Below are 72,089 nucleotides of genomic sequence, written 5' to 3'. Positions count from 1 at the left end.
AGTGTTGTTATTGATTCACATAGGGTGCAAAGTGACTTTTTGGCACCGTCTATTTGAGTTCACGCTACCTTATTGTAAAGTGTTACTTGTATTTTCAACTTCAGTCCACCGTTGACCTGTTTGGTTTGCATGTACAGACAACTGTAGCAGAACCCAGACATGTCTGCTTTGTGTGTTACTAATGCTATAACAGGGGTGGTAAAAGATAAACAAACCAGCCACCTTTATTTGGATAACTCCAGTAAGATTTACAAGAAGAAAAATGAAAAAAAGGAAAACAAAAATCTGTGTTAAATGAGTCCAACCATTTCTCAACGTGTCCAGCATAGCGAAACAAAGCCTCTCATGTTTCCAAGCCCTCTGTTATAAGTCAAAGGAGACTGACAATAAGTGTCCAGGACTGTAAATGAAACCACACATTGGAATCTGTGTGTGTGGGGGTGTCTTTTTGCCAATGTTTAACAGAGCAGTACACAGTGGGGGTCTTATGTTCACGGGAAGAAGATACCTTTGGCATGAGGCAGTCAAGTTGTGTTGTACAGTCTGTTAGCGCCGGGCTCGATAGGTTTAGTTTAAGGTCTCTGGTGGGGTGTGTATCCAAAGACAAACAGTGACAATAGATTAAAAGATAAAGGGACATAAAACAAACAGTAATCTTCTATGGCTGTCTAGAGGTGAAGACAAAGGAGGACTTCCTTTATAGTGTAATCTGGATCAGGGAAGTAGGTTAGCCCTACAGTACATGACGAAAAAAGACCCATTTTCCTGCTATGTCAGGGGAGCTGAGGCTCAAAGAAGTGGTGTGGCCCACATAATGTGGCTCTCCTGGGAAAGGGAGGCGCTGAGGTTGATGGATTGGGGAGAATGAAAGGACACACAGAGGCAGCAGTATAGAGCCATAGTATGTTTCTTTAATGTCAACCAATTTCATTATCATTAGGATGTAGGCTTTACAGGATTATTCTTTCCCTTAGCAACTATCATGTTTTCCCAAATGATGTACAGATTTGTATGCATTGTATTATGAAATGGCTTGAAAAATAGTGCAAATACAGTAGCTGCTGTAAATGGAGCACGCCCTCCAACCCCCCCTAGGTTTGGGCTAGAGCTGGAAAGATTAATCGATTAATTAATCGGTTGTCAGCTATTAAATTAATTGCAAACTATTTTGATGATTGATTAATTGGTTTGAGTAATTTTTTATGAAAATTCTCTGATTCCAGCTTGTTAAATGTGAACATTTCCTGGTTTCTTCACTCCTCTGTGACAGTAAATTGAATATCTTTGAGTTGGGGTCAAAACAAGAGGACGTCATCCTGGGCTTTGGAAAACACCGATTGACATTTTTTCACCATTTTCGGACATTTTAGAGACCAAACAACTAATCCATTAATTGAGAAAATAATCCACACACTCATTGACAATGATCGTTAGTTGCAGCCTTAGTTTGGGCTGAGCCCCGAATGTTTACAACGTCCGGCTCCGCCCCTGGCTCAGAGCCAAGCATGTTGTCTGAGATAGTTTACAAAAAGGGTTGAACCCAAAGCCTTCCAGTGTCACATTTTCTCCAGTATTACACAGTTAAAATAAGGAGACAAAAAGGGGACTTGGCATGGCAACAGTTCTGGGTTACTCCTGATTCAAAAGCATTTGCCACTTCACTAACCAAGGTGGTTACTAAATAAGACAGGTTTGATGATGCATGAAGGAAGTTTCCCATCTTGGAGAGTGGGAAAGTTTCCAGTGATTACGCCACCATCTATCTCTCTGTTAACCAAGTCACTGCCAGTGACAGCCTCGCTCAGGACAGCGCACACTGGGTGAACAAAGCCTGTCTATGTCTGATAATCTGCAATGGACCTTGCTCAAGGAGACACTGCTGCTTAGTCACTGTCTGAAGCCGTGCGTCTGTGATCCAGAGGCTGACAAACTGCAGTTCTCATGAATGACTAGTGAAAAATTCAAAACAGCAGCTTTCATTCATAACATAGAACGATAAGGAGGCACACATGGAGATGCAGACATCTGTGAACAGGCTACTGACAGTATGTGTGACTCACTTCCTGTATGTGTACAAACACGTCTGTTTTCTGAGTGAAGTCCTGTACTGTATCGGTGGTTGGGTGGGGTTTACTTGCAACATCAGCAACAGACCCTCAGCTGTTAAACTGCACCCTGACACCAGTTGTCACATACAGCCACAGCCACTAACCACATTCCACGGCCCAAACACTTATGCCTACAGACACGTATGGCCCTCACACAGAAGCAGTCTACTCTGTAGACATTAGCAGCAAAAAGATCACTAAATAGCATCAGAACCACAGACTGTAAAACGAATGGACGAAGCTTCCGGGTGTGAAAAGTGAAGCCAATGCGGAAGTGCCTTAAACCTGCATTCTATCTCATTTCCAGCAGAGAGTGACTACACTGGCCCAAAAGAAGTCTGTTTCTATAGAAGTCTATGAGTAAATGAGCCTACTTCTCACTAAATGTATTACCTCACTAAACATTTTCATAACGGGTTTATGGCCTCATTTTCTAGTTTCAAGTCTTCAAAACAGCATGATGTTTATTTAGTAAATGATGGTCCCATTTATTTAAAAAAATGAAGCAAGATAAAGCGGGGGATGCTTTAGGGCGTGGCTACAAGCTGACCTGTCAATCATGATAGAGGCCTAGCATTGCTTATCTATGGCACTGTGTACATTAAAATAGACCTGAAGTTGTTTTTGGGTGTCGTCCATGTTTTTATCTTAAACTTTGACCCTCTCACTGTGTGTTTTCACTTCATTAAATGATTTTTGTCGCCTAAAAATGTCTGGTTCAGCGTTCTGCCAACAAAGCTAGCTTGCTAGCGCTAACGCTAGCTGGTAACTTGATTTTATGTGTACTGCAATACATGCAGATGAATAGCGCCAGTACCAGGAGGTTCGCATTTACCCGCCGATACATCTCCACTTGATGACTCGCTTCAGAAGGGTTGAAAATAGGCTACTTTCCCCCTTTAGCGTTTAGCGCCATAAACAACACTGGCTTGGCCGCGTCATCCTCCCCAGATTGGGAAAACCATCCGGTTTAAAAAAACAAAACAAGATGGCGACGTTCCAAATTTGAGGCTTCAAAACAGCAAACCAATGTGTGACACCACGGATGCTACCTGCACTACTATTACAGCCTGTGAGCAGGACACTGGAACAAAGCACCAAATAAGGAAAAAAAAAAAAAAGACATGAACATGAAAGTATTTCTTTTAAAGCTTATTTTATTGGGCATTCTTTAAGCCTTTATTTGTATAGGACAGTTTAGACTTGAAAGGGGAGAGAGAAGGGGAAAGACATGCAGCGAAGGGCCGCAGGTTGGAGTCAAACCCGCGGCTGCTGCGTCGAGGAGTAAACCTCTATATATGGGCGTCCGCTCTACCAGGTGAGCTACCCAGGCACCCCATGAAAGTATTGCAAATATTTATATAATATAATATATAATATAACATCCTGATGCTAATTTTAGTTAACGGAAAAGGTTTCCTTCATGGTGCCAATTTTACTCTCCAAGCCAAGCATTAAATGGTCGTGCAGCATGTCCGGTCAGTGGGACTTAGATAAGATAAGGCTGTGAAAGAAAGTGCTGTCCTTGAAAGGCCAGCGCAGAAGGACATCCGGTGACTATGAGACTAATTGTGGGGGGAGGGGGAGGTCATATTAAATAGGAAAGAACAGAGAGCTCCAGTGCCTTTAAGGCACAACAACAAGTGAACAAAAGTATATGAGAATCGTCAGCTGTTGTTGTTTCGATAGTTCACAGTGAAAATTAACAAATAAGACAACGAACAAGAATTCCCCTGCCTCACAGCTAGGACATTACGTGAATTACATCTGATGTAAAACATTTCCCTACAAACAATAGACCTGCTGTAGTAAATAATAAACTGCAACATAACCTTGCCTAGTTGCATAAAAAGATAAAGAATGTGCGTATGTAAATTCAATGGTGAAAGAAGTAAGAATCTTTATTAAATACTTGATTTGAACAATAAAGCGTTGTTCTGTCTTTCATTAAACACATTAGGCAAACAGTCCAGTCATTACCATGGGAACAATAGGAGGACATTGGCTGAATTTTACTCACGGCTTGAAGAAACTGAGATTAAACAATTTTTCATTTCTGCGAGCACTCAAGAGGCTGAGTGGGAACAAAAGTGCTCTACAATGATGTTCACACAAAGCTTTTGTAATATAAAAAAAAAAAAAAAAAAAAGTTAAAACATTTGCTAGTTAAAATTGCCCTCAGCATACCAAAGAAAGCCTCCAATCAGAAAGCTCTAGTGGTGGAGCTTTGTTTGAAAGGAAGAGTCTCAGAAGGGGTAGACTTTTCCCTGGCATCTCAGCAGTGTTCAACATGGCAGAAAGCCCTGGGGCTGCACAGGCACACTTTAGAGTTCATACAGATTCAAGCACTACTGGGTAGTCCCACACTCATTTGGAAGATTGGGCTACATAACTCATTTCATAACTCTCTAACAGAACTCTATAGACCAGTCTTGGTAACTCTGATCAGAGTTCTGGTAGAACGTATTCACTCCTAAGAACCCCCAGGCCTCGCAGCCCCTTTTCCTGGCATGTCGTGCCCCAGCACAGGGCTTGGTTTTGGGCTACAGCGCAGCGATGGCTCATTGTTCTCTGGGTACACAGAGCTGCCTTGAGAGGGAGAATCAGGGGGAAGTTTTGGCATCCCTTGAAAACGACTCTTTTCTCAATGGGCGATTGGTCTGAGGTGCTTCCTCTTACTGGCAAAAGGGTCGTCCTGGCAACATCTATATGAACTCTCCCTCTGTGTAAGTGGGGAATCAAATCTATATTCTTACATTAACAGGCTGAGTTCATCACAGCTTTCTGCCAGGTCATATTAAACACTAGCAGAAGCCACAGTGAGAGGCTGCTGAACATGAGGCTGCCCAGAGTGCAAGGTCTGCCACTGAACTAAAAACCATACACCCAAGCATCTGGAGTAAACACATCAGTTAGACAATATCTCAGACTTGGGATAAATGACACCAGGCGCGACAGTTTCCAGTGATAAAAGCAAGATAGAGCTGCGAAGATTAATCAATTCTCAACTATTAAATTAGTTAGCAACTACTTTGATAATCGAATCGGTTTGAGTCATTTTTAATGAGGAAAAAAAGTGTTTCTGATTCCAGTTACTTAAGGCCCTGTTTACGCAAATACGCTCGCGGGTGAAAACGACAAAAATTGTATCAGATGTGCCTTTCGTTGAGACGGCAACGTTTTTGGGGCTTAACCCTTGTGTTACCCGAAGGACAATTGCTCTCTAAACCCTGTCTCTTGTAAAGTAAGTGAGTAAAGTTTATTTCCAGAGCACATTTAAACACAGCTTAAGCTGACCAAAATGCTGTACAAAAAAGCACCAAGGTGCTGTATTAACCCTTATCTTGTCCTTTGCGTCACCGGGACCTGAAGGACAACACAAAATGCAACATTTCAGCTTTTGTTTTTCGCTTCGCGCTACTAAGGAGAGAAGTAGGTGCGCGGACTTGGCGGTGTTGTGTGGCAGTGCTTCACACTAGCACCTAGCTGCCTGGTGTGCATACTACATTAAATTTCACACACTTTTGCGTCACGATATGCACGCAGATTTCCCGCCGAAACCACTCGTCTAAACGCGGAATAAAAAGTGAGAATGCAACGCCACTTTTGCGTTTTCTCTTCAGATCGTTTCCATCTAAACATAGCCTAAATGTGAATGTTTTCTAGTAACTTCACTTCTCTATGACAGTTAGCTGAATGTTTTTGAGTTTTGGACAAAACAACACATTTGAGGAAGTCATCTTGGGCTTCGGGAAACTGATTGAAAAGAAATGTAACCATTTTTTGTAATATTTTATTGACCAAAACAAGTAAATCGATTGATCTGCAATATAATCTACAGATTAATCCACTATGAAAAGAATTGTTAGTTGCAGCCCTAAAGCAAGAAAATACAAACAAGGAAATATTTCTCTAGCTGCTAAACCAAGTACTTCTAAGAGCTTCTTCTTTTGCAAATGTATGGATTTGCATTAAAAAAAAACACTGCATCACCTCACTTAAATTTCAAAATAGGAGAAACCGCATTACTGTTGGGACTACACATTCTTTTTAGGGTGGGTGAATATATGCGGAGCAAGGGAAACACCCATTTTATCCAAACTTTAACTACAGCCACTAGTGCGTTCAGTTTGGATACTTACCGGGTGAGAGTGTGAGGATCTACAGGGTGGAGAAGGGCAGAGCACCAAAACCAACCAAACCGCAGCCCAAAGCTGTTTAAGCTTATACTCAACACGAATGCCAGACTCCCAGACCTTGCCATACTATACACTCCTGCAGGCTGGGAGAGAGTGTGGTTGGATGGGTGTGTCATCTCTCACACACACACACACACACACACACACACACACACACACACACACACACACACACACACACACACACACACACACACACACACACACACACACACACACACACACACACACACACACACACACACACACACACACACACACACACACACAAAACCACTTCCTGGCCCTGCATAGCTGGTGGTAGCCAAAGTGGTGTGGACTACCGGGGACCATCCTTGAGCTAAACATAAGTCGGAGCATTAAAATACAAGACATTCCATCCCCACCTCCAAAATAATAACCGTGATAGCCCAGGCTCCCACTGCATGCCTGGGTGGCTTCGGCTGAAACAGAAGAGCCGGCGAGGACCGAGACAGAGCAGAGTCCACAGACACACTGGTGGGCTTGTGGATCAGAGAGGAGGGATGTAGAAAGCAGATGTCTTCTCTGTTCCCGCTGAGAACAGCAGGCAGAGGATCGACAGGACGGCTGCAGGATGGATCTCTGGACATATGCTATATGAGCATGTAATCTTTTGCCCGATTTCTCATTCTCCTTCCACTCTCTGACCATGTTGCCACAGCAGAATGATTCAGCAGCTGACCTCAGAGGATGTGGAGTCCGTACTTCTCTTGATAATACCAAGACACTTGAATTATATTCACGTGGAAACAACAAGTAGCCGAGGATATAATATGTCTAAATGTCAAACTGGCACCCGGCAATATTTTAAACATTTTAATCTTTTATTCCGATTGCCATAATTAGGTACATAGTCCACATAAATCCTCAAAGTCTGGTTCTGCGGTTTCTAGATCAATAATACAAGTCTTGGCTAAATTTGCTTCCACCCTCCAGGCATGTTAACACAACAAGCATTACCCCTTAAAAGGACAATTCCTGCGCAAAAATTAACCTAGGGGTTAATAACATATGTGTACCGAGTCGACCATTCTCTGCCATATGTTTTCATGCTAATCGAATGTGTCTCTAGCTTGAAACAAGCTAGCGCAAACCGGTGATTAGCTTATATAACAAACTGTCTGTACACTTACAAAGTTCTCAATGCTGCGGTTTACATGTAGGGACCCTCATTATGCTACCGTTGAAGTGTGGTGCTATTTTGAGCCTTGTTAGTGCCGTAGAAATAGCAATTTACCCTCTGCCCTGACGACTAGCTTTATAAGCTAATCAGCGGTTTGTGGTATCTTGTTTCAAGCTAGAGACATTCGATTAGCATGAAAACATATCCCAGAGAACGGTCGACTCGGTACACATATGTTATTAACCCCTAGGTTCATTGTGCGCCGGAATTGTCCTTTAACAACAAACACTAAATGCTAAATTTGTAAGCTAATCACATAGTACCGAATACACATTTTCATTGCCCACATACATACAAATGAGTTTTCAAACAAAACTGGCACCACCCACTTTGGGTTCGGTCCAACATAGGAGACTTTCTCTATCAGCCGTTTTTGCATTGTGCATTTCATTCTCTGATAGCATGTCATTGACCGACACAAGTTCCAGATAAACCACCTTCCCATAAGCACATTTACATAACAGGCTCAAATGTTGCCACAAAGGGGCGCGCCCACACAAACGTGATGTTCCTTGGCATGGTGAAAAGGGGGTGCTTTCACACTGAGGTAGCCTGCTTCATTGAAATGCCACAGACAGGTTCCACCGTGGCACTGACAGAGCCCTAACACACAGAGCCAGAATTCCCTGAAAGAGGATCATTAGCATTGGCAACAAAGGCAGAGACACAAATTAATCTTGTATGAGAACCAGCGGAGAGCAGATTACACAGTTAAGGAAGCAATGATTGTTTGGTGAGAAAGGAAGGGAAGTCTTTACCCTGATAAATAACTAATACGCACACTAAACAGGATGAAGTAATACAAGTTAGTAGTGGTATATCCGTGAAGATGAATGTGACGGTTGTTAGGTTAGTCTCTCTTTTTAATGCCCTTTTCATTTATGTTTTTCTCCCAAATGTACGTAGAGAACAGTCCTCTTTTCTAGTGCTGCAACTAACGATTACTTTTAATTGTTGATTAATCTGTCGATTATTTTCTCGGTTAATCAAAAGTTGTTCGGTCTATATAATGTCAGAAAATAGTGAAAAATGTCGATCAGTGTTTCCTAAAGCCCAAGATGACGTCCTCACATGTCTTGTTTTGTCCACAGCTCAAAAATATTCAGTTTACTGTCACAGAGGAGTGAACAGACTAGAATATATTCACATTTAAGAAGCTGGAATCTGAAATTCTTTACTTTTCCGTCATAAAAAATAACTCAACCAATCAACCAATTAACCCATTAATAAAATAGTTGCCGATTAATTTGGTAGTTGACAACTAATCTATTAATCTCGTGCTGCTCTACATGACTTGGTGGAATATCCTTGAAGATGAATGTAATGGTTCAGCATATGCCTGGTCAGTTCCTTTTCCATCCCCTTTTTATTTATTTTTTTCTTTCCCAAAAGCATGCAAAGAACAGTCCTCCTCTTTTCACTTCTGCTCCCTCCTCATCTAACCCTCAACCGACCCCGCTGGCCAAATAAATACATTAATAAATATTATACAAGATAAGTCATGAATGCCTCCACTGCCTAAGAAAGGCCATGTTCCACTGCTCTCTTCTCACAGTGCCTCGGAGGAAAATAGCCTACACTGTTTGTACACCCCCGGAGACAATCATCAACTCACATCATCTGAAACTAAACCTAAACACATGAGATAATTCACTTCCGCCTAAGATACTGAACACACATTTAACCACAAAAACACTACTGCATCTCCGCGAGGTGTTATGTATTATTGGCCTTTTACAAGCCTGTGTGTCAGATATGAATTTACGCTGCTCAGACACCAGATCAGACTAGTTCTGACTGCACATCAATACAAGTGTGCCTGACTCTTGCATTTTCCTGTGATATGAATTATAAACAACTAGTACGCGTGCTGACAATGTGTATAGCAAGATATATTCAGAGAGGAAAGCAGAGAGACGGAATCAATACCCCATCTTTTTTTCTATTTGCCATATTGCACCATTAACATTCCTTAAATATCCTCTTACAATTGAATCCCCCACCTCTTCTCTATCCCTGAAACTCTCTTCCACACACACATCTCTCTTTTTTCTGTCTTGTAAACCTAGACAATTCTCTGAATCGGACCTTCCAAAACTATGTTCAGCTAAAATGTTGGTTTTAGTGCTGCAGGGCCTAATCGATTCGGAAAATCATCGTCAACTATTTTGATAATCGATTTATCGTTAAAGGTCCAATGTGTAGGAATTTCTCCCATCTAGCGTTGAGATCATATACCGCAATCAACTCTCTCGCGCCACGCAGTTCAAAGTACGTATTACAGCTACGGTAGCCTTCATGCTTCAAAAAAACGGTCTCTTGCTCTTTTCAATATCATTTTTCTTTTTCTGGGCGAAGAAGAAGAATTTGGATTTTGAATACGTGTGGTCCTCCTTGTTTCCTTCTTCAAACTTGCCGGGGGCCGAGAAGCTACGATACCCGTTAGCAGCATTAGCAGCACCTGGGAGTTTTTCATGTGACAGCGAAAACGCGAAAGGTGGAGCAGTGTGTCCTGTATGTCCCTTACCGGCTAACGTATTTCAAGATGGCGCATGAATATGGAGCGTCTACCCCAGTCAATGCTTATGCAAATGTAAAATTTTAAGCCAAAAGGAATACTTGGAATTGATGGTGGAGGTAAATATTCATGAAAAAGGACAAGTTGGTGAACGGGCAACACCGATTTTCATAATGAACAACTAAACACGTTACACACTGGACCTTTAAAGTATTTTCCCATGGAAAAATTGAAGAAAATGCTGTTTTCAGCCACTCAAAAATTGACGTTTTTTCTTGCTCTTTTCTGTTTTATATCATAATAAACTGAATATCCTAGAGTTTTGGACTGACAAGACATTTAAAAGCACCACCTCGGACTTTGAGAAACTGGGATGGACATTTTTCACTATTTTCTGACATTCTACAGACCAAACGATTAAATCGAGAAAATAATTGGCAGATTAATCGATAATGAAATGAATCATTAGTTGCAGCCCTAGTGGATTTAGTTTTATTGTAATGCACACAAACACTACTAAAACTGAAACATGTTTCGGACTGAACAACCAAGCGAAAGCAAAATAATATGCAAACTGTGACAAGCGTGTGCGTTTGTGTGTGAGACAGAGAGAAAGGACGATAATGGAGATAGACAAGTAGGGGTGGGGGGAAAAAATCGATAAAGCATAGTATCTCGATATTTTTCGTGGCCATACTATATCGATACACAGACATGAAGTATTGATCTTTTATGATATATGTGTCGGTCAGTCTGTCTGCTTGACAATCCCCATTTTTAAAATGGAAGTGAGATGAACAGACAGAGAAATATATAGTTTTAGATAAAACAGATGTTGATAAAATTGTCCTTTGGGGACATCATTTGAAATTGGGAAACATTTGAAGTTGGAAAAAAGGTAGCACATATATGACATATATCGCAGAATATTGCAATATGTTTAAAACCGCAATAATACCGTATCGTGACATAAGTATCGTGATGATATCGTATCGTGAGGCCTCTGGTGATTCCCACCCCTATAGACAAGAGGGAGGACTTTACATCAAAACCACATTAAAGTGTGTCTTGAGTAAAAAAAATAATTAGAGGTTAGATTGGTTGCTTCTGAGCCTGTCTGCTCTGCCGACAAACGGCGGCTAATATAAAGCAGTTGTTGACATGGGAGCTTTGCAGAGAGGAAGAGGAAAACACGCATGAAGAGTAATCCAGTGATAAACAGCTGAGAGGGATACACAGGCTACAGCTCTGACCTAGTTCTCAAATTTTGGATGCAACCCTTTTTTTGTGTATTCTGCACTCAAAACTAAAGCAGTTAAAAAAATAAAAATAAAAAAAAGACATACAAATGAGCCAAGGCGCTCAAGAGCAATTTTGAAAATTAAAGACAGTGTGTGAGAACAGTTGATCAAGGTGAATGTCAAGGGAAGCAGACATCTCTTGAGAACAAAATTGCAAAATTACAGCCTAATGCATTTAAAAAAAATAATAAAGCAATTATGAAAACAAATGTCATGCAATAACCACTTGAAAGGGCCAGCATCACAACTAAACTATACAATATTAAACCGTAAGAATATTAAAACAACGCCATGAGGAGATGGAGCAGAACAGAACTTAACATAAAAATCACATTGAAGTTACTATCGAGCAGCTACTTAGTACCGCAGGCACACTCTGAAGTCTCAGAGTGGATATTAATGCTATTTTTGTTTAGAGTCGAGTAAAATACTAAGTAGTTTGGAAATGCTGCAATTAGGGGTTTTAAATGTGAGTAGGCCTACGTGAACTCGGCAGAATGTAGCTCTCCAGTGCAGTTTAATTAATTAATTAATTAAGATATCGCACAAATCAAAGCAGGGCACGCACGCACGCGCGCACACACACACACACACACACACACACACACACACACACACACACACACACACACTCAAAAGCCTTCAGAACATGATTAAAAGTGTGTCAAAGAAGTTTGCAGAGGGAGAGAGATCAGTCCAAGTTGTAAACAGTCTCCACATAGTGTGAGTGTGCGCGTGTGTTTGTTTGTTGTGTGGTGTGTGTGTGTGTGTGTGTGTGTGTGTGTGTGGCGTACAATCGGAGTTACCTGTGATGTGTCCAGGAAAACGCTCTTTCTGAACTTGCCTCGCCGTATCTCCATTTCAAGAGCAGAGCCGCGGGCGACGGTCGCCCTCGCTGTTTGATTACGGCAAAACATATCGTCTCCGCTGCGGGCCAACTTCACAGATAGTCCCCGTGTGAACCGTAGCAACTCTACTTAAAGTGAGCTCAAAGGGAGGAATCGCTTCGAAAACTGCCAAACAGCCGAGCGCAGACGCAGGTGGTCCAAATTTGGCCCCGCCGGGGACGAGGGGGAGAGGGAGGAGAGGGGGAGGACACTCCCGCGAAAGATTGAGGCAAGCCCCGAATCAAACACTGACGTTTCTTCTGATGTGGGAGCCGAGACTGAAGCTAGTCCACTCAACAGGAATGGGGGGGACAAAAAAGTGATTTACAGAGCCTCCCCGAACACTGCCCCTTGTGCGCGTTAACAGTGACACGGTGACACCCCCGCGTGTGCTGGAGCTGGGACCTTACTTTGCCCTGTTCTGTTAGGCTATCCGGGGACCCCTACCGGTGATGAATGCCGGGTGGAGATTTACTAATGCAATATCTCAGATGCCTGTTGTAGGCCTGTTTGTCGTCACCTTCCTAAAATAATGGCCTTAGTCATTTTTTGCCAAAATTAGATTTTCTTGCCTAAATCATCATCCTCATGTCACAAAGGCACGTTCAAAAAATGTGCCTAAGTAATTTATTCCTCTTGTGTTGCATAATAGACAGACATTGTTATTAGTATGTCAGTAGTCATTTATTTTCGTAACATTTTTGGAGTGAAATTATTAATAAATATATATTCAGTATTGGTTCAGTTTTTTTGCGTTTTCTGAAAAACCTGAAAAAATGACACGAGCCATTATTTTAGGGAAGTCATTCATCAGCAGGGCTGGATGAAGCATGGAACCACATGTATCCTTATTTATTTCATTCTGGCATATAACTTGCAAAATATAGCTTGCAAATATCCAAAAAGCAAATGTAGAAGGCAATCATCAAAATTAGGATACTTTTATATGTCTTTAGTCCCACTTGCATTTATTTATTTTATACTTTGGTGCCACAACATTTAACCCCACATTTGAAACTTCCTTTTAAATCCATTTAGAATTCCAATGTTATTTCCATCGCTGAGGAAAGTTCAATAGATATGTGAACACGAGCATCTCAAAGCCACCAGAGAATTAGGCTAAGTCTCAAATTTGTGATGTCCATCCATCTTCATCCACTTCTCCATGGACAACGAATAGGACATTTTCTTTTCTTTTCTTTTTTTATACCCAAATGACCTTTATTCTATTGTATTGTTCTCAGTTGGGAAAGAGAAAAAAGGCCTCATATACTCAGAACATTCCCCTGGTTGCTCTCAGTGTCATCCGTAACGTCTTTTTCAATTCATTGTCTATGGAGCACTTCCACACTGTATACTTGATGGCCTCATTAAAGGTGCTGTAGGTAGGATTGTGAAGATCCAGGACTTAAGGCCATTTTATAGTCGTGCGTAAAAACGGCCTTTAGCCAAAAATGTGAACATCGACAACTTCTCAGTCCCTCCCCCCTTTCTGCTAAAGCCCAAAACGGTCTCCTAAGCCCCTCCCGCCACAAGGGAGAATGAATGAATGTGTGTGCATGAGCAGTGATTGACACGCAGTTAGACACCCCCCCTGGCCCTGATTGGTGCATCTGAACAGGGAGCGGTGGATTTTTGCAAATCGCACTACAGGCTGTAGGCGGTTACCTGCTTCATGTAGTTCTACTGGAACATAGGGTCAGTTTCAGCAAATATGACAGAAAGTTAGTTTTAGAAGTCTTACATACTGCACCTTTAATTGGAGTTTTAGACTCTCTTTGGGATTGAGTTGTTCATGTTTACGAATGTGTTTGGACTGTCTAAAGCCCTATTTGCACAGGACTAGTATTACCGGCGGACCTCATTTGATTTAGAAATTACCCCCCCCACATCTGTGTTTCGTGCGGCACATTCGACGGGATAAGCAACGTCTATATTTTACTCAAATTTACTGACATTATCCCCCGGATATGATGTCAAGGTTTTGTCAAAACTCTTATTTATAATTTACCAATTAGTAGTGATGGTCAAATGAAGCTTCGTGAACCATTTTCTTTCTTTTCTGAGCTCACTAGATGGCGCTCTCTGTTCAAAGAAAAAAGGTTAAAGGAATGGCAGTTCAGTGTGTTTTCAACCCTTTGTTGAAGAGAGAGCGCCATCTAGTGGGCTCAGAAAAAAAGAGAAAATGGTTCACGAAGCTTCATTTGGCCATCACTACCAATTCACCCCAAATAACAGAGATGCAATTTTACACAGAACTAATATTATCACACAACCTCTGTGTTTGGCGAAATATGGAATTTTTACTTGAGAAATAACAGACATGATTTGCAGATTTGCACTGGGTTAAGATCACAGACGCCCTCCGCATATTACAAATTACTAGAGGTCCCCATACTAGTCCCATGAGAAAAAGGGCTTTAGACCACATGTATGACATGTATGAATTTTGAAAACCGCTTTAAGTAGTGTCAAAGAAAGTAAAGCATTACCCTACACTATAGGACTGTACTTAATTTAATTTGTATATCACACTCACTTACAAATGTGTCCGTTATGGTTCAAATGAGCTAAATGTATACATGAATTTCTAAGGAGTTCAACCTGACATATTGTTGGAAAGCTTGAGACAAAGACAAATCATGTCAGAACTTTTTTTTCCACTTTTAATGTGACCTATAATGTAAACAATTCAATTGAAAAACAAACTGAAATCTTTGAGGGGCGAAAAATAAAAAAAATAAGCCTTTGCTCTGAGATGCAACTAATACCCAGTTTACACGTATAGCTTATTTAGAAAAACGGAGACATTTCGTTTGCGCCCTTCGTTTACACGCAAACGGAGAATTTGCCTCTGAAAACGATTTTTCTAAAAACTCCGGCCAGAGTGGAGATTTTGGAAAACTTTGTTTGCATGTAAACTGAGACAAACGGAGGTTTAGGCAGCCAAGGAAGTGAGGCTAACGTGGCTAACGTGGGCTTGAACTTCTCGTTACACCGCCACCTACAGGTTTGGCGTACTCTTGACGGCATTGACGGCATATATACACGGGTACGTATAAACGAACACTTTTCTGAAAACTGACAGCTGTGCACGATAGCATAAGAAAACTGTCAGGAAAATCCTACTAGAACAGCTGAACTTTATGTGTGATTAATCAGTCACTTTAAATGATGGCAGGTGGGTAATGACTTCTATTTAACATGAGTTTGAATGTGATTGGTTATTTCTGAACACAGCCATGTCCCCAGTTATAATAGGGTGTGCACACTTATGCAACCAGGTTATTGTAAGTTTTTTATTTTTTATCCCCCCCCAACCCCCTCAAAGATTTCAGTTTGTTTTTCAATTACATTGTTCAAGTTATAGGTCACATTAAAGGTGGAAAAAATTCTGATATGATTTATCTTGGTCTCATTTTTTTACATCACAAAAACCTGGCATTTTAACAGGGGTGTGTGGACTTTTTATGTCCACTGTACATATGGGATGTTTGGCCCAGTAATGTGCCCTTGAATGATGGATCCACTAGTGGGTTCAGCTGGGTTCACAAGGTTAATAAACACATGGTTTCTATGCCTATGACATAAAGAGCAATAAAGGACCAGGAGCTTTTTAAAATATTTTTCAGATAATGCTTATTTGCTACTCTTTGGCTTCTGACAATCCCCATTTCCAATAATGTAGCTTACTTAGGGGGGGGGGGTGTATGGGCTTTGCCTTCATGGTATAACATTTTGTTTTCTGAGCATCTGCACCACAGCATGAAGATCCAGCAGGAATGTGAATCACGATCTGTGGCGGAAGCCGGACTTTACTGGACCTGCTGTGAGGGGAATTCTGAAAGGTCAGAAGCCGGTCATCGAGGATCAGTCTCACTGAGGCAGGGGTCCCGTCCACATAGATAAGAGAGTGACGGAGGTGTGTTTGCGAAGACACACACTGCTCAGTCTCTCAAGAAGGCATATTTTATCCAGATACTGGGACTCGCATCCAATTCAGGATTGAGTCATGAACTGTCCACCAATACTGAGTATTGGCACTTCTGATTTTTGTCCACGAGTTCCCTTACTTTTAGATGTTATACTAGTATTATTAATGAGCTGATATTCATACCAAAATAGGCCACATATCATAATTTATTTGGAATAAAACAAGCAATTCTATGTAAAATCAGACATTCAGCACCCCCCCCATATAACCCGAATGGAATGATCCTGTTTTCTAACATTTTCAGACACTGCGGCAATTCAACTTTGAGATTGGCATCAGGTGAATCAGGCTCCTTAGATCGATCGAATAGTCGACTATACGGGGTCACCCCTACAAGATGTACACTTGAGTATAAGACAAATGTCATGCAACTGCTGAATTTGGGCAGCTTTTTTGGGTCTAATTCAGGCACTTCTGTCCAGCCTTGCCTACTGGTAGGTGTGTGGGTGTGTATGTGTGTTTCAAGTATTACTCAACAGTTTGGTGCAATATGCTCACTGTAAAACAAAGTCTTGCATTCACAAAGTGATTTAGAACAGACCACACCTTCCTCTCCTCTGTCAATGCATTGAAGGTGTCTGCATCAAGAGTGTTTGGTGCTCGGGCTCTGTGGAAAAAAGGGAAAGGGGCTTGTGTAGCCCCCCCCCCCAATTTCTGTAATCTCCCCCAAAGTCTCTTATTTAAAAGAAGGATGTTTGTTGATGTTGGGAGCTAGAGTAAATAGCTGAAGGCGCTGTCACACATGCAGCAATGCTATCTCACTTGGGTGTCTGTCTGCTTCCTAGAAGGGTCTATGTGAAATGCTGATTTTGTTTACGCGCCTCATGCCGCTCTGGTCAGTAGGGGGTAGACAGTCACAGAGGGGAGCAGTGCTTTCCCAAGCTATAGGCCTGACCCCCTCTTAACTCCTAGCTGGGCTCCATCGAGCCCTTTGGGCAGCTCAGTCTGCTGCAGAGTCAGACAAGCAAGGGGCTTACGTCGCAGGCTTTGCCGTGGTAGATTTTAAATCCATCTGTGGGGAAAAGATAGGTCTTGTTTATCACCCGTCGTTCATAGTGCATATTCTATTTGTAATTCCCACAAACTACATTTTCTCACCGTTACCCTCCCTCTTTACTCTCTTCTGCCCACACAAATAGGAAAAAAAACAAAAAGCGAGTGCTACAGCGAGAATCAAATACAGCAGTCAACACACTGGCACAATCACAGTGGGCTATAAAATGCCGACCACAGTCGGTACACAAACAAAGGGGCCGCTCTTCACTCAAAGAGCAATGGCTGTGGAGCAGCTGGAGGAGGAGCACATGATATAAAAAAAAAAACAGGAGACAATCATGCTGTTACATCGTGCAACAAAATCCTGTTCTGTTTCTCTTTGACACACACACACACACACACACACACACACAGGAAATATGGGAACTCTACAGTTACAGGCTCAGCAGAATGATTGTGGCTGTTCCCACTGTAATTACATGTGGTTTTCTATATTCTAAATATACACTCGGATACAAACTATTCCCCTACTTTGTTCTACATTATTAAACTTGTAACATTTCAGGATCAATTTTCAAGGCAAATCAGATAAGAAATAACGGATGTACAGCGCCAAAGTTATTACAAGCACACCATGAAAAATGACAAAACATTGGCGTCTACTTGATTCTGACCTGCACTGGCGATACTGTGCCATACTGTCTGCAGTTAAAACCTCACCTACTATCACTCTGAAACATGCACCCATCTGATATGAAAAACATTATGATGGATGCGATTCTATATTGGTTGGTGGATGAGGGAACACCTCAGGGAAAACAGAGAGCTCGAACGAAACACATATACTGGAACGAGTCTCTGAATTAACTGTGTGGAGAGCACCAGAGGGACTTAAAGCAGGACTGACGTCTGGCTGGCAATCACATTCTTGGCATGCCAAGAGACACAAGCGTACAGCAGAAACAAAATGAGAAGTGTAGAGTGTTTGGCAGTGGTTCTGTACAGGTTTAAACTCCAAACTATTACGTATTCATGCCATATTTTCCTATGACGTGAATACATTATACTAGTCTGACTTCTGCTGGACATTACTTGCCATTACAACCACACATCATTTAGTCTGTCACTACACATTTGGATAACAATTCCCCCTTTTTGCTAAATAGTAAAATAAGGGAAAATATATTTATAAGAAGTAAAAAAGTGGATATAATTACACACATCTGCTGTAATAAACGTTGCTTTCACAACAGTGCGTCAATGCTACAGTGCAATAAGGACAAAATATGAAACGAGTTATCAACTGTGCTCTGATAGCCTTTATTTAATCTATTTACAAAGAATACAAAACTCTCCTCCTTGAGCTGTGATGAACGTTGTGTTCACAGCACGTACACTTCATAGAACATTTCATTGAAAGAAGAAAAACACACATCGGGCACAACATGGAGGGTGGCTGCTGCTGCTCCAGGTGACGCGACGCCCTGAGAAACTCAAACTATGAAATGTGCAGTTGATCATTTCATTTGTGGTGCAGTTTCGTCCAATTGGCGGCTTCTTTGCGTCCTTGTTTCAACCCCTGTAAAAAAAAAAAAAAATATGACGTTAACATACAGCTCCCATTTTAAAAAGATCAAGGACTACCACCTGTTATGCAGCTGGAGGCACGTGATGAAAAGGCTTTTCTAGCGGAGAAGCATAACCCACGAAAATGGAGTAACTTTAACCTTCATGTTGTCCTCAGATATTAGAAATATGAGACGTTGAAATAAGCAGCGAAAATGTCAGAAAAAAGTGACAAAACATTGGGGAAAAGTGACAAAACGTTGGGGAAAGCGTAAAACAATGTTGGAAAAAGTGAAAAATAAGTCAGAAAAAGTGACAAAAACGTTGGGGAAAAGCGACCAAAACATCTGGAAAAAGCTATAAAAATGCTGAGAAGGGTGGCTGGGTTAGCTCAGTTGGTAGAGCAGGCGCACATATATAGAGGTTTACTCCTCGACAGGTTCGTCTCCGACCTGCGGCCCTTTGCTGCATGTCCTTCCCTCTCGCTCTCTCCCCTTTCGTGTCTTCATCTGTCCTATGGAAATAAAGGCCTAAAAAATGCCCGAAAAATGTACACTACAGTTGTCAATCTTCCTCTATAATGCTATTCGAATTCCATTTGAGATTTTTTAAAATATTTGAATAACATTCGAATATTTAATGATCAATGGCAGCCTGTTAAATATGTTCTACACTACTCAGGCTTATGCATGGTCAATGCCACTACAAGCATGTGGTTGTTGTTACACGTTCTGTCCACCAGAGGGACTTCTAACATTAGACTGGCCTTGAGGCGACCTGCACGCAACTTTGTTTACATTCATTTTCCACCACGAGCACACAGCGACAAACACAAATCAACAGAGAACTCTAGATTTAAACATTATCTAACAAGTGAAGCGGCTCTGTTGTAAAGTCTAACGGTGCTCGGTTAGCACAATGACATCAGGTTAGGAAGCACGGCCGAAACCATTGTCATAAACTAGGTAAGTAAACGATGCTAACTGCATTAATAACCTTTTAACAACCTGTCATTACTATTTTAGTGATTTATAAGCAAGCTGTTTCCAGCAGATTGTCACGTTACTGAGAATACAGCTATGTATAATATGACGTGGAAGCTAACTCTGACAGCTGTAGGGGAGCGAACATAAACTTTAGCTTTCTTCATGAAGCACCCAGCTACGCTAACGTTACCTCCCGACGCAGTTAGGAAACCACAACGAGCTAACTATTGATAACATTAGTATTTTGGCTCGGTGGATGGCGATTTTAAAGTCACGTTAAAACTATTTCCCGTCCTCCTTACAGCCGGAGCCTGTCGCCCACCCATGTACTAACGTTACTCGCTACGTAACGTCAGCTCTGTGATGTTGTACTAATTGTCTACTCACAATGCCTTGTGTTTTTCACTCCTGCTGTTATTGTTCATACGGCGTGACATGAATCACACATGCGGGTAGTTCAAGGCGAGAAGAGGGAGATTAGCTAACATTAGCCAACATTTATAAAAAAAATAAGTCACATTCGAATAGTAATTTCAGCATTCGAATAGTATTGATTTTTTTACTATTCAAATTATATTCGAATTTCGGTATTCGTTCCAACAGCCCTAATGTTCACCCACTGCTCTTTACTGCAAAATGCCAGAGACTGAACCTGTAAATAAAAGCTGTGAATCCCTTTTATAGCCCATAATAAGTCAGGTAGCTCCTGTGCACATACCAAGTAATATCCTGTGTGATATCCACTCATGTACCAGGAGATGAGCACGCTGCCCAAAGCCTCGTCGTCCACCATGTCTGGGCTCATCGGTGGAGGTGGAGGGATCATCTGAGGGACAGAGAGGGTGTTTACAATGCAGATGCTGCAAGCTGACAGTGTTTGCTGTGCACCAATAACATTCTACATTGAAAGTTGTTCCTCAGTTTACCAGCTGGATGAGTAAATGGGTGCTTTCTTGCATGTAGACGGCAGACCCCATAGATATGGAAAATAATACAGCACGTGGAAGTAGGGTTGTGCAATTAGTAGAATTTGAGTCGCGCTCTCGATGATTATAAAAACAATGTAATTGAGAAAGTCAACTTATTTGTTATTATTTTGTCTTGCGTTGTAAATGACACGTGCACTTTCACCCCTCCCGGAGGCTAAACTCACTTAGCAAACATTTCAATATATCTTTTTTTTTTATTTATTTTAGGGGGAATTTAAAAAAGGGAAACATATTAAGGGAAATTTCACACTTTAAGGTGTTCTCACTGTTGATTTAACGGTTTCACTGTTTTTTTTAAAGGGTAACTACCGTTTTTTTCCCCAACCTGGACCCTATTTTCCTGTTTTTGTGTCTAAGTGACTGATGGGAACAACAATCTCTGACATTGGTCCAGTATTAAGAGAGATCGCTGCAGTTGGCAGCGGCGAAACAAGCTACAATGTAAGTTAATAGGGCAACTTTCCAGCTTGTATTTACCTTCACAAAAGTGCCTGTTTTGCCGCTGACAGACTCAGATTAATATTCTAAGTGTCTGACAACATTATGAAAAGGATCCCTTCAGAGATAGACCTTTAAAACCTCTTTGAGACCTTTCGGTTTAACCAGAAACAGCTCTGAAGTCGCTAGCGCTAAACCCACCAGACTCAATTTAAAAAAGCAATACTTTTAGCGTGTATAGAGCCAACATATTTTCACATGTAAATCTGTAAACTACCGGTATGTGTTTATTTCAATCAAAACAACAGCTGTGATGGTTGGAAAAGTGAAAAGACGACTCTTCATAGTTTTATTTGGTTTCTGTCGATTTTGAATGAAGTGTATTTTACGATGCTGAAATTAGTGTTTATTTACATGGAGTCTGGTGGGTTTAGCGAACGCTATTTTGCAGATGTTTTTATGTTTAAAAAAAGGATCTTACTCTAACAGAAAGGTCGACCTCCTTAGAAATCCCTAAGAAAGACACTTAGAATAATAATCTGAGCCTGTCAGTGGCAAAAAGAGCACTTTTGTTGACCTACATTGTAGCTTGTTTCGCCGCTGTCGACTGCAGCGATCTCGCTTAATACTGGACCGATGTCTTTTCAGTCTCCTGCCCTCTGGGGAGGAGATATAGAAGCCTCAGTGCCCACTCCACCAGACAAGCAAACAGCTTCATCCACCAGGCTGTCAGGAAAGCGAACTCTCTCCCCTCACTACCCACTCTCTCAGCCCCCCCACAAAAAAAAAACAAAAAAAAAACTCTGAAGTTGCTGCTGCTTCTTTTTCTACATAGCATCTTTTTGCACAAAAACTGTGGACTCTGAAGTTGCTGCTGTTGCATTTTTGCACATCTTTCTGCTCTACCACAACACATCATATAAAAAATGTTGCTGCTTGGGACATTCTTGTGTTTTTGTCTTGTGATCTTGTCTTGTGATATTGTTGCCGTTTATTGTTTTAGTGTTAGGAAAAATGTCCCTATCTATTGAGCACTTTTTTTTTTCACTCTTGTGGTAGGAATGTCTTGTCTTATCTGTTGTGCATTTTTCTTCTTCACCGTGGGATGGTGAGAAACAAACTTTCGATTCCTCTGCATGTCTAGTATATGTGAAGAAATTGACAATAAAGCTGACTTGACTTGAGATTGTTGTTCCCATCAATCACTTAGACACAAAAACATAGGAAAATACAGGTTGAACAAAAACCGTAGTTACCCTTTAAGTTCAATAAATGAGACATCTTTCCAGAAGTCAATGAGTAATCGTGTTCAATATTAAATGTAATTTTGATTATGATTTTTTCCATAATCGAGCAACCCTACGGATTGCTCAAATAAAACAGTATCTGCAGTCGCTTTTGCATCTCTAATTAGTGTACAGATAACCAACTCACTGGTGGACCAAATGGCATCATGGGAGGCCAGGAAGGAGGTACAGGCCCGTGACCACCAGATCGCTTGTTTCCCCCCTGGTAGAAAACACACACAAAAAAAATAAATAAAATGGTTGAAAAACTCTGTATTACCAAATAAACACACACTAATTTTTGCTTGAAAGCAAGGTAAACAACACTCTTCAGTGAACTCTACCCAACTTAAAATAATTGCATGATTAATAATAATTGCATTCAGTTCTTGTAATCTCATCAACGTCCATGTATTTTCTGTGCAACTTGATGAAACATTTCCGTTGCATATTAATTAGTAAACGCCGCAGAATGCAGGAAGAGTCATCAAACATGTGAAACCGTTTCACAGGAAGAGAACAGGCCGTGATTATAATGTAAAATACATACCTGCAAACTCAGAAGGGCGGAAAAAGGTGACACATCTCATACAGTCTGGTGTTAGAATCCTCTACAGTGAAATACAGACACACTGTAGCTAGCTGTCAGCATTTTAACCAGGTTTACTCCAGCTGCTAACTAATGGTAGGCTAACGTTGTTGTTGCTAAATGTTACAGTTGACTCTAACGTCCGTTTTCGGAGCGTCAGAGAGAAGCGCAGGCATTTAAGTGGCACCGAAATCCACGTTGCTATTCAGTCCGGTAGATAAGGCACGTATAAGTGCCGTATTAGCACCGGACCCCCCACCCCCAAATAAAAACTCTTCGGATCTACACGATTCACATGGATGACATTTTCCCATTGAAAACAGCGATTTTCGCCGAAAAGCAACTAGTTTGCAGGTATGAAAATACTTAAGATAACAAGAGATAAATGGACAATTAACACAGGGACACTGGGTTAACACTGGAAAAATAAATAATTGTTCCACTTCATGAGGCCTTTAAGATCAAATATATTTTTTAAAACCATATCGTACTATTCCTCTATTCTATGACTTTAAACAGTTACATCATAGACCTTTTAACATAAACGCCAGTTAAATTCATTGCAATCCAATACAATCTCCCAGCTATAAATGCCACCTCTGAGAGGTTGTTGTTTATATTTTAGTTTTAATGTTCACATCGTAAACACTTTATTGCTTACATTTCATTCTAGTATTAATTTTGCTGCAGCAAAGAGCTGACCTCACAGATTGTATAAAATCTTAATTGTTTTAATCTAAATTCTAACAGTTTCAATTTAAGCAATAATATGTGCATGAAAATAAGTCTATTGCTGACTAATGAGGAAAGGAGATAAGGGGCCCGATCTTGCACACAGCGCAGCGCATAGCCCGACGCAGTTGTCAAAAATATTACGGTGCAAATCTGACATCATAATAGCAATGAGCCAAGGTACAAACACTCCTGGCTTTTAAAGGGAATGGGAGAGGACACTCTGATTAGTTTATTGCATGTTACGCCCAAAACACACCTATGAATTAATGAAGACACTTAGTACAACCCTTTTGAACCATGCGCCCGGCGCACAGACCCTTTTTTCCACCATCAACTAGCAAAAGCGGATTTGGACACGCCCTAAACACACTTGTGCCAGGCGCTTCACGCCCTGCGCTTAGATCGTTAAAATAGGGCCCAAGGAGTCTTTGTTCTTACCGGTTTGAAAGCATGCATGGGAGGTGGGCCTGGAGGGAACCCGGGGAAACCAGGGGCACACATATGAGGAGGTTCTCTGTGGGCCTTGGACTTCTGGGCTTTACTGTGTGGCTGCTGTTTGTGCTGGCTTGGTGTGGTCGACCGGTCACTCTCCTCTGTTGACGATTCGGTCTCCTTTACCTTAAGCGCGGAGACAAATTGTTTTAGCTTCACACATAGGGGGATTTCTGAAATGCATTTGAATTTGTTTTTTTAAGCTATGAAAGAAAAAAAAAATAGTACAGGTAAAAACAGTAGATGAAAACAAATTTATCTATGGCCAAATAATTCACTTTTATTATTCACAATTAATCTCCTTTTACTCACATGCTGTTCAATTTGTTCATTTCTTATTTGTGATGTGCATATCTGCAGAGTGACCTGAGGGACAGCCCAACTGTGTCCACATTCAAAAGCAAGCTCAAAACCTTTTTATTCTATCAGGCATTTGTTTAATTACAGTGTGTGTGTGTGTGTGTGTGTGTGTGTGTGTGTGTGTGAAAGTAATTGTATGGTTGCACTGTCTTGCTTGTTTTTATTGTGTTGTGTATTATTTCCATTCCTGTTTTGTTTTAATGTATATGCGGTATTTTGCATTTTGGGTTTACATGTAATGAAAGGTGCTTTATGAATAAAATTGACTTTGACATCGAAAGACATAACCTTGCGTGAACCATAGACTGTAAAAATATGGTGTGAACTGTATCGGGGGAACGATGCTGCCTTTCCTTATTGAGTAAAGGTTGTAGGAATACTAACAGGTTTGAGTTGACTCGTTGCCAGAGGGATTGGTTTTCAATTAAAAAAGGACTCTCGCTCCGGTTCAAAGTGAAAGGCAAAATGTGAAGTTGGTGAGCCATCTCCAAATTTTAGGTGCATGTGTTAAAAAGGGGTAAATGTAAATGTTCAGTCTGGAAACAAGCCCTTTTCCTTTGATTCTAACTTGCCAGCACGGCGGCCCCGATGGGTAGCACCGTGGCCTCACAGCAAGAAGGTACCGGCTTGGTCCCAGGCCTGTCTGTGTGGAGTTAGCGTGTTCTCCCCGTGTCTGCGTGGTTTTTCTCCGGGTGCTCCGGTTTCCTAGTCTGGCTATCACCAGAACAAGCTCAATCTTTTAAGACTGAACATTAGTCTGGGGAGTCTGCTCTGTATTTTCTACTGCACAAGAGGCGCGATCAACGGGCATAGTTCAAATGACTCTGTACGCAATTGGATAGTCCTTCCACCAATCAGAACCAACGATCCGGTGGCCGGCTTGTTGAATGTAAACAAGAAGCTGCTTGGTCGCTTCTCTATCGTCATCGTGTTAAACCCGCCAATAGCGCGCCAGGGGGATAAGCCAGTTTGTGATTGGTTCCCACAAATTTGGAACGGAAGCGGGATAGATAAACGTACAGGTTTCCAGCCTGAGCTGCAGGGAGGAATCAAATCGCCGGCAGATGGGGCTGGGTTTATGTTCCCCTCCCTCTCTACCGAGCTGATGTGGGGTGAGCGTCTGGCGTTGTAAGACTGCCATGCATCACCCAGGTGGGCGCTACACATTGGTGGTGGTAGAAAGTAGTCCTCCCCCCCCGAGGCGCTTTCAGTGTCTATGATAAAGCCCTATATAAATGTAATAAATTATTAAAACCTGACTTTCACAGCAAGAAATTTTAGTCAAGTTATAGGGATGCACCAAATCCAGATTTTTGGGGTTTGGACAAATACCGAATCCAATGGTTAAGATTCTGCCGAATCCGAATACTGACTCCTACTCCCATCCTCAGTCCATTAACAGAGTAAACACATTAATGAAGTAAACAACGTCCACAGTCTCTAAAATAGTTAAATGTAACAACTTAATGTTGAATTCACACGCTCTTTTCACATGGTAGGAAGGTACATCGCTATCGCCAGATGAGTGACAATTTTGTTTGGCAAATTTTCGCTAACCAGTGTATGATGAAGGCATGTTGGGTGGGTGAAATTAGAAAGCTAACGTCAGCTAACGAGCAGCAGCCGGCCGTTCCGCTCCCACTGTAGGGAGACTCATTTGCCGAGAGAACAGCTGACAGCCCGGGAGAGGCACTGTATTGTTTAGGTCATTTATGTCCTCGCCACCACGAGACAAATCGGCATTGCAAATTGAACATGTAGCTGGACTTGAATCGCCTTCTTTTGACCGAAAGTACTGCCAAACAACACTTTTTCTGCTTACGAGGTCCATTTTCACTTTCAACAGCCTGCTGCATTGAACGCTCCACCTAGGTAAACACCTTCCCGTAACCAACGGCGGCGTCATTACGTCGACCAGCGCAGCGCCGTAGTGCAAGCATAGGGTTTGGTGGGAAAAAAATTCTAAGGTTCGGCAGAAACCCAACCCCGTCAAAAATCCCAATATTCGGCTGAATCCTGGTTTCGGTTTTACAATTTGATTAGGGAATAATACAAATACACCAACAAACAAAATGGACTCAAGAGATGTAATGTACACCACCATTGACCTGTTAAATAAGCAGGTAACAATGTAAAAAAATAAATACAAATCATAAAATACACAAAATATGCTGCATTTCATTTCATAAATAAAAATTATTTATTTACACTAATTTACCTTGATATTCGTTTCCTCGTCCCCCTCAGAAATCTCTGAAAGCAGGTCTTCAAGGTTCTGCTCCTCCTCGTTGCCGTATCCTGTAAAAACAACTACACAAGTGCCCTTCTTCTCGTCTATGGAGGAGATGGTGGCTGCATAGAGCTGGCCGTCCTCTGACCAGTACGCACTGCACGAGTCCCCAACCTGCCACTGTGACAACATAACAAAGTGTAACCGTACCGTTTTGATTGTCTCCTGGTCTGGAGTAAACCAAATCCAGAATTTAAAAAAGCAGGACCAAAAACATTAATTTAAATCACTGAAATGTGTTGTGAAACACAGAAACTAAACTGTTTAGACCCCCCCCAAAAAAACAAATACAACTCAGGGTTTTCCCTACCATTCTAAGACTTACAGTAGGTGCAGCACCCAAGCCATTTTCGGCACCACCTAAGCAATCAATGCGAGCACCAAAACTAACTAAATGACACTCAGAAATTCTCAGATCTAATGGTTGTAGTTTTGTCCCCAGTGGACTTCTTTAGAAAGAATGGTCTTTAAGCTTTTTGAGTGTTATTTATATATGATCTGCTCTAGCTTTTTTTAATCCATGTTTTAGATGCAGACATGGTAATAATAATGGTCAAAAAATTTCAACCTGCAACTTTTTGTTTTTCTGGGTAAAAATTTTAAACTAAAAATTGGTCGACACTTTTTCTGACTTTTTTTCCCCACTTTTTTTTTTCTTTTACATTTTGTCCATTTTTTTCAATGTTCTTGTATCGTTTTTTTTCCCCTCAAGATGCTATAAAATTGAACAAAACACCCAAATTCAATGAAAGTAGTGAAGTGATCATTTATTTTACAGAACCATCCACTTTATTTTTTTTTCCAATGTGGACCCACATTTTCTGATATACAAACTTTTTGAAAACGGATCGAATTTGACCCGAGGACAGGGCGGCCTCTAGCTCCCCCAGTAAGAGCGTGCGCCCCATGTAGGCTGAGTCCTTTGCAGCGGCGTGGGTTCGAATCCGACCTGCTGCTCTTCGCTGCGCGTCATCCCCTCTCTCTCTCCCCCTTTCCTGTCTATCCACTGTCACTATCTAATACAAGGGAAAAGCCCCAAAAAATAATCTTTAAAAAATTTGACCCGAGGACAAGTTAAGGGACGGTTAAGGGAGGACACCTAAACCCTTCTCCAAACAAGTCTTCCACAGACCTGTGTTATCTGTGTTCTTTCATTCCAGTTACTCACCTCTTTATCTGGTGGGGCATTGGTTCTTTTCCTGCTCTGGTTCTTTTTGTTGTTCTTGCGTTTTTTTCCAGGTTGGTTTTTCTTGGAGGCTTCCGGCTCATCTTCACCCTTAAGGGCAGTCTGGCACACAAAGCAAGAGCAGAGAAATGAGTTGCAAAACGTTTAACGTGCACACACTCTGTACACTGCAAAGCACCTATTTTACCTTGAAGGTTGCAACTGCCTTGTCATATGCCTTTATCAATGCTGTGTCATCCCATATATCCGAATCATCACTCTGGAAAAAGAGAACAGATTTAGAACTTCTGCAAATGAAAAGATTAATATGTTCAATGCAAAACAAGACAGAATGTGCAAACGGACTGTAGAGTCTTGCTCTTGATACCCTCCGGCCAATGTTTACAATGCCGCTAATTTTTGCAGTTGACCTGACATCTGACCTGTCAACCTTTGCCTCCTGCACTGTGGAAAGGATGCTACTGTGGAAAGGATGCTACAGTAAGAACAACATCTTTTGAGCAGCTAAGGCTAACTCACGTAATGTCTGTCCACTACAGTGCAACGTTGTCACACTAAGGCAATATCTCAGCTAATGCAACACGTCAGGTACATCATACATTTTGTGGTTTCCGCTATTCTGTTGCTTTTTTTTTTTTGCCCAACTTAGCCCAACTTAACTCAGCGCTGGTTTGTAGCTTAGCTTCCTAGCTCACCAACTGAACCAAATCTATAGCAGCCTACAAAAGTTCACACGTGTTGTCATATTATGCTCACAGGAGCATCGTAACTAACCTGTCCACTTCCACGTGAAAACAACACGTCTTTACATCCATTCGCCATGTGAAGATGTTTATTTGACTGCTCGCTGCTGCTAACAGACTGCTAATTGCTAAACAACTATCGAGCAACGTGCGTCGAAAAATGGTGACGCAATGTTGACGTATATATCTTGCGACGCAGCGCCAGTGGTTGGCTTGGTAACGACAGTAGCTAGATTAGCGCTTCTCCAAACCCCCGTAAACGAAACAGATTGTTGCGTATTATTGTCGAAACTACTGTTATTTTTTCCCTCAACCAGACAGCACCGGACATCATAGTCTTTGCTGTTTCAGTCACTGGACATGATTGATTCCTCGCTAAGTTCTTTGGGTGCAAAAGTTGTCGTCGCATCGTCCGGCGATGAGAATCACCCACCAGAAAACATCACTGACGGGTGAGTGTTAAGTGCTAGCTAGCACTTAGCTAACTTAGCTTAAAAAGTGCTAGCTAGCACTTAGCTACAGGGTTAGTTATAGAGAATCTTTGGTGGCATTAGCATAGTTGTTTATGAAATCGTGCCATGGTTTTTTTCGCCACATGAAAGTTAATGTAAGGTGTTCACTTTATTCAAACCCACTGAATGTAGTATGCAATAAATACCAGAGGGCATCTTCCTGCAACATAACATGGGATAACTGCATATAATATTTCAACAAATTCTGTGTCAATACAAAAGCATGTGAAGTATTGCTGTTTACAATCCTCATAGAGCTGTTTGTTTGCATGTGTTTGTATGTCTGTAATGTTACGTGTGTGTGTGTGTCACGTTATATGTATATATATATATATATATATATATATATATATATACACACACACACCTTACTCATCCGTCTATCTGTGTTTATATACTGTCTAGTGTACATAAGGGTGTTTATTGTGTAAATATGTTTGTTTTATTACTTTTATTATTATAACTAATTCTATTTTTTCTATTTCTTATACTTTATGTATATTGTTTCTCCTATGTCTACTTAATGTGTGTTTGTGTTATTCTGATGTGTGTACATTTTGTCCTTTTGAGCGGCTGTTGCACAGGAATTTCCCCAGTGTGGGATTAATAAAGTCTATCTTATCTTTTGTATACAAACTTAAACTGTAGGCTACGTAGCTTAAATGTTCATGTTTACCTTGTTCAGCTTCTCTGTCCTTGTTTTTAGTCGTATGTCTAATTGACACTAATTCAATAATTCCCACTAATTCTGTGTGTGTACTTTTGAGTGACAAAAGCCGGAGTCAAATTCCTTGTATGTGTTCACAATTGCTGTTTTCTTCCACCCAGGAACACTAATACGTTTTGGATGTCCACCGGGATGTTTCCTCAGGAGTTCATCATTCGCTTTGCTGAACCCACGACGATTTCTGCTGTGACAGTGGACAGTTATAATGGTATGGAGGCTGTGCTAGTGTCACACATACAGGGTTCATAATTAGCACCATCCACCAGCCAATGTTGAAATTTTACCAGCCACCCAATAGATTAAGATTGTGTTGTTTTGGCTTGTTTGGCTGTGTTGTTTTACCTGCTCACAATGACAATGCTAACATGCTGCAGCTGCAGGTGGGCTGTTTATAACATGTTCACCATCTTAGTTTTTTTATTTTTATTTTTTAAAGATTTTTTTGGGCATTCCTGCCTTTATTCGATAGGAAAGCTGAGATGAGAGAGGGGGGGGATGCAGGAAAACCATCACAGGTCAGATTCGAACCCTGGACCTTCTGCATCGAGGATTAACCTTGTGTTGACTTGTGTTTTCAATTTGTGTTTTATATCAGAAAATATGGGACGTAGAAATAAACACTGAAAATGTGTAGAAGAAAAATTTTACAATTTAAAACGTTGGAAAAAACAAAAACAAACTGTGAAAAAAAGGCGTCGAAAAAAAAAGAAAAGGTTTTTAAGGTTGACGGGAAGACAACACAAGGATTAAACCTCTACATGTGCGCCCACTCTACCGACTGAGCTAATCGGCCACCACCATCTCAGTTTAGCATGTTGGGATGTAAACACTTGCTAATAAGCAGTAACCAAAAAGTACAGCCGATGCTGATGTGAATGTCATTAGATTTGCTTACTACCAGCACTGTGAGGCTGGCTTTGAGCTAAAAAGCTTACATCCGCACGCTAACATGCTCATAATGACAATGCTAACATGCTGCAGCTGCAGGTATGGAGCTTTTAACATGTTCACCGTCTTGGTTTAGCATGTTGGCAGTAAACACAAAGTACAGCTGAGGCTGATGTGAACGTCATTAGATTTGCTGATATTTGGTCATAAACCAAAGTGTTTAGGTAATTTTGACCTGAAGGTGGCACTAGATGGAAATGGTATACCAAAGTGATAAGTGACAGTTTATCCTGAGGGTGGCTTGAATGTGTGTAGCAAATGTCATGGCAATCCACGCAACAGTTGTTGAGATATTTTTCATTCAAAACCACAAATGCCAATCTCATGGTGGTGCTAGAAGAAAAGTAAGAAAGGGATCACCAAAGTCATTAGGATACATCGTTTGGAAAACCATGCATGTCTGTAGAAAATGTCATGGCGATCCATCCAATAGTTGTTGATATTTCATTCTGGAATGAAGTGGTAGACCGTGCACGGAGCCATGCTGCTAGTAGAGCAGTGTCATTTTACCACATTAAACGTACACATTGCCAAAATAAATGCGTTCCTAGGCTGAAGTGACACACCAAAATGTTCACAGTTTGTTGAATGTTCTCGCAAAAGCTGAGAATATATATTCTTCAAAAAAAAATGATATACCTAGTTTGTGTTTTTTCAGTGTTTGGTTCTGTTTAAAACATTTAAAGATTTCTGTTTTTTTTCTTTTGCAGTCAAGCATCTAAAGATAGAAAAGAACACCTCGCAAAATGCTTCTCAATTTGAGTCCATCACGGAGAAAGGTAAGAGGACCATCCATCTCAAGTATCTGTTTGCACATTTGGTTTGAACCCCAAAGAATTGAAATTGGGATTAACAAACTGATTGTTTTATAGAATTTGAACGTACAGAGGGACATCTTCAGTCAAATGCTATTTCGGTGAGTGGAAATAAAAATAATGATCGTGTAAAACATTTGAATGCAAAGAACTAAGAGATAAAACAGCAGCTTGTCTTTTATGTTTCCTTTTTCAGCTAAATGGAAGCAGTGCAACCCACCTTCGTTTCATCATCACCTCAGGATATGATCACTTTGTCTCAGTGCACAGAGTCGGTGTACAAAATTGACACAATTGGTTGTTGTGAATTAAAGCCTTGTGATGTATTTTTGTACATATATGGCTTTGTGGCATTATTTGACCACTGTAAACACGAGTAGATCTCATTATATATATATATATATATATATATATATATATACAGTGCCTTGCAAAGTATTCGGCCCCTTGAACGTTTCAGCCTTTTGCCACATTTCAGGCCTCAAACATAAAGATATAAAACTGTAATTTTTGTGAAGAATCAACAACAAGTGGGTCCCAATTATGAAGTGGAACGAAATTCATTGGCTATTTCAAACTTTTTAACAAATAAAAACTGAAAAAGTGGGCGGCAAAATTATTCAGCCCCTTTACTTTCAGTGCAGCAAACTCTCTCCAGAAGTTCAGTGAGGATCTCTGAATGATCCAATGTTGACCTAAATGACTAATGATGATAAATAGAATCCAGCTGTGTGTAATCAAGTCTCCGTATAAATGCACCTGCTCTGTGATAGTCTCAGAGGTCCGTGTAAAGCGCAGAGAGCATCATGAAGAACAAGGAACACACCAGGCAGGTCCGAGATACTGTTGTGGAGAAGTTTAAAGCCGGATTTGGATACAAAAAGATTTCCCAAGCTTTAAACATCCCAAGGAGCACTGTGCAAGCGATAATATTGAAATGGAAGGAGTATCAGACCACTACAAATCCGAAGACCCGGGCCGTCCCTCTAAACTTTCAGCTCATACAATGAGAAGACTGATCAGAGATGCAGCCAAGAGGCCCATGATCACTCTGGATGAACTGCACAGATCTACAGCTGAGGTGGGAGACTCTGTCCATAGGACAACAATCAGTCGTATACTGCACAAATCTGGCCTTTATGGAAGAGTGGCAAGAAGAAAGCCATTTCTTAAAGATATCCATAAAAGTGTCGCTTTAAAGTTTGCCAAAAGCCACCTGGGAGACACACCAAACATGTGGAAGAAGGTGCTGTGGTCAGATGAAACCAAAATCGAACTTTTGGCAACAATGCAAAACGTTATGTTTGGCGTAAACGCAACACAGCTCATCACCCTGAACACACCATCCCCACTGTCAAACATGGTGGTGGCAGCATCATGGTTTGGGCCTGCTTTTCTTCAGCAGGGACAGGGAAGATGGTTAAAATTGATGGGAAGATGGATGGAGCCAAATACAGGACCATTCTGGAAGAAAACCTGATGGAGTCTGCAAAAGACCTGAGACTGGGACGGAGATTTGTCTTCCAACAAGACAATGATCCAAAACATAAAGCAAAATCTACAATGGAATGGTTCACAAATAAACATATCCAGGTGTTAGAATGGCCAAGTCAAAGTCCAGACCTGAATCCAATCGAGAATCTGTGGAAAGAACTGAAAACTGCTGTTCACAAACGCTCTCCATCCAACCTCACTGAGCTCGAGCTGTTTTGCAAGGAGGAATGGGCAAAAATGTCAGTCTCTCGATGTGCAAAACTGATAGAGACATACCCACGCGCAACTTACAGCTGTAATCGTAGCAAAAGGTGGCGCTACAAAGTATTAACTAAGGGGGGCTGAATAATTTTGCACCCAATATTTCAGTTTTTATTTGTTTAAAAGGTTTGAAATATCCAATACATTTCGTTCCACTTCATGATTGTGTCCCACTTGTTGTTGATTCTTCACAAAAAATTACAGTTTTATATCTTTAGGTTTGAGGCCTGAAATGTGGCAAAAGGTCGAAAAGTTCAAGGGGCGCGAATACTTTTAAGAGGCACTGTATATATATATATATATATATATATATATATATATATATATATATATATATATATATAATATATATATATATATGTGTATGTATATATGTATATGTATATATATGTGTATGTATATATGTATATGTATATATATATATATATATATATATATATGTATATGTATATATATATATATATATGTATATGTATATATATGTATATGTATATATATATATATATGTATATGTATATATATATATATATATGTATATATATATGTATATGTATATATATATATATATATATATATAGTCTGTCACACACACAAAGGTTTGTGGCACTATCTTTGTGGGGACCTATCATTGACATAATGCATTCCCTAGCCCCTTACCCTAACCTTAACCATCACAACTAAATGCCTAACCCTAACCCTTACCCTAACCATAACCATAACCTAATTCTATCCCTAATCCTAAAACCAAGTCTTAACCCTCAAACAGCCCTTTATAAAGATGTGGGGTCCAGCATTTGGGCCCCACAAAGCTGTCAGGACCCCACAAGTATACTGGACTCCCAGTTTTTTGACCCAATGAATATAGTTAAACAAGCCCACACACACACACACACACAAACACACACACGCACCTTGTCCCTCGTGGCAGACAGCTGTAGCACTAACTGGGAATCTGATGAGCATATCCCATGAATATGTGAGGTACATTGATTTGGAAAATCAATTAATGCAGGTCTAAACAAAATGAATTCTTATCATCTTAATCTTATCAGCCAAGTTGCAATTGCAGACAAAGCGTATGGTTGAAAGCGTAAGGTGCACATTTAATAAATCTGGCCTCGAATAAGCTTGAACCCATTTTCTGTTTGTGCTTATTTAACGTTATGGATTCACTCGTGGGGCTTTTAATCCGACATTCAACTGTTCCTCGCTAATTTCACAAGCTGATAGCTGGCAAAGCTTTAGAATAAAAGAGTTGGATTGTGATGAATGGTGGAATTATTTACAAAAGAAATGTCTCTCTGTGTGAGAGATAGAGTTAATTAACTAATTTTGAGCAGTGGGGGATTAAATTGGCATCCGGACAGCCCCACCCACCCATGAGCAGAATTTGACATCCCCTTAGAAATGGGGAACCATTGGTGATGCAGCTGGTAGGTGGGGGGGGGACAGATGGTTTCCTAGCCAACTAGGGAGTCTCTAAAGACTGCAGGCCTATTCACACAAAGTACTCAAGCCACCTCCTGTACTTCTACCTTCCACACAAACGCACTCGCACACGAACACTGACTCCTATCCACCTCCATTGCCATTTCAACTTGTCGGTTGTAAAGGGATCAGCAGTATGTGCGAGGACCCTTTGGGACTCCCTCCCCAATTAGTTTGCGGACTGCGGAGGAGCTCGGGGATTTGCTGAGGCTGTGTTTGCCGTAGCTTGGTCTGCATGCAGAGCTTCGTATAAACCAATAAATATATGAAATACATGCCTGAATAACTAGCCCCCTGATATTTTAGAGCAACTAATTGTTTCGGGGTATGGCTGGTATATAGCACATTTGAGTATGCAAGTGTATAATGAGTAATGAGGCCAGGGTAGAAACTGATACAGTGTTATTGACTAGTGTTGTTGTATTATTTACCGCTATGGAATATTTATTGTAATGTTGAAAGGTGAGGGTCGGGTCGGGCCGGGCCATCAAATAAAGTGCAAACCATTTCATAGTACAATTATATTTTTTTTTCCGCAGTAGTTCCGATTCTGAATTTATTACATTTGTTTAATATTTAAGCAGAGATGCCTTTTTTGTATGTTGAACAGGTTTGCAAATGCGCCTGCCCATTACTAATGAATGCAGGCTCCTTTGTGCTTGACTGTCAGCCGATCAGGAGAATCACAGCAGGATATGAAAGCGTTATTATCATGTCGCCGCAGGGCAGGGCAAAATGATCACCCGGTGTCTTCTGACGGCTGCCTAACTGCTGTCCAATCACAGCGAGACATCTGCTGGACCAAAACTCTGTATGTTCAGCTGAGTCTGTACAAACAGATGTATATCAAAACCTCTCTCTCCCCTCCCCCAAAAAAAAAAAACTCTGCTCCTGCATGCTTCTGCATAATAACAATTGTAGATTTTATGAAAAAGATCAATATTGAAAGCCAGAATTGATATGCTGTTAAAACTATTCTTCTGCTAAAGCACATTATAAATGGCTGTATACTGTATAGAACATTGCAGCAAGGATCTTGTATACAACCGTGTGTGTGTGTGTGTGTGTGTGTGTGGGTGATGTTTCTTAAAGGTCCAGTGTGTAACGTGTTTAGTCGTTCACAAACTTGTCCTTTTTCATGAATATTGACCTCCACCATCAATTCCAAGTATTCCTTTTGGCTTGAAATTTTACATTTGCATTCACATGAACTGGGGTAGACGCTCCATATTGCGCCATCTTGAAATACGTTAGCCGATAAGGGACATACAGGACATACTGCTCCGCCTTTCGCGTTTTTTCGCTGTCACATGATAAACTCCCAGGTGCTGCTAATGCTGCTAATGGGTATCGTATCTTCCCGGCCCCCGGCAAGTTTGAAGAAGGAAACATGGAGGACCACACGTATTCAAAATCCAAATTTCAGGAACAGGAGTCTTCTTCTTTGCCCAGAAAAAGAAAAAATGATACTGAAAAGAGCAAGAGACCGGCTTTTTGAAGCGTGAAGGCTACCGTAGCTGCAATACGTACTTTGAACTGCGTGGCGCGAGAGAATTGATTGCGATATATGAGCTCAACGCTAGATGGGAGAAATTCCCACACATTGGACCTTTAAATGTTTTATTTAGTTAAAAATCCCTTCATCCAGTCAGCTCTGTTGTTTTCTTTCATGTCAAACCAGCGACGTTGAATTTCCTGTTATCTCTTCTGTGTGGTCCTCCTTTTCATGTTGGTGACGGTGCTACGCGCTCTGACAATGAGCCTTAATTTGATTTCAGTTTTGATTTGGTCCAATCAGCTGGAAAGAGCTGCTGTGTGAGGAAGGAAACACTATGAAGGCCAATATTAGATGATTAGGCGGGAGAGGGAAACAATCTTCTCATTATTTAAGTCCAAGAGCAATGGAGAATGATAATGAAGGATTGACAAAGGGCTTTGAATATATATCCACATCATATTTGTTTCTAAATCCAGCATTTGCATGTGACATTTCCCCCCCCCCAAAATCTAATACCTCTATACATTTATTGCCACAGTATTGTCCATTGAGGTGTGGTGTACCTAATCAAAAGTACTCACCCATGCACCTTTTAAGTGCATTAAAGTAGGGCTGCAACTAACGATTATTTTCATCGTCGATTAATTATAGAGTTTGGTCTTTAAAATGTCAGAAATTGGTGAAAAATGTCGACCAGTGTTTCCCAAAGCCCAAGATGACGTCCTCAAATGTCTTGTTTTGTCCACAACTCGAAGATATTCAGTTCACTGTCACAGAGGAGAGAAGAGACTAGAAAATACTTTTAAAAAGCTGCAATCAGAGAATTGTGACTTTTTTTTGTTGATAAAAAAATAGTTGGTGATTTATTTATTACTTGACAACTAATCGAGTAATCTTTGCAGCTCTACATTAAAGCAGTGGTTCTCAACCCGGGGCTCGGGACCCCCGATGGGGTCGCAACATCATTTCTAGGGGTCGCCAGATGGTTGGGGAGAAAAATATGAAATAGCATATTCTAGACTGGGGAGGGGTTTTAAAAATTGCTGGGGGGGGGGGTTGCTTTTTTTTTTTTTTTTTGGGCCCCCCGTGGAAAGGAGGGGGGCCCCCCCCCAAAGGGGGGGGGCCGGGCCCCGGGGCGGGGGGGAACTGGGGATGGTTGGGGGGGGGGCGGGGCCTAATATGCACTGGTTGCGGAACGGCTCCGTGCTCTGCCGTCCGTCAATACCCCACCAGGTCCGGATTTGTTGCGGAACGGCTGCGGCCATGACCTACAGCTGAAGTCACGAGGACCCACGAGATCTCGCGAATTCACGTAGAATAGAACCACAAAACCAACACCAGTTAGTTTCCATCCAGAGGAGTAGAGGGGAAACAGCTCTGTGCTGTGTTTTCAAGATGTAGTGCATGGATAATATGATCCACCGTGAGCACGGTGTATTTTATTTTGAAAATGAACCGGATGTTTTATCTTGTTTCTGTGCTCGACTTCCTGTCCCGCACTATCTGAATTGTGCTGAATTGCTGCGGAGCTCTCCGGCGTCTGGCAAAAATAGAAGCTCTGCGTCTCTGCTCTGGAGGGCTGCGGACCGCCGGAGCTGGGACGGAGTCGGGACGCAGCCGTTCTGCAGCCGTTCTGCAGCCAGTGGAAATACACACAATGACTTTAATGGAAACCTAATGACTCCGCCGCCGTTCCGGAGCCGTTCCGGAGCCGGTGGGAATTAGGAGTAAAGGGCTAGCTGCTAAAACTAAAACTAAACTGTAAAGCAAAGCATTATATGTTTACATGTATTAATCAGAGCATTGACCACTCAAAATCAGCAGAGGGAGGAGTGTAGATACAAGTTTACACTGCTCCTTTTCTTTTTGTCGAGGGAGGGGGGGGAGTCGCGAACACCAACCTCATTATTCTGGGGAGGTCACGACTCGGAAAGGTTGAGAACTACTGCATTAAAGGACAGTTTCAGTAATCGTTAAAAGCAAACATTAGTATATAATCATGTGTTTGTTGTTGATGTTTGAACAGATGAATCTGCTCTCTGTCTTCTTCTGGCAAAAAGAGCCTCGGTGTAGTCTGTTCGCTGAGATTCAATGTAAAATTCCTTTTTTTTTTTTTTTTTTTTTTAGATAAATAGAATTTCAGACAACAGCAAATTACATTTGGAAAAGTGTTAGAAGGAGCACGGATGGAAAACATTTGCTACTTTTTTAAATCAACTGTGTTTGCACCGAGGCTTGTTTGTTTGTACTTATTTCCAATTCCATCCCAGCGTACAGTCCGTTTCACTGAGACTTTTTTGTCCAAGGTGTGCAAGATTTCACCGCTTCCATAGCTGCACTATCAACCGTCCTTTTGCTACTTCCCCTATTTGACCACTTTTCCGTGCCCTTACTCTAAGGACCAGAGGAAGGGCTGTAAAACACTTTTGAGTTTGAGTGCCACTGGTTCCATCACCTCACCTTAGTTCCACTTAGTCTGTCAGCTGCCAAATCTCTCCTGACCCGCTGCGGTTTATGTAGTGTAATGGTGGGGAGCTGAGCTGAGCAATCTCAAGCAGCCTCATTCCAGAGATTGCCACACATTCTTGACCAGCGCAGCGTGTGAATCAGTCTTGTATAAAGTACTTGAAAGCAATACTTGAGTAAAAGTACAAGTATCTTACCAGAAAATGACTTTGGTAGAAGTTGAAGTCACATTTTAGAGTATTACTTGAGTAATAGACTTAAAGTATCTGATATTTGCTCTACTTAAGTATCAAAAGTAAATTTCTGATATTAAATGTACTTAAGTATTAGAAGTAAAAGTAAAAAAAAAAAACGTTGGTTATGTACTTTATTGCCAAAGGTGTGTAACTTTAACTTCATCACCACTGTCGCTGGGGTGTTCAGTGTCTGTTACCATGGCAGCAGAGCCTGCAGCAGGTGCTTCCATGACACTATCAGTTATTATGCTTCCTCCTCTTCTTCTTTTGTTTAAGCCTATGGTTTTTTTTTTTGCCGCTTGGCAACAAACAGGCATTAGGTCACCAACTGGAATGGAGGGTGCATTATCTTGGCAATCTAGGAGCAATGATTTGCCAAACCTGCTTTTTTCCATTGTAAGAAATTTCTTCTGATTTTATTTTGTAGTAACGAGTAACTAAGATGTAATGGACTAAAAGTATACATTGAAGTAGGAGTGAAAGTAAAAGTTTCTGGAAATATAAATAACGAAGTAAAGTACAGATACGTGAAAACGCTACTTAAAGCTACATTGTGTAAGAACTTCTCCCATCTAGCGGTGAAACTGTATATGACAACCAACTGAATATTACTTTCTAGCCCCTCCCATTCCGATCACGTTTTAACTGCTACGGTGGCCGAACCTGAAGTTAGCGCTTAGTATCTCCATCGTTTACACGCGGCTGTTTACCACCCTCCAATATTAACTTTGGAATTGTTGCTTTGCCTGTCGCGTTGTCCTTTTAATTCTCTTTTTCGCTTCCCTGGCGAGTAATCTCCCCCTGGCATTCGTCACGGTGCCACTGAGTGTAAAGGTGTAAAGGCGGAGCTATGTCCCTCTTTGGCTGATGTATTTTAAAGATGGAGGCACAACATGGCGGCCGTCATTCGAGCGACTCGCTCGTATGTATTCTGAATGATTCCGAATGGCAGATTCTACGCTTACGAGAATACTTTGATTAGTTGGTGGAAGTAATTACACATGAATGAGCACATATTTTGCTAAGAATCAACTCAAAAAATTACACAATGTAGGTGTAAGTACAGTAGCAAAGTATTTGTACTGTGTTACATTACAACACTGGTGTGAATATATTTGTGCCAGATAGTTCTACATGAGCCTGAGTATTGCGTGGGTGGAGTAGTTGAACTTTTTGCTTCACAAACTACTTTGCCCTTGTGGGAAGTGGAATAGCTCCAAAACAGCAGAGCCAAATGTCCGGGGCCGATGCTGCGAAGGATTGTTTGTCTCCAAGTGGAACAGTGCCAGCTAACTCTCACAAAGTTAGATGAACAATGTAGGGGAGAGAGAGAGAGAGACAGACATTACCGGTAGATCTCCCTTTTTTCCTCTGTTTTTCTCTTGAAATATTTGCTTTTATTCGCTCCCCCTCTCTAAACACACACGGAACACAAAGTGAATCCCCAAATTTGCATTTGCCCTTGGTATCTGTCAGACGAGTTCTCCAGTATATACTGTATTATGTGCATTTCTGTATCAGCAATTAACAGGTTGGCTTTAACAAAGTCCTGGTTTCATGCACACTCAGACAACACAGTGTCCACTGATCCAAAGTGTTCATAATCTCCGCTAAAGTTTGTAGATGGAGCCGTAGAAAACGAAATTAGGCAATTAGATTTACAACCCTAAGGACAGTCAGCCTGAACAGCAATGAAACAATTTCATATATCAATGATTTATGTGTTCAGTGGAGTGATGGTTATTGTATGAGTGATATTAGGACTTTATATGGCATCTGAATTGACACATGTAATTTTGCTCTGGCTTGCAAGATGAATTTACCCTCTCTCTGAAATGTTCTCAGTAACGGAAAGTTTGAGTTTGACAAAACAGGAACAATCATTCCAGAGAATGATTAAAAAAATACAGATGACATAATAAAATATATCAACTTCAGTATAGTACATATATTGACTTAAATCTTCACTGTTGAATTGAATTTAAGGATGAAAATGCATGACAGCTTGGGTCGATTTTAACATGTATTTTGTAGTGCAAAACATTTCTTTGTGTACATTGGTGTGGATACAACACATATTCACATCATGAGACCTGTGTATTGCTTTGACATGACTCGGAAAATGGTTTAAAGTACTCATATTATGCTTTTTGGCTTCTCCCTTTCCTTTATTGTGTTATATAAATTTTTTTGCATGTTATAGGTTTACAAAGTGAAAAAGCCCAAAGTCCACCCCAAAGGGACTTACCATCTCCAACAGAAAACACTGTTCACAAACTGCTCCAAACAGCTCTACTGTAGTCCAGCCTTTACTTCAGAGACAGACGTGGTCACTTTGTAACACACGTTATAATGCTCGCCTAGCTGCTAGCGTGGCACGCCCTCATACTCTGCTTCTGACTGGCTAGTAGTCCTTACCTAGCTACTGCGCATGTGTGACTCCCAACAAAGATGGAACAGAAGTACGATGCCTCACTCTGTAGCTAAAACAGAGAGCTCAATACACAGGGTGAAAAGAGGAGCTGCAGCAATGTGCAGTACAACAAAACAATTTTTTTTTGAAAAATTAAACCATGTAAACCATTTTCTGGTCCAATCTCCAAATACAATATGAACCTAAAATTGAGAATAATATGAGCACTTTAAAACCGTTTTTTTTTCCCATGCAGAAACCCCCCTAAAAATGGACAGTAATGTGAAAATACATATGGCAAAGTCTATTAAGGTTCAAGACCCCAGACTCACAGATGATACTGATCACTGCCATTTGCCCAGTTGCATCATGCTCGTCATGTGTTACCATCAGACATTAATCATTCAGATACATCAGCTATTGTCTGGGCCGTATCAGTGAACAACTAATAAATGGTGTTTAAACTACAATTTGAACGATGAGTGATCCTGTTAGACGGCATGGTTAACAAAAAAAATATTTTAACATTAAATTAATTACTTTCAAACAACAGTGTCATCACACAAAAAAAAAAAAAAATGTTATTGAATTTTTTGTGTGTGAGACCTGGACACAAAATAACCTATATTATGCACATTCTATTAAATAACCCTTGTGAAACACTTGTTAGCAGGTGTTATAATATCATAACAACCCGTTATTCCTCCCAACTTGTAAAATACGGACGCTTGGGCAGTGGCTCTCAGTGTCAGAAACGATGCAAAAAGTACTCTTCAGCGTCTGTACGGGACGCACCGGGCAGAGCATCAGCGGCGCTGTAAGATGACGTAGTAAGAGCGACAATGAGTAGAATGAAAGACCGAAATGCCGCGTTAGAAGGGTGGTTGGGGTGGTGGATGGGTCAAACAACACAGGACTTTCACCCAGGAGACCGGGGTTCGTGTTCCGTTCTTGTACCGCGTGTCACTGAAACGTACATTTTATAACCCCACCCACCCACCATCTTTTCCATAACCTAATTGTCCCCTTCTTTTGCCGCTAGTCAGTCAGTATGTCCCGACCCAGAACGTCAAAAGTGACGTCAAGAGTCCCGATGCTAAAGGAGACTTTTAACGTGAATAACAAACGCCAAAGCGCACTTTTAGCGTGAATAAGAAATGCCAAAGGACGCACTTTTAGTGTGAATAACAAACGCCAAAGGACGCACTTTTAGTGTGAATAACAAACGCCAAAGGACACACTTTTAGTGTGAATAACAAACGCCAAAGGACACACTTTTAGTGTGAATAACAAATGCCAAAGGACGCACTTTTAGCGTGAATAACAAATGCCAAAGGACGCACTTTTAGTGTGAATAACAAACGCCAAAGGGCGCACTTTTAGTGTGAATAACAAACGCCTAAGGACACACTTTTAGTGTGAATAACAAATGCCAAAGGACGCACTTTTAGCGTGAATAACAAACGCAAAAGGCACATGACCAAGCGTCCATATTTTACGCAAAGGGAGAGTGAGAATGTGTTTATCAGAAATATCTGTTGTGAAAAAATAGCCAAGTGCTGTGGGCCACTTTAACCGAATGTGTGTGAGTGTTCGCATCAAATCTCTGTGGCAATAACGTCGTCGTACGTCTGTAACCCTGAGCTGTAGTTGATGTCCATGCCGAGCTCCGTGCGGCTCTCCAGTTCAGCGGTCAGCTCCTTCAGGATCCTCTCCAGGTCCTGATTCTTCTTGTGCATTTGCAGGTAGTTGATCTGGAGCTGCTTCTGGTACTTGATGACCCTGTCTTTCTCCTTGTTCCAAGTTTTTCTCTCCTGCTCAAAGCTGTTGGCCTGCCTCTCCTGCGCGTCCTTCTCCTCCCCGAGCTGCCGCTTCAGCCTCTCCACTTCTCTCTGGAGGGATTCTGCGGAGATGTGTTCGCTGTTCTCCCCAGCCTGGCCCCGGGCGGGGGAGTCTGAGCCCTGGTCTATGAGTCTTTCCGAGGCCGGAGTGTTGGCCTGGGCCTCGGGTTGCAAACTGAGCTGCAGCCTCCGCTCTTTGGCCATTGCCAGATCTTGTTTCATTCCCTGAATGTCTTTCTCCAGTTTGCCCACTTTCTCTCTCAGCAAATCAGCCTCATTCTTCTTGCGCTGCAGTTCATTTTGGCACACCTGAATCAGAAATGGAAAATGTGCAGACATAGGCAGCAATTAGGAGGACTATTTGACTAGGACTGCATGATATGAGGAAAATATAAGACATGCGATAACGCTGTTGAATGTCGCAATAGCGATAAATAAACAGATATTAAAGTGTACTCAGTTCTGCATTTCTGCTGCTTTCAGTATTCTGTTAAAATATGACAAATTGCTTGTTGAATTTCAAACAAATGAAAGGAAATCATTTCTAACATCCTTATATTGAACAAATTGAGCATTGAATTGAAAATAAAAGGCAGCACTGAAAAAAGAATGACGTTATATTTTAAAGTGCAGTTTTCTGCTGATATTTTCTTTCAAGTAACTCGAAAAATCTCGGAGTGTCTTTCGCAAATATGTCGCAGCCTTCTCGTGATGTGTTTATTGCGCCAGTTGATATCGCGATGGCGATAAAAAAGCAGTATATTGTTCTGCCCTAATTTTGACTGATATTGTAACAGGTCTAATTATATGAATGCCACTTATTAAGACTATGATTATATACATCTGCTAAAACACGGACATTGAAAACAGTCTTAAGGTCACAGTTAATTGTAGCACATAATAGCAAATATCCATTCTGACTGAGTGCTTTAATATATTTTTTTTATTATTATAACCTTTATTTAACCAGGAGAAACCCATTAAGATCAAGAATCCCCTTTTAAAAGGTGACCTGGCCAAGACAGGCAGCAGCATATAAAAAACACAGGCAAGAGACACAAGAGGACTAAATTAATCAAACTAAAATAAAATAAAGCAATTCACATTACATAAATTATAAGCACTGTGTGGGCATTTTATCGGCATGTCTGTCACGGTTTTGCTCTAGGCCAGATGGCCTTTGGATTAGTTTTGGGTGGTGATGGCGCAGTGGATATGACACATGCATTTGGTGTGGGAGACCTGGGTTTGATTCCCACTGTGATACATCAACCAATGTGTCCCTGAGCAAGACACTTAACCCCTAGTTGCTCCAGAGGCGTGTTACCTCTGACATATATAGCAATTGGAAGTCGCTTTGGATAAAAGCGTCAGCTAAATGACATGTAATGTTATGTTGTCATAATCTTTGTGGTGGTGTTGGCGCAGTGAATATGACACATGCCTTTGGTGTGGGAGATCTGGGTTCAATTCCCACTGCGATACATCAACCAATGTGTCACTGAGCAAGACACTTAACCCCTAGTTGCTCCAGAGGCGTGTTACCTCTGACATATATAGCAATTGGAAGTCGCTTTGGATAAAAGTGTCAGCTAATAATGTAAAGCTTATTTTATTTTACCATGTGACAGTTTTTGAGTTCTTTGTTCTTGTGATTACTAGGGCTGTGCTCGACTGAAGAAATTCTTAGTCGACTAACACTCATTCAATTGTATCGACTAATTGATTAGTTGATTTAATCGACAGATCTGTAAATCTGAGTTTCTCCACAAAGAGTCATGCAAAAGCACCACTTTAATTCTTGTGTTTACCAGAGATGTGCTCGCAGCATGAAAAGAGCATAAAACATGACTAATCGACTAAAGAAATCCAAGTTGACTAAGACCAAAACGACCGATTAGTCGACTAATCGACTAAGAGGGAGCAGCCCTAGTGATCACCTCACGTGTCTCTGTTTTCCTGCCCAGCATGTCTATCCTTGTCAGCCTGTCTTTGTGTTAATGTTTCCCTGTTGTTTGTTGATGGTTGCGTGTTACCCGTGTTCTTTCTGTGTTCTCTGTTTATCCTCGTTTTATCGACATGTATACTTTTTATTATTGTATTTATAAAAACAATAAATATTATTGTATTTATTCTGTTTCTTTTGTCTTTATAAGGGTACTTTCTAAAATTTTGATGGACAGCTGCTGTCCAATGAGAATAAAACGTATTCATATTCTATTCTATTTCATGCTTCAGTTTCCTGTTTTACTTTGTATAGTTTGTTTCTCCTGTGTCATGTCTCGTTTTTCTTCCATTCGTCGTTCGACTGGTCGTGACTGCTTTCCCAAGATGGCGCCCGCCCGTTAGCATGAAAACATATCCCAGAGAACGGTCGTCTCGGTACACCCTAGGTTCATTTTACGCTGGATTTGTCCTTTAAGGGCCATGGGTACACCAATGGTCTAGCCTAGAAATCTAGACACACCCTAGTGGCAGCAAATTTATTTTGCAGCCAGGGGGGGTCTAGACACGCTCTGTTGACTTGTGAGCTGGAAAACCAAACTTTGGTCAGGCCAATCACATCGTGTATAGAGTCGGTGGGCGGGGCTTATGGCTGCTGCTGCTGTGAATAGCGGTCTTCTGGAAGACTTGGAGTTCAGCTTTTCTTTGAGAAAAGAACAAAGAACGACACTGAAGTCATTCTTAAAAAAGGAAGATGTGTTCGGAGTTTTGCCGACCGGATACGGCAAAAGTTGAATCTATCAACTAGCTCCGCTACCTTCTTCGTTGCTCTGCCTGGTTGTAGCGCTATCCTATTGCGTGCAGAGGGAATTTTAAAGACAACCGTTTGTCCCGCCCCTCAGATTGAGCCCTGCCAATGGTGAGTTCTCAGACCCAACATCTTGATGTGGGTCTGGCTTGTCAGGCTACTAATTGTCTGCTCTGCCCTGATTTGTTCCACCTGTTCATCAGCCCTCATGTCACCTGTCTGTCGTTAGCCTACTACCCTCCTTACCTTGTGTATTTAATCTCTGTGCTTTTGTCTCTTGTCGGTTCATCGTCTTCACTCCCTGTGTCATTCTCTGCGTCGCTCCTTCCTTATGGTTTTGCCTTTCCTAGTCTTTAGTTTTCTAAGGTTTTTTGGGGGGGATTTTGCGTTGGATTCTTTTTTGCCTGCCTCAGGACACCTTCTGTTGTAAGTCTTGTTTTTGTTTAATACATCTTTCGACTCTGCCTGCTGCCTCCTCGTCGCTACACTCTGCATTTTGGGTCCAAGCCGCTTATCCCCCTAGACCTGACCATGTCCTTATTTGAATGAATTGATTCCTGAACATACTAACCTCAACCTCTATGGTTCGAGAGTGGAGTTTGTTCTCTTGGTCTTTGTTCTGTCTCTCGAGCATCTCCATCTTTGCTGTGTTTTCCTTCAGTGACACCCTGAGGCTGACCATCTCGTTTAGCTTGTGGTTGACGTCCGCCTGGCAGTCTCTCAGTTGCTGTTTCAACAAGGAGATCTCCCCCGTCTTCTGGCACACCTACGTTTGGATTTGGAGACAATTATGAAGATGAACCCGTCAATAATAAGTAATTACGTGTTTGATATTTACTTCACACTGGCTTGAAAGGAAAAATCAACCGCCGGATATCCTTATATATTGTTAATAATATAATATTGTTCAAGTCTTCATGTACATTTGGACAATTATGGATTCTGTGCATTTCCCATAATGACAGCACCCAGAAAATGGCTGGAAACTTGTTGAATTGGTTTGTGTGCACAGTGTTCTAAAAATCTATAAAACACGAAAGATGCTAAGATGCTAAATACTTGAAATGCACATTAAGTATTAGTAAATGATAAATGGCAATAGTATGCATGGGGAACACTACTTTTTAGGTTGAGAATATGTTTAAATGTGCACTAATTGATTTTATTTGGCACAATCGGCTTTAAACGCAAACATTACATATCCTCAGAATAGACTGTACATAAAGTTGTTTGGCAAATGTATTAGCAAATAGTTGCCTATTTACATCCAGCAGACAAAAAGCAACATTAGCATTCATTTGAAGTCATGTTTCTGGCCAAATGTAATCCAATATTTGCTCTCCTTTTAGCTCTGTTCTCTTGTCTCTTTAGTTGCCAGATGTTCCACTATGTTCACCAGCTATGTATAGTCTCTAACTTTGTTTGTTTGCAGTTTCAACCCGTTCTCACTCTGAACTCGTAAAATACGGACGTTTGGACAGTGGCTGTCAGCGTCTGAAGCGACGCAAAAAGCGCCCTTCACCGTGTTTGTAGAACGCACCGGGGAGAGCAGCAGCTACACGGGGTTTGAAGATGACGGAGCATTAAGAGCAACTACGGTAGCGAGTAGGGGTGTGCATTGGCACTGCCCTCACAATTCAATTTGATTACAATTCACCAGGTAACGATTCAATTCGATTCTACGATGCATTGCGATGCATCAAAATTCTACTGCACACAACAAGGCAAATTTTTCATCAGTCATGACTCAATCAGTCAGATATCCTGTTAAGATTCCGCTGAAATTTCATGCTTTTTTGTCTAAACGACATACCCAAATTAAAAGTGGTACAGCTCCCACATACTTTGACACTCTGGGGTGTGCCTGACATCATTGGAAAGGAAACGCTCTCAATTTTTTTGTTACAAGTGTCAGGGTGATTCTAGGACTTACTGACACAGAGTTACAGGCTAGAATGGAGGTTTTTTATTTCCATCCAAGTCATACATCTGTAAAATGATCAAAATAAAATACTGTAAACACATCTGGTGATATACAGATACACCCAGGCCATAGCAACATGTCTCAGGTGATTATAGAAAAAATCCAGATGCCAAGACTCAAAAATAGTTTTTTTACAGAAATGTCTGTCCGATTTGCTGTCATCGGCTTGTCCGCTTTCATTGGCTATATCAGAGGCAAACCTGAACGGATTGGCTAATATGAGATGTCTATCAAAAGCTTAGAAGCTAGGGAATTCGATGACGCCCACTTTGAGCATGTAGCAAGCTGGGCAGAGAAGCTAGCGGCAGTAACAAGTGCGGAAATGGAAAATTGTTTCACGTTTTTTCCTTGTGATTCGGCCAGAAACTTCAACATTGTGAGGCGAACAGATCGTTTTGGAATATAAAGCTTGGATATTACACTTCCTTGGACTCTTGGGGATTAATGAAAATCAAGTTTTGGGCAACATACCACTTTGTTGCTGAAAGGACAACGAAATCAGGTATGGATGCACTCTCGACAGCTGCGCAGATTATGGCTGAATTGTTTTAGAGGCTAAACTTTCAATTGGTGTGTATATTTGGAAGATTTAATGCTTTAAAGTTATAAAAACGCTCATGAGTGGAAGTTTCATCGAGGTTACAGCGACGCAGTGTCCCTTCAACGGGACAGTGATCTTTGAGAGGATATTGAACAACAGATTTGATTGGCTGCTATGTGTGTATTATCACTCTCCTGCATCTTTGATACAGAAGTAATTGAAACTTTACAACTTTATTGTCCACTCAAGGCCAGAAAATAAACAGTGACATAATCGATGATGGCACTTTGCCGCATCGCTGAATCGTGCATGCCCCGCATTGCAATGCATCGCCGAATCGATTATTGTTGACACCACTAAGAGCGAGTAGTATGAAAATCCGCATAGGGAGGTCGGTTGGGGGGGGTGGATGGGTCAAACAACACATGACTTTAACTCAGGAGACCGGGGATCATGTCCCACGTGTCACGTTTCCTATACCCAACCATCCCGTTCTTCTTTTCCTAAACCCAACCGCCCCGTTCTTCCCTTGTATCATGGAAACGTAAGCCCACCCACAACCTTTTCCTTAACCGAACTGCAACAAAAGTGACCCCAATAGTCCCGATAAAGCGTGTTTAGATATGACGCTAAAGGAGACTTTTATCGTCAATAACACACCAAAGGCACCTGACCAAGCGCCCGTATTTTACGTGATGGGAGTGAGAATCTGTTGGCCGTTTTGTGTTGGGCAGGGAGCGCACAGTTGGTTTATCAGAGCTTGTTTGCGGCAAAACAGCTGGAAACCGGTCTGATTGGTGATACTGAACCAAAACCGTAAAATGACCGTCTGTAAAACCAAAACAATGAGCTGAGAGTTGCTAAAAAAGCTCCATGAGAAAAACAACAGTTGGTAGATAATTCTGTGGATTCATCCACTCGAGTGGTCCCTTTCACGTTACACGTAACAAAAGTAGGTAAAACAAAGTAGGTAAAAAAAGTAATGTTCCTGATGTTAAAAGGCAACATTGTGAACTACTGAGGAAAATGTAAATGGAGAAGTTGGTGTCTTCGACTCTTTTATGGATTTACATACTCTTTTCATGGATGCATGATGGTGGATTATTCCTCTATGGAAGGACATTATGTTCCCTCATCTCAGTAGCAGCCTTCAAGGTTGTCCTAGGTTGTATTGTGAGCTACAAGGTATTAAACCCAATTCATATCATGAATGACTCATGACTCACCTCCCATTGAGTTTCCTCGAGTGTCGGAGCGAGCTGTGTGCTCTCTGTTGCATAAGTCCTCAGTCTGAGCCCCACAAGATCCTTCTCTCTGGTAAGCTTTAAGACATCCTCCTGAAGCCTCTCCTTCTCCACCTGTACAAGAGTTGTTGTTTTTTTCTCATTTCACTCATTCATGCAAGGTATCCGATGTCTGTGCTTCTACTACTGCTTTTTTTGTTCTTAACCCCCGGTGCTCAAAAAGCGATATTAGGCTACAACATTTCATTTCAGATTTTTTTTTTCTCATATATTACAGTACTTTGTAAACCTAAAACTTTGGTCAACTCATTTCAAACATCAACGTTTATGCTTTATCGCCCAATTATCTCTTTACATATTGCTCTAGAAAAAATTGTGGGCGTCCCTATATGGAAAGCTGAGTTTGTTCTGAACATTTTGATATGAAACACATCATCGATCGGTTCTATGCAAATACCCTTAAAAGGTAAATTTAAGAAGATTTGTGACAATACCCTTAGACCTCAGAGGGTAACCCTTGTGTTGTCTTCCATTCGATCATGCGCTTGTCATCCTCCCTGGTCAGAAAATCAACACTTTTTTCTGACGTTTTTGTCTTTTTTTTTTTTTTTTTTTCTTTCTACACTTTTGGCACTTATTTGAATGTTTTTGGTGCTTCTTTATTTTTTTTACATTTAACGTTTCTTTTACTACCATGTAAAGACACCACGAACACCAATTTATTACCAGTAGTTTTACATTTATTTTTGAAATTCATCGTCAATAAACACATTATTATGTGTTTATATAATTGCAAAAGGGTTCTCGACTGTTGTAGAAAGAAGTGTCTGATATTTAATGCAATATCGACATTGCCCATTATCAGCAACCATTCATCCAATGTTCCAAAGGCACATTCTGTTTACTAATCTAAAATTATTTTAAAAGGCTAACTGAGAAAACATTGGCGAACCCATTTGCAATTATGTAAGCACATAATGTAATCTGAAAAGTGCTGCTCTGATTTAAAAAAAAAACCCAATGCAGCTGATATTCTGTCTATAATGGAGTGGAATGGAAACTTCTAAGTGACCCCAAACTTTTGACCAGTAGTGTATATCTTGAGTATTTTGTAGAACCAAACCTATGGAGGGTTGGTGGTATGTAACGTCTTGTGCTTACAATATTTGGTACCCCTAAAATCACATGTGGCCCCAGCCTGGCCCCTCCATTCGAAATGGTCTAGAACCGCCACTGATATTTTGAGAAAGGGTTGGTGGGATGAAGATGAACCAGAAATGAAGGGGACTGGAAAGAAAAGAGGAGGTGGGCTGACCTGGAGCTGGCTGACCTGCAGCTGGAGCGCTTGCTGGGTTTTTGCGGCCATTTGAGAGACTTGGCGTAGCTTAGTGGAGCATCGCTCCTTCAGCCCCTCCATCTCTTCAGCACAGTACCTTTGTCTCTCCTCAAACAGCTGGCAGGTGTCTGTTTCTTTGTCTTCAAAACTCCCCTGTTGCAAGGTGAAGACATCTCAGTTAAACATGACCACAGTTCAGCGGTGGAAGACGGATTCAGATCCTCTACTTAAGTAAAAGTACTAATACCACACTGTTAAAACACTGCATTGCAAATGTAACTCAAGTAAAAGTATGTAAGTATCATCAGGAAAATGTACTTTAAGTATTCAAAGGTACTCAATGCAGAAAAACCCTCACATTTTAGAAACACTTTTTTCAATCAACTAAGTGATTCATTGGTTAATCATTTCAGCTGTACTTGTAGGCATGTATATTGTTGGGTAGTTTAATTTATAATAAAACTAATAATCATATTTTATTAACTACATGTGTTTTGGGTGCACAAATCTTAAATCATAATTTGTAAAGTAACTAAAACTGCCAAATGAATGTAGTGTAGTAAAGAGTAAAAAGTACAATATTTCGCTCTGAAATGTAGCGGCTTAGAAGTAGAAAGTGGCATGGAAAGAAAAGACTCAAGTAAAGTACAAGTACCTCAAATTTGTACTTATGTACAGTACTTGAGTAAATGTACTTATTTTCAGTTCATCACTGCCACAGTTGTACAATCTATTTACTGATCTTGATTAAGAGCACATGCTGTTTTTTGTTGTAACATAACAGCTTGGTACCTGTAGCTCCTGCAGTTCAGTCTCTCTCTCCAGCAGCCTTTGTTCCAAGCGTTCAATCAGTAACTCGTCTGTAGTAATGGGGGACCGAATCCCAGCTGCAGTTTCAGAGAGAGCGCTTGGCTCATCTGCAGAAAGTGGAGCGCCAGCGTCCCCATTAGCCTTAGATGCCAACCCTCCGCTGTTCAAAGCAGCCCTGTAGCTACAGTCAAGGTTAGTGCTATTCCCATTGACCCATGGAGGGAAATTGGACTGCACTCCCTTGCTGAGGCTGTTTGCGAGAGCTGAGCTGCCATCGCTGTGACTGACCGGGCCCGTGGAAGCACTTAGGCTGCCGCTGGTGCTGTGGGTGGGCAGGCTAGACATTGAGTTACGTCCAGAGTCGGAGAGAGTCCCTGAATGTAAAAAGAGATGACAAATTATTTTAGTGTAATCTGTCATTCAACCTGAGTAATGTTTTTTTTTATTATTATTAAGGTCTGTTTATTAATGATTTTCAGTGTAGTCAAGACATAAACAAAATACAGTCAAAACTACTTAACATCTACCCATCTAGGGGTTAGGGTACCAGATCAACCCCTCTAAAATGAGAATCATAAAGGGTCCAGCCATATTTAGTTTATTGACATGCTTTTATTTAATTGATAAAAGTAACATATTTTTGACTGTATTATTGCATGTCTCACATAGCTTTCTCACTTACAGTTTAGTCCACATGAAGCCCTAAAAAAGTCAGCAAAAAAAGTTCCTTAGCCCTCAGAGTTTTGCAAATAGCAAAACAATGAATTATGATTACATTTTTAAAAGCAGGCTACCACACAGCCGACTCACAACAACCGGTTTCACAGCCTGAATATGCAAACTCTCTGGTTGTGTGAACATTTCTGGGTGTCAAAGTCTGCAAATCTGCCAAATTCTGCTCGCGTAATTACAGTTTGAAAACTTGTTCTCGTCTGGTTTGTGTGACGCACAACTAGGCAAAATTTATTGTGAACATAAATTGATGATGTTGGCCGGATCAAAATTTGCGAGGGGCCAGATTTGGCCCGCGGGCCTTGAGTTTGACTTAGATCCTTATCCTGTGATTTAACACCAAACAGAGCAGTGAGAATGGGACGGATCAATTGGCTCCTTTAGTATTTCAGAAAGAGTGAGTAATCTCATTTTAAGGCAACCGTTTATCAATATAATATCGATAAAGACCTGAGAAGGTGTCTTGCTTGTGTCTAATGTCTGGACTCCTCGCTTTCTCCAGAGGACAAAGGATGTGGTCCAGGCTGTTGTGGCCTGTCTCTGTGGACGATGTACTCCTGGGAATCACTGGCTTGAAGGCAGTGGAACGGACCAGTGACTTCTCAGCAGAGGCCTAGAAGAGTGAAATGACAAGCAGTCATGGTTACGCTTCCCATTTTTTTGATTTTATATTCAGTGTACAAAGAAACAAGGATGGGTCACATTGTGAGAACTTAGAAAGAGAATCACAATGACTGGCTTTCACAGAGATAAATATTGTCATGTGCTGGAAGTCTGTACAAATGAAATGGAGAGATCCCCCCCCCCCCTCCGAACCACTGAAGCATGCAGAATGGCTTCACTACAAGCTGGCGGTATTAAAAGCCACACAGCAGTAGTTGCAAGTAAAATTCACCAGACTGTCATAAAAGAGAAAACTCATTTCAAAGATGAACTTATACTCCACATGCCCCATCTGTGCTGTCCAAGAAACGTCACAAGCAGTACTATTCCACCCCTCCTTTCTCTACTCCTCTCCTCTGCATCCCCCCCCCACCCCTTTTGCTGTCTGAGTTAAGATGAATAGCCCTTCTCTGTGATATTAATAATATGAGCTACTGCTGAAGTGTAAGGTAAAGCTTGTGAGCTCAGCATTCCTTCTCACTGACTTCATGACTGGGATGCCTTTCCTCACCCCACCACCCCCCTTTTTTTCTATCCCTCAAACTCTCTTTGGCCCTCGATCTCTCTCTCCTTTCTCTCTTATTCTCTGCTCTGTCTCTTTCAAAGCTGCTTCCTATTCCTCTCCTTTCTCCCCCTCTTCTTGCCCCCGAGGAATAAAGACCTATTGAAGGAGAGTCCGTCTTGGCACAGAAATGACTGCACTGAGAAGATCAAGGCATTCTTAGGTCATTAATCTGGGAGGGGGGGGGTGATTAATAAACTGGGAAGGTTCAACACAGGTTTATAAGGACTGGCTGCTACCAATTAAACTACCTGCTGGGCATGTTTTATCCTCAACTTCGCTGTGAGGTTTTCCAAAGTCTGTTGCAGTTATGCAGTGTGACTGTAACCGGTTCCAGTCAAGTAAAGCACAGCGCTGCTACATTTGACCAGGCTATAATGAATGGACATACAATCAGAATCTCAGCTAACATCTGACATATCTGATGAAATATTGTTTTTGTACAATATGAACAAATTAGAGCTGCAACGATTAGTCGACTAATTGATTAGTCGATCGACAGAGAAATCTTTGCCAGACATTTAGATAATCGATTAATCAAGTAATCTTTCATGAAAAAATAACAGAGAACGCTGTTATTAGCCTCTCAAATTGACAAGTAAGACATTACCTTGGACCTTGAGACACTAGAATGGACATTTTTCACTATTTTCTGACATTTTACAGACCAAACAATTATTCAATGAATCTATAAAATAATCGGCAGGTTAATCGATAATGAAAATAATCGTTAGTTGCAGCACTAGAACAAATGATATATGACAGTTGCTGATAGGTGTATATTGTTACCTTTGCACGACGCCAGGCTAGCTGTTTCCCCCTGTTTCCAGTCTTTATGCTAAGCAAAGCTGCTAAGCTAAGTTTACCATCTGCTGGCTCCAGCTACACATTTACTGTACAAAATGTGAGTTTGCTATTAATCTTTTTATGTAACTCGTGGCAAAGCAAATATAGATATATTCCAAAAATGTGGAACCATTCCTTTTAAAATCTAATTATTTAAATTGTTTAATTAAAGTCTAACTTTTGGGTAAAGCACGAGGGAAGAAACATTGGGGCATTTTGCTCACCCTTACAGCCATGTTTCCTGACATGAGCAACAGTTTTGGTTGCAGTCGCCCATCTGATTCCCCATCTCGGTTCTTTCCACCCGCGCAACCTTCCATTGGTCCTCCTCTGTGGTGCGCTGACCTCGGTTTATGGCTTACCTTTTAGGGAAAAGGATAAACATGTTATGCTTTGTGGTGTTATATACGTGCAATACATTTCTGTGGTGTAATATATTTCTAATATATTTCTTATGAATTAAAGCTATAGTGCGCAGTTTCTGTCGCCCCCCATGAGGAATTCTAAGTAATGACAACAAAACTGTCGGCGCGTCCACATGATACAAGCCTTCTGTGACCGTGCACCGACACCCCCCCCACCTCCTCCATGCAGTTGCTAGTAGCCAAGGAGGACACGGAGGATTAAAAAAACACGATGGACTCTTCAGAAGAGGTCATTATCTTCATTCGAGTTTCTGCGCGGGAAAGTCGCCGGACGCCACAATCTTCTGAACATAGTCATACTGAGAAATACAGAGAGAGTTGTGTGGAGCCGATAGTCTTAATTAGCTTTGTAGCAACTCATTTGGCAATGGCTTGAATGTAAAGGCCGTTCATTAACATTAAAAAGTTACGCACTAAAGCTTTAAAACCATAGTGTTAATTAGGGCTGGGCGTTATGGAGAAAATCTATATCACGATATTTTTGACCAAATACATCGATATTGTGGCGATATTGTAGGGTTGAATATGCGTGCTTTCACAAAACATTTACACAATGAGATTTTTGAGAAACAATCATCAGTAACATGGATATAATGACTGAGTGGGTAAAGGTAAATAACAGAACAGCTAGAACAGTCTGGAAAGTTCAGAAAATGGCATAGCTTTACTGTAATGCAGCATTTAAAACCAGGAAAAGACACCACGTGTTACATCACTAATGTTACGATATCCAAAATGTAAAGGTGCAGTAGGCGATGCTGGGCAAAGATTGTTTATATCTAAACTGCCAAACAAATACAACCCCCCCCCCCCTCCCAACATTTTGCTCATGGGTGGGTGGGGCTGTCCGGATGCCAATTTAAGCCCCCACTGCTCAAAATCTCTTACACAGAGAGACATTTCTTTTGTAAATAATTCCACCATTCATCACAATCCAACTCTTTTATTCTAAAGCTTTGCACTCCCACCCCCCCCCCCTTCAGGAGCTCCGCCCCCTAGATTCACAGACAGATAACTACTGTGCGGAAAGGAGCGGAAGGTACCAGACATCCGGCCGAAAAGAGTAACGGAGCAATCCCAGAAGTGGAACTAATGCCTAGACTAATGTCAATATAATATCGATATATTGCCCAGCCTTAGTGTTTATCTGATGGCACAGACCTTGATGTAAAAGAAATCTTCACTTCGTCCTGAGCGGGAGTGGGACAGGCCTTTAGAGGGCTGAGCGGCGGACGAGGAGCCCTGAGCGAAGCCGCACGTCAGCAACTCGTCAAGGCTGCAACCTCCACTCTTTCTGTGAGCGTTTGTTCTCTTCTTTAACCTGTGTTCAGACGCCTGGCAGTGTTTGCTGTCGAGGCTGTCGCCGTTGACGAGGCTGCTGACGCTGCCCATGGTCCTGCAGGCATAGGTGAGGGGAGGGTGGGGCTCAAGTCCAGGTGGTCGAGTCACACAGAAGTGAAGGGAAGACACAACTCATGACCCCGGAGAAGAACTGTCAGTGGCTCCATCTGCAAGACAAGACAAGAGAGGAATAATACACTTGAGAGCTGCAACGATTCACCCATTAGTTGTCAACTAGTAAATGAATCGACAACTATTTTCATAATGAATGAATCGACAAGTAATTCTCTGATTCCAGCTTGTTAAATATGAATAATTTCTAGTTTCTTCACTCCTCTGTGACAGTAAACTGAATATCGTTTGAGTTGTGGACAAAACAAGACCTTTGAGGACGTCATCTCGGGCTTTGGGAGACACTTTTTTTACATTTTATACACCAAACAACTAATCGATTGATCGAGAAAATAATCGACAGAGTAATCGACAATGAAAATAATCATTACAGCCTTAAAGGGGTGATAGAATGATTAGTTAGGGTATTTCACACTGTTCCTTATGGTCTCCTAATGGGGTATGTAACATTGGTTGGGCTGAAAATGGCCTGGTTGATATTTTACTGGCCCTTATGCATCCCTGTGTTTTGGCCCTATTTGTAACAAGAGCTTTTCTTCCAAATATGGTATGGTCATGAATATTTAGATGAGCTGCGCGCTGATTGGTTGAGCGACTTGCCATAAGCAGTCATTAGAGATGCGCGCTGATTGGTTGAGCGAATCCCCAATACACATACATTAGAGAAGCGACAGAATCACATATTCCAGACACTGCAATGTTTCATTACCAAATTCACTTCTGAGACTTTTAGCTTCGAGAAATCAACTATATAAAGCTGAAAGATATGCCGCTTTTACAAAAAAAATTGATGGCTAATTGCAAATTTGGTAAGACGTGTCGGACTTTAGAGCTCCACACAGTCTGATGAGAAAGCGGTAGCTCGCTGGGCTCCATACCCAGCGCAAAGTCACCCTTTGTGGATACTGCATATCGGGCTCCGCGGCCAGCCGGCATAACTATAATATATTGTCGCACGCCACTTATATAACATCATTCCCCAATGTCTTATAAAGCTAACCGTTGTGTCCGATTTGATTTTAAGGCATTTTTATGAACGCTGAGGCGTCTTTGTAGGACGCGCAGCTGCTTGCTATATGTCCCATTCATTACAATGGGGAAATACCGCAGCTAGCTAGTTACACTTTTGCCATAACTAAATTATATTTACAGTTTGAATTTTGTCGCCAACTTATTATACAACATCATTCCCCAATGTCTTATAAAGCTAACCGTTGTGTCCGATTTGATTTTAAGGCATTTTTATGAACGCAATACGCGTTCTTTGGGGACGAGCAGCTGCTTGCTATATGTCCCATTCATTACAATGGGGAAATACCGCAGCTAGCTCACTTTTCGCATAACTAAAGTATATTTACAGTTTGAATTTCGCCGCGGCATGAATATTATAGGTTCCTCAAGGTCTTACAAAGCTTAGCTAACACTTGTCCGATTTCCGGATTTCAATTGAATGTATTTTTGTGAATGTCAGAGTTAGGAGGAGGCTAGCTAGCTCTCATTGATGGACTCCATCTCACTGCGGCTCTATCAATGAGACTCGCGGACAAGAGGCGTTTATTTTCCCGATTGTTTGTTTAAATAACTCAACACACATACCTATTATAAGATTAACTGGAACCTGCGGGCTACGGTAAAAGATTGCGGGCGAATAGCTCGCTGACACTGCGGGCGGGTCATGCGTGGCAACCCAGGCAGCACCAACAACCGGCACTAAACTCCGACACACAGTCGGAGAAAATTTGCAATTAGCCATCCATTTTTGTAAAGCGGCCCACATTTGAGCTTTATATGGTTGATTTCTCGCATAAAAAGTTTCAGAAGTGAATTTTGTAATGGAATAGCAGAGATCTGGCTTCCTAGCTAGATTCAGAAAACTACCTGATCTCAAGGTCAGTTTGGCCTGTAGCCTATTAAATTTGGGGGCGGACCGTTCTCTTAATACACACATGGGCTGACAAAGGTTCCGGTTTTGGGGAGGTTGACGTCAACTTCCAGCTTTGTTGGGATCTCCTTTTCCCGTCAGCGGGTTTCAAAATATGAGATTTTCATAGTAAAGGGGTGTCAGTGGGATTTTGAGCTTCTATGTATGTCCTATTTACCCACCGAACTGTCCTCATTCAACTATGACAGGGTAAAATCGGTTTTGCATTCTATCACCCCTTTAAAGCAAGAAAATACAAACACGTAAACATTGATCTAGCTGCTGAACCACGTTCTGATAAGAGCTTCTTCTGTGGTAAATGTGTGACTTTGCATAAATACATTTTACACCATTTTCTGACCAGTTTATAGACCAAATAGCCACAATGAAAATAATCGTATAAGTTGCAGCCCTAATACGCTTTACACAGAGAAAATATTAGCTGTTGATCATTGTTTTTAACGAAAGGACAAAACTACGGCATAGCTTTGTGGGATGCTTTTTTGAAATGTTTAATTCTATTGTTTCCTGTTCAGTCCAGACATGCAGCGTTGAAGCAGGTGTGTTCAATTGGCAAAACAAACAGAGTGAAAAACACGTCCATCTTGGCACCGTGCCTGGCTTTGTGTGTCTAGATTTATGGCTCGGCCGTTGGGCTTGACAAATAACCCTTTGGGCGCCCTTCCTCTATCAAACTGGCAATTTGGCCTCTTACGGCCTACTCAACACCCGGCTGGCGCTGCCAACTGAATAACACTATACAAACATTTTGCGTTTGCTATTGTACTTCAACACAGTATAAACAGACCACACAGAAATGTTAAGTATTTGATAATGTCATAGGCTTGAATTATGATATAAAGATTGGAATAAGAAGACAGAACGTGAATGGATTTGTGTTGTTAACATTAACGTTGTAGATAGCTAACAGAAACGAACCTTGAACAGAAATACATAAAGAAAGGGTCTTCTAATTGGCAAGTTCAGTCTCAAAGCCCTTCCAGATGGTTCTCTCGACCAGACTAAAGTTATCTGCATGTACTGTCGATGTGAATTGAGTTACCGCCGGAATAAATCGAGTCTCAAATACCACGTGAGCATTAAATACTAGAAAAATATCCCTTTGGTGATTAATTGTGACTTAGCTATGCACAATTGTGCGATTAATGGCTAATGATTAAATATTTAAAACCATTTGACAGCCCTACAAGGACATTTATTCATGGAGGTACAAGTGATACTCTCTAATAACTGTCCCCACCTCCCTTTTAACCCTCATGTTGTCCTCCGGTCAAATTTGACCCTCTTTTTCCAAAGTTTCTATATAACAAATATGGGTTTATTTCAAGCAAATTGCCCAAAAATAACATGGATGGTTCCATGCACGAAACAAGGCTGTGATGATCCAGCAACACACGTTCCCTCAGATCTTAACTATTAGTCAAAAATAATTCATAATATCTGAGGGGTTTTAAACTCAGAAAATAGGTATCATTTCATATAAATGAGGTATAATGACCATGAATTCCGAAAATAAGTGTAAAACTAGTGGTAATAGGTTGGAATAAAGCTGGCTACGAAGATGTAACACAGAACCGGGTGATCATTTTTTTTACTTTATGCTTTGTAAAAAGGCAAAACAGACCATGAAAAGTGCATGGTGGATGGGAAGACAACACAAGGGTTAAAGACAGCCAGATCCCCAGATGCTGTTCATCATGACCTCTAACCCCTCAGGGGAAAAGTCCCCCCAGTAGTGACTGGGATCCATACTGGCTGATCAGGCCTGCGGGCTCCCCTAACCACCTGGTCCTCAGCGTGTAATCATTTTATAACAGCCGCAGCAACAAAGCATGGTGCCGTAAGTCACATATTAGTGTACATTTCATTTGGCTTGAGGCTCATCCATGATAGTTGGTTGCACAGTGCTCTTTGTAAGGATATGCATGGCTGTCAGTGTCATTTTCCTGAGGTGTTTGATGGGCATGCTTGAAGAGGGAAAATGCAGAATGAAGGCGGCATAGCTGATCAAGACTGTCACTTTTCATCGCCCAGAAAACAATGATAAGCGAGATGAGACATGTACAAAATAGATGTTTCATCATGAGGAGAATTACAGACGCATCAGAGGCAGACAGCAAAGTGAGACCGAGTAGCAAAGTTTGAGTGCTTTCTACAGCAGAATATAAATTGGACAGTTAGGAGAATCCAGCAAAAGGAAAGCTAATCTTAAATTGCGTTTGGGGCTTTTTAATCATGAAACAATCTTGTCTTCTAAATGTTTCAGTTTTGATGTTCTCTTTTATCTGGGGTGAAATTCAAAACACATTTTCGAAAGCAAACCACCGAAAAACGTAACCACCAAAAGTATCGGCGTATGTTAAATTTGAGCATCGGAGACCGGGAAAGTGAGACAGAGGAGGAAAGTTTAATTGGCTTCCAAGGCAGACTCCAAATCGGACAGTGAGGAGGAGGACACAGCAAAAAGGGAAAGATAATCCTAAATTGCATTGAGGCTTCTTATCACGGAGAATCCGAATCTTCCAGCACAGCTTCAGTTTTCCAATTTCTTCAAAACATCTTCTCAAAAATAAACCACTGCAAATGTCGAGCAATGGTACATGTTAAATGTGTACCTTCAAAGCAGTCCCCTCAGTCTGTGCTCCTGATGTAAACAGTCTCTGACATGACTGCCTCTATTCCACTGTGCCTGGATGTCTGCCACTAAATCTAAACTCCAGCCTTCACTATCACTCTCAGATATTAGCATCCACCGCTGACATGGGACTCAAGTAATGAACCGATAGATTGTACTTACTGTCAGGTCATTCTAAGCATCCATCTCTAGCAAGGCCCATGCAGAGTCATCCATCCTGTCCTGGAGAGAGTGAACAGGCAGACATGTGTGTGTGTGCGCCTGTCTGTCTGTGTGTATGCCCTTGAATGAATGAACCAGCAGCAAATGCAAGCCTCACACTATCGCCACGGCCAGAAGGTAACTGTTCTGTGGAGGGGGCGGGGTCCTTTTAGTCAGCCTGTACCCAGCTTTGCATTATAACTGACATGTAAATTCAACTGGGTGTGGGTGGGTGTGTTTTGGGACCTCCCGCTTCCCCCAGGGGAGCCAGTGTACAACATGTGCTCCCATAGAACTGGCGTGTGCCGCTCAAGTGATTAACTCTCTGCCTTCACAAAAGATCTTTTACACCACCCCCACCCCACTGTGTGCCCCCCCCTACCCCATTCCTCCCACTATCACCCACAGACACCCTCCGTTTTTTTGCATTGACTTACTGTGTAATAACCATTCATCCTACCTCCCCTCTCTCCCTCCCTCCCTTCTTCCATCAGTCCCTCCCTCCATCCATCCGTCCCAACCGGTGCCCTGCACCCCACCCTGAACAAACAACACTTCATGTGAAGGAGGGGGGGAAAGCCGCTTGCCCTCTCTCTTTTCGCTCTTTGTCTGTTGAAGTGTGCCGCTCTTTGTGTGGACTCTTGTGTGCCCGGTTGATGTATTCTCCCCAAACAGCCCAGGACCGTATTTGAGTGTTAAATAAATGACTAGTCCTCACAATGAGAGGGCTGGAGAGCTTCAGTTTTACCGTGATTTACCACCATCCTGCTGTTATGCTGTTTGTACAGACGTTACACATGCTGACTCACTCTCTCTCTCACACACACACACACACACACACACACACACACACACAGCCTCATTGCTGGAGTACAAGTCTCTCTAAAGGCAGTAGAGCGTTCAGCATCCCACAGAGTACACACTGTTGTTGACAAAACACCTTGTGGATGAAATACGATCACACATCACGACAGGAAAATATACAAGGTACTGTGTTTCAAATGAACAAACAACAGTAACAGAAGAGATATGGCCCCTAAGCTCTGCTGCTGACAAAACAAGTGTAAATCTTATGCCCCATTTTTGTCACGAGTAAAGGTATACTTTCTCTTAATGTGAAGAAAACGGACAGCTTTTATATGCATCTACTGATAGAACCCCGCTGATTCATCGATATCATCACACGCAAAAAAAAAAATCGATAAAGAAATCAAATTGAACTTACGGGCAGCAGCACAAACGCCGTGCCCGGTGATCTTTCAACATGTGCAGACGCAATTGCACTAAAGTTTTCACCATATTACATCATACGGTCTGAAGGCTTTTTTTCCATAAAGTCTTTTTCCCAAAGTCTTTTGACCCATCTCTGTAGATCTACCATAATCTTTTTCAGCAGCAACGCTCATTCATCCTTTCAGCTGACTACCATTGTTCCTCCATTTGTCCTATTTGCGCGCACACACACACACACACACACACACACACACACACACACACACACACACACACACACACACACACACACACACACACACACACACACACACACACACACACACACACACACACACACACAAGCCTGTTGGTCTGGACAATGACCCTGCTATTACACTTTTATGCTCCCACTCACTTGCTGGAGAGAATTGGTCAATTTCACTTCTATTTGATACAAATAGTGAAGTGATTTGAAAATCCTTTTTCTCGCTCCATCATTGCAAATTTGAATAAGCACTAGAAACGGTCTGACCTCGTGGCTTTTGAGTGGACAGTGTGATTTAAGGCCTTTGGTGAGATGGGATGGGACAGGGGGTGAATGTGTGTGGATGCATGCATACATCTAATCTGATATCTGATTGGCTGCATGTTTTTTTTCTGTCTACACAAAAGAATGTGTGCACTCGTTTGGTGGTGTGTGTGTGTGTGTGTGTGTGTGTGTGTGTGTGTGTGTGTTAATGGGCGGGGGTGTCCTCCTAGCTTTCGAGCCCCAGCTGACCTGCCTGACACAAAGCCCTGTCCCGCTGACAATAAACCCCCGACACACACACACACACACACAAGCAGCACAGTCACACATAGACACACTCTCCGAGGGCATAGCCAATCCATTACCACAGCCAGTGAGGCAGCAGTGTGTTATAAAGGCCCAGGATTTATACCTGTCTCCCAATGACCATGGAACTCTCCTCTGTTCTCACTGTACCGCTACACTGCCACGGTGCCAGATGGCAACACTTTTAATTCTCACTGTCTATATGGTAATTTCTAACAGATGCACGTGTAATCTATCTAGTTCACTGTGTCTGTTTTTTTAGGTCAGTCTCAGACAGATTATGTTTCTTTGTTCATGTGTACCGTCTTATGCGCACACACAATTTCATACACAGTGTTTCTTTATTTGAAGGCCCAAACTGCTAAAACACTTTGTAACGTAACAGTGTTTTGCATGTCGTAGTCAAGAAAACTTCCTACCCCAGCTTTCCATAATGGAACTCAATAGCATTGTTTCTTAAACATGCCTAGTACATGCCCATGTCTTTTAAACTCCATCCATGTCTTTTAAACTCCATACCTACAGGATTTATGTTAAAAATGTATGTATGTATGTATGTATGTGTATATATATATATATATATATATATATATATATATATATATATATATATATATATATATATATATATATAAATAAAAAGTCTCAAAGCCCAAGTTAACCCTGATGCCATCATCCAGAGCCCCAGACTGTTCCATAAAGTATTCCCCATGATGAGTAAACTGAATTTGTAAATTCGGAGATCCCCTCTAACATTACCTCCCTTCATTTTCCACAAGTTAACTTCATTTTTTTTTTTTTTCACATGTCAGTCATATTGTATGAGCAGCCAATACTTTAAAGGTCCAATGTGTAGGAATTTCTCCCATCTAGCGTTGAGATCATATGTCGCAATCAACTCTCTCGCGCCACGCAGTTCAAAGTACGTATTACAGCTACGGTAGCCTTCATGCTTCAAAAAGCCGGTCTCTTGCTCTTTTCAATATCATTTTTTCTTTTTCTGGGCGAAGAAGAAGAAGACTCCTGTTCCTGAAATTTGGATTTTGAATATGTGCGGTCCTCCATGTTTCCTTCTTCAAACTTGCCGGGGCCGGGAAGCTACGATACCCATTAGCAGCATTAGCAGCACCTGGGAGTTTATCATGTGACAGCGAAAACGCCAGCAGTACGTCCTGTATGTCCCTTACCGGCTAACGTATTTCAAGATGGCGCATGAATGTGGAGCGTCTACCCCAGTTCATGCGAATGCAAATGTAAAATTTCAAGCCAAAAGGAATACTTGGAATTGGTGGTGGTGGTCAATATTCATGAAAAAGGACGTAAACACAAAGGAAGTTTGTGACCGGGCAACACCGATTTTGATAATGAACAACTACACACGTTACACACTGGACCTTTAAATGTCAGTGGAGGATCTTGTAGATCTTAAACTTACTTGAGGCAGCTAATCCATCACAGTAAATATTTTTTGTCAAAGTCAGGTTATCTTTGTGAGATAATGGAGATGAAAGCACAGCTTGTTTTGCAAAGGCTTCCAGCGTGCTGTGTTTAAGCGCTCGCAGGGATGTCTGACTTCAAAGACTTACGGTAGGAGTCGACTACTGAAGCAGAAAGCTACCAAATTGACATTTCCACAACATCCATGTGAACCAACATAACCTTTATCAGACTGTGAGTTCACAGGCAATACTTGTTAGTCAATTCATTGCTGGTTTTAGTCTCTCCAGAGCAATAATAAAAAAAAAAGGCGAGTGTGTCTAAATATTTTCCTATACGTATGCATGATATAAATAGTTTAGAATGTTCAGCAAAGTACCAGGAATAATACAAAACAGTAACTAAAATTTAGATTGTCAAACATTCTGGGTTGCAACTTTAATTCTGGGGGAGACATCAGTCTAAATCAATCCTTATTATGCTGTTCGATCTTCTAAATGTACACTGAACATATTGCTCCCAGCGGGATGTAACACACTAGATAACTGGAATCGATCGCTGGTTCACACAAGGTAACTGATGATTCACATGTGATGAAGCAGGCATTTCCCATTATCCCAGGCATGACTGAGTGGAAATTAAACTCACAAATGAAAGCGAGGGGAGGAAGAAACAGCTCACGCACAGTATGACAGGAGAGAGTATATTTCCAGAGAATTGTGGGCTGATCGGTTGAATTATTGAGAAGTAATAGTGTGTCTTTTTCTCTGTCATCCTCTGTGGTGTGTCAAGGCCACAGTCACACGCACGCGTGCGTGCGCGCGCACACACACGCGCGCGCGCGCACGCGCAGAACATCAACTGGGGATGAAGTGTGTTGTACAGACAGCCATCTATCTTTCACTTTCACTTCTAACACTATCTACTGACCAAGCACACACGTATACATACATTCTCTCTCTCTCTCACACACACACACACACACACACACACACACACACACACACACACACACACACACACACACACACACACACACACACACACACACACACACACACTTCTCCATCTTGTGTCTTACTCTCTGTGGCTCTGAGTTGGGGATGAGTAATGTGGACTCCAGCAGAACATCAACTGGGGATGAAGTGTGTTGTACAGACAGCCATCTATCTTTCACTTTCACTGCTAACATATCTATCTACTGACCAAGCACACACATTCACATTCACTTTACACACACACACACACACACACACACACACACACACACACACACACACACACACACACACACACACACACACACACACACACACACACACATGCACGCACACACAATGGCGTCCAATAGCAGCTAATTGGCTAATCCCTTTAGTGCATTGTGAAGGAGATCGAGCATGAATAGGGCTTCAATGCTGAAGAGCAGAATAGCAGACACTCATTACCGCCCCAGAGTGAGGAGATGGAATACCAGGCACGGAGAGAGAGAGGCACGAGCAGAAAGAGAAAGAGACATGGAAAGTGTCTGAGAGAGAGAGAGAGAGAGAGAGATTTGTATTTTGTGGAGCTAACATTTCATTGTACATTGATGACCGTTGTATTTTCCAACAAACAGTCAATGTCTCCTCTGTTCAAATTTTGAGGGGTTTGGATGCAGAGAAAGGCTTAAGAACGCCAATTTCACTCGAACAACGCATCTCATGAACTGGTTCGTATGGTATCAAAGGAAAAAATATGTGCAATAATTCGTATGATTTCCTACGCAATTACGGCGAACGAATGTAACATGACAGTCAAACGCTGACTCTCATGTGGCAACGACCAAAACCGCTAGTTAAGATTAAAAAAAAAGATTTCAGTCCCCTTAAGTATTAGTATAACATGTGTTTTTACCCTTAACTTTTTCCGGTACTCGAACCCCGCCCATCCAGTTGAAAGCCCTGTGTTTAATGACCCACACATCATCTACGATCTCCTCCGTAAAAACGTCGCTTCACTCGCTTATACATCAGCAGTCAGTGTGCTGCATACAGTAATAAATACGTGGCATACATACAAATTCCAGTGCATTACTGTTTGTAGCTATACATACGAATGGTTCATGAGAACAGCCTGGCTTAAATCAGGCGAGTAAAACCCATATTGGTCATTAACTTGATCTCAGTGTCTTCTATTGGCAGCCGTGTGGGCGCATCACAAGTCACATCACTGACCAGAGGCCAGCATTTAGTGAAGAACCCCTTATTTTTTGTGTGTGGCATTTTTAGGGCTTAATTTCTGACAGGACAGCTTTAGACACGAAGGGCCCTATCTTGCACTCGGCACGAAGACCGACGCAAGTAGATTGGTTTCTATATAGCGCTTTTCTAGTCTTAACGACTACTCAAAGCACTTTAACATAGTAAAGGAACCATTCGCACACATTCACACACTGTGGCCGAGGCTGCCGTACAAGATGCCACCTGCTCATCAGATAAACATTCACACACATTTACAACTCGGGGTTCAAGGCCCAAGGACACTTCGACATGGGACTGCAGGGCCAGGGATCGAACCACCAACCTTCCAATTGGCAACCGCTCTACAACTGAGCCACAGCCGCCCCGCGGGGCAAGTGTCTTTGCTAGTTTAAGACCGACGCAGTTGTCAATTTCCTGTCCAGTGCACCCGCGCTGGTCTTACAGGGAGGTGTGTTCAGGTGAATTCTTGGCGTATTGCTATCTTGAGGCAGTGGGAAGTGATCGCGCCATTGACCAACAAAAACCTGGTCTAAAGTCTACAGCGCAGCATTTCGTTGTTATTTTAACAGCGAATTAGTCAAATGCGCCTAGGCTCGTGCACATGCGCCCGGACCCTTTTTTCAAAAGTGGGTTCGTAAACGCCCCTAAACCCACCTGCACCACGCGCTTCACGCCGTGCGCTTAGATCGTTAAAATAGGGCCCGAAAGGGGAGAGAGAGAGAGGGGGAATGACATGCAGCAAAGGGCCACATGTCGGAACCGAACCTGCGGCTGTTGCATCAAGGACTGAGCCTCTGTATATGGGCGCGCGCTCTACCAGGTGAGCTACCAAGGCGCCCGTGAAAAACCCATTTGTTCAAATTAGATTGCATTCAGATACTATTATGTGCATCCAAATGAGACATTAGGTCAACCAAACAATCAACCTCCTAAGGTTTTAGTAGATAAGGAGGTTATGTGCACTGCTCACTGGGTTTGTATGGCTGGCCAAGTACTGCTCCTCTAATACAGGCATTTGCATAACCTTGGCAGATGGAGTATAGAGGGAAATGTATTTTTAATGGAGTCTAAATGGGAGCCTTTAGTGCCGCGACGACGATGGGAATTGATGCTCATGAATAGAAGGAGTCCTAAAATTAAATATCCAAAATGTCCTTTCATATTCCTACATTGAGCTGCATCCATCCATACAGGATTGATTATTGCATTACAATATGTCTCTGCACTTTTCTGTAATGCTTCACATTTTTTATGCAGTGCCCTGGAATCAGTCCAAAAATGGTTTTAAAGAGTTGTACGTGTCTTCGGTTAGATACTGCAGATCACCGGCCAGCTCCATAGTCATGAAGTATTTACGCCTAAGGCTTTTATCCCACTCTAAAAACAGCAAGTGAAAATGGATTGTAACAAATGGAAGTATTTTTAGACATTTCAAATTATTGCCCATCCACTACCCAGGAATATTTACCTTTTCCAGTACCCACCACTTGTTTTTCAACATTCTGTGTCATTTATTTATATATATATATATATATATATATATATATATATATATATATATATATATATATATATATATATATATATATAAATAACACGACAGCCTCACAAATATGAAAGTAAAACTTGGATGGATTGTCATAAAAGCTTTGTTGTGTTGTCATATTATTCTTTGTGCAATAATTAAGCTTCCAGCAAGGAAGGCACACTTGCTGTCAAAGTTATATTGCACAACACATTTTACTGGCTATATTAATGGTGTCAAATTAGGATACATGTTTTGTTCTGGTTTTGTAGTGGTATTACAATGTCATTTAGAGAAAAATCGTTTTGAACTACATAGACTCACCTAACCTTTCTCGCATACTCACATGTGATCATCATTTCTCAAAAGCCTGTCTTATATATTTGTGTTTGATATGGTATCAGAGTGGAATGATAGGTGGAAAAGAATGAGGCCTTTCTTGGCACTGGGGCCCATTGACCCTGCAAGCTGAAGACTCAGTGATAAGCTTGTCATTCTGGAGCATAACCATCCTCCCATCCTCTTAATCTGCTGTGGCTGTGTGTGTGTGTGTGTGTGTGTGTGTATGTGTCTGTTTGGCGCTGGTGTAATGTGGATGTAAGAGAAGACATAATGAGCTCACTTTCAGGGGTCTATATCATTCTGAAAGCAGCTGGAAACGTGCCGCATGCGATACCTGCGCTCAGTTCCAAAATAAAAATCCCCCCCCCCCCCGCTGACCTTGTAATGCTAAATTGTTCATTGTAGGGAAACTGCGTGGTTCTTTCAACAGTTTGAGGTGCCATAACTCACGAAAGTCACGTCTGATACCTGCTGTGCACAGTCGCTCAGCTGTTTCATATAGTATCAGAATATAATTCTCTTTTAAGGACGTTCACATATGAATCATCGCTGAAAAGTTGAAAACTCTGCAACATGAGCTGAGACTCAGAAAGATGGTGGGATGCTGCACTTCTCTGACACAGAGCCTTCACTAATGAAAGGATGCTGCATTTGGGTAACTGGGACAGTTATTTTGAGAAGCGTCCTCCTTAGCAGGTCATGACAGCACTAATGGTTTGTAACACGCTAAAGATCTGTTACGGAGCTGCATTAGTTCCCATGAAATAATTGCAAAGATAAAAGATATAAAATGACCTGTGAAGTCAAGCTATTTACATCAACAAAAGGAATTCTGCACTTCACAAAAGGAAAAAAAATAGCCCAGCTTTTCTCTAGGGCTGCAGCTGACGATTATTTCCATCATCGATTAATCTGACCATTCATTTCTCGATTGATCGATTAGTTGTTTGGTCTATAAAAGGTCAGAACGTGGTGAAACTTGTAGATCAGTGTCTCCCAAAGCCCAAGACGACATCCTCAAATGTCTTGTTTTGTCCATACCTCAAAGATATATTCAATTTACTGTCACAGCGGAGTGAAGAAACCACAAAATATTCACATTTAAGAAGCTAGTTTCAGATAATTCTTACTTTTTTCCCCCCCTAAGAAATGACTCAAACTGATTAATTGATTATGACAGCTCAGCTATTCTCTGCTGTGACAATACAAGAGAACTGTCTTTGCAACTTTCATCCTCCACACCCTCTCCTTGCAATTCGGTCTCTCCCCTGTGTTTTTCTTTGTACAATAAGTTACAGTACAGAGAAAAGCTGAACATGCCTGAGCAGGTGCCTTATACTCAGTAGATTAAATTCATGTCCCCCAACAGGTCTCAACACCTACTTTTCTGTACACAGGTGTGACAGTTTGCAAACTGGAAGGCTGTGCAAAAGGTAAATTACTCCACACACAGAATCCTCCTTGTGTTGCTTTTAATTATACTGCAAAAATCATAAGAATATTCAAAAACAGGCGAGCCAATTCCTTTAGAGAGACGTATGTATGTATATGTATGTATGTGTGTGTGTGTGTGTGTGTGTGTATATACACACACTTTATGCTTAAAATAGCTTTAACAACTAGCTGTGTGTCCACTGCCATTTATTTCCCCCAAATTGCGGTGTATAGTGTAACATTTATATAAAGCCCCATGCCGCTCCCTATTATTTCACCAAGTTTAAATACAATGGTTTGTCCAGTAATGGCTGTGCAGAAAGTAAAGAACATGATTGTCAGTTTACTGCGTGGAAATAAAAAAACTAAGTTGAAAGCAGACATTTCATTCAGAGCTGGCATGTCCTCAAACACCGTGATGTCTTAACTTTGAGCGTGCATTCTAATCGTATAGCAGAAGACTTGGACCGCCTCCGTGCTGAGAAACTTTAGCTCAGTCAGAATGCTGAACTACGCAAACGAATGACATGATTCAGCGTGGTACTAAAATGAACCTCTCTTTACATTTTGTTCTTTACTTAGTACAAAAAAAAACTTTATGTAAGCCATTAGGACAGCTCCACTTAACAAATCATTCATATCCGTGGGACCTGTCAGTGCCTTTCAAGTTGCGAGGCTGCGAACCCTGACTGAGTCTGTACCATCAATTGTCCCCTGTCACATCCACTCAAACAGCCACAACCCTCCTTCAAGTCCTGCTGGAGGTGACTTACCTCCATTATAGTCTGCCTGCCCCCACAGTCACAGTCACAGTCACAGTCACTGTCGCTGCTGCTCCGTTTCCCAAAGCTGTGTTGATCACAGTGGACAAGCCGCTTCCATCCGGATACTAGTTAGCACTGCTGGTGTGGAGAGAAAGAGATGCTGTTGTTGCTGATCTTTCCAAGTCCCCCTCTCACCCCCTCTTCAACACCTGGTATGGAGCAATCAGCCCGTCCCATCTCCCATACTACGAGCACAATCACATTCCTACATGGACACGCTCCTTCTCTCTCTCCCCTCCCTCTCTTTACAGTGTATCCTTGTTGCCTCCCTCCTGAACTCCCTCCCACTCTCTCCTTCACTCTTAACGTCCAACACTACCTCCCTTCCTCCCTCCCTCCCTCCGCTGCTTGCCCCGTCCACCTCTAAGTTGTGCACTGTTACTTCAGTATTTTCACCCTTTCATCACTTATTACCTGCATCTCTCTCTCTCGCTCTCTCTACCTGTTCCGTATTACTTTTTTCACCTTGGTTTCCTCTTTTCTTTCTCTTTTCCTGGCATCATGCCCAGGGGCTCTGCTATTTAT

General features: G+C 41.5%; 4 protein-coding genes across 5 annotated transcripts in view; 1 reads left to right on the top strand and 3 right to left on the bottom strand.

The window, feature by feature from the left end:
* Positions 1 to 12,610, bottom strand: part of LOC120560592 (rhotekin-like) — a 78,982-nt gene extending 66,372 nt beyond the window's left edge. Inside the window, exon 1 of the mRNA XM_039803255.1 lies at positions 12,137 to 12,610. Coding sequence (XP_039659189.1) covers positions 12,137 to 12,247 — 111 coding nt within the window. The 5' untranslated portion in view covers positions 12,248 to 12,610. The remainder of the gene's footprint in view (positions 1 to 12,136) is intronic.
* A 5,893-nt stretch (positions 12,611 to 18,503) lies between these two features.
* Positions 18,504 to 29,041, bottom strand: smn1 (survival of motor neuron 1, telomeric). The gene is made up of 8 exons (XM_039804391.1): positions 28,899 to 29,041; positions 28,312 to 28,383; positions 28,107 to 28,226; positions 26,867 to 27,058; positions 24,235 to 24,414; positions 22,621 to 22,695; positions 20,478 to 20,585; positions 18,504 to 18,786 (listed from the first exon to the last, which is right to left on the bottom strand). Exons 1-8 carry the CDS (start codon positions 28,944 to 28,946, stop codon positions 18,730 to 18,732), a joined length of 852 nt encoding a protein of 283 aa, XP_039660325.1. The 5' UTR covers positions 28,947 to 29,041; the 3' UTR covers positions 18,504 to 18,729.
* A 12-nt stretch (positions 29,042 to 29,053) lies between these two features.
* Positions 29,054 to 32,205, top strand: LOC120561325 (heat shock protein family B (small) member 11). The gene is made up of 5 exons (XM_039804392.1): positions 29,054 to 29,319; positions 30,208 to 30,314; positions 31,765 to 31,833; positions 31,927 to 31,970; positions 32,066 to 32,205. The coding sequence occupies exons 1-5, from the start codon at positions 29,228 to 29,230 to the stop codon at positions 32,156 to 32,158; spliced, it is 405 nt and encodes a 134-aa protein (XP_039660326.1). The 5' UTR covers positions 29,054 to 29,227; the 3' UTR covers positions 32,159 to 32,205.
* A 10,844-nt stretch (positions 32,206 to 43,049) lies between these two features.
* On the bottom strand, positions 43,050 to 71,813 carry lzts1 (leucine zipper, putative tumor suppressor 1). Of its 2 annotated transcripts, none has more exons than XM_039804600.1 (9): positions 71,514 to 71,813; positions 56,623 to 56,969; positions 55,261 to 55,398; positions 53,416 to 53,578; positions 52,216 to 52,607; positions 51,403 to 51,576; positions 50,070 to 50,201; positions 46,890 to 47,084; positions 43,050 to 43,875 (listed from the first exon to the last, which is right to left on the bottom strand). In XM_039804600.1, the coding sequence occupies exons 2-9, from the start codon at positions 56,851 to 56,853 to the stop codon at positions 43,324 to 43,326; spliced, it is 1,977 nt and encodes a 658-aa protein (XP_039660534.1). In that variant the 5' UTR covers positions 56,854 to 56,969; positions 71,514 to 71,813; the 3' UTR covers positions 43,050 to 43,323. The 2 variants fall into 2 exon arrangements, with proteins under 2 accessions (XP_039660534.1, XP_039660533.1); XM_039804599.1 differs by lacking the exon at positions 71,514 to 71,813 and adding an exon at positions 61,674 to 61,866.
* Positions 71,814 to 72,089: the final 276 nt, after the last annotated feature.

The sequence above is a fragment of the Perca fluviatilis genome, chromosome 6 (assembly GCF_010015445.1).
Source record: "Perca fluviatilis chromosome 6, GENO_Pfluv_1.0, whole genome shotgun sequence".
In the NCBI taxonomy this organism is placed as follows: domain Eukaryota; kingdom Metazoa; phylum Chordata; class Actinopteri; order Perciformes; family Percidae; genus Perca; species Perca fluviatilis.
This window is presented reverse-complemented; position numbering and strand designations above follow the sequence as displayed.

Coding starts and splice junctions, on each gene's coding strand:
- LOC120561325 (XM_039804392.1), top strand. CDS start 29,228: ATGATTGATTCCTCGCTAAGTTCTTTGGGTGCAAAAGTTGTCGTCGCA. Junction 29,320..30,207: donor CCAGAAAACATCACTGACGG/GTGAGTGTTAAG, acceptor TCTTCCACCCAG/GAACACTAATACGTTTTGGA. Junction 30,315..31,764: donor GACAGTGGACAGTTATAATG/GTATGGAGGCTG, acceptor TTTCTTTTGCAG/TCAAGCATCTAAAGATAGAA.
- lzts1 (XM_039804600.1), bottom strand. CDS start 56,853: ATGGGCAGCGTCAGCAGCCTCGTCAACGGCGACAGCCTCGACAGCAAA. Junction 53,579..55,260: donor CAGGAAACATGGCTGTAAGG/GTGAGCAAAATG, acceptor TCACTCTTCTAG/GCCTCTGCTGAGAAGTCACT. Junction 50,202..51,402: donor TGCAGGTCAGCCAGCTCCAG/GTCAGCCCACCT, acceptor ACTCTTGTACAG/GTGGAGAAGGAGAGGCTTCA.
- smn1 (XM_039804391.1), bottom strand. CDS start 28,946: ATGGCGAATGGATGTAAAGACGTGTTGTTTTCACGTGGAAGTGGACAG. Junction 28,227..28,311: donor AGGCAGTTGCAACCTTCAAG/GTAAAATAGGTG, acceptor TTTGTGTGCCAG/ACTGCCCTTAAGGGTGAAGA. Junction 18,787..20,477: donor ATCACACAGGATATTACTTG/GTATGTGCACAG, acceptor TTTTTTTTACAG/GGGTTGAAACAAGGACGCAA.